This window comes from Juglans regia, chromosome 12 (genome assembly GCF_001411555.2).
Source record: "Juglans regia cultivar Chandler chromosome 12, Walnut 2.0, whole genome shotgun sequence".
Lineage (NCBI taxonomy): Eukaryota > Viridiplantae > Streptophyta > Magnoliopsida > Fagales > Juglandaceae > Juglans > Juglans regia.
The window spans coordinates 4,726,176-4,788,880 of NC_049912.1; the positions used below are offsets into that span (position 1 = coordinate 4,726,176).

At 37.2% G+C, this 62,705-nt stretch overlaps 3 protein-coding genes across 13 annotated transcripts; 2 read left to right on the forward strand and 1 right to left on the reverse strand.

Moving 5' to 3' along the window:
* The first annotated feature begins 33,687 nt into the window (after window positions 1-33,687).
* LOC109018059 (U-box domain-containing protein 33-like) lies at window positions 33,688-46,748 on the forward strand. Of its 2 annotated transcripts, none has more exons than XM_035683375.1 (8): window positions 33,688-33,870; window positions 34,026-34,135; window positions 34,259-34,380; window positions 34,940-35,041; window positions 38,545-39,013; window positions 39,182-39,289; window positions 45,324-45,695; window positions 45,867-46,748. In XM_035683375.1, exons 1-8 carry the CDS (start codon window positions 33,717-33,719, stop codon window positions 46,569-46,571), a joined length of 2,142 nt encoding a protein of 713 aa, XP_035539268.1. In that variant the 5' UTR covers window positions 33,688-33,716; the 3' UTR covers window positions 46,572-46,748. The 2 variants fall into 2 exon arrangements, with proteins under 2 accessions (XP_035539268.1, XP_035539269.1); XM_035683376.1 differs by having other exon boundaries at window positions 39,185-39,289; window positions 45,867-46,747.
* An 834-nt stretch (window positions 46,749-47,582) lies between these two features.
* Window positions 47,583-57,906, reverse strand: LOC108983416 (hydroxymethylglutaryl-CoA lyase, mitochondrial-like). 10 transcript variants are annotated; one of them, XM_035683386.1, is made up of 12 exons: window positions 57,761-57,906; window positions 56,990-57,093; window positions 56,722-56,920; window positions 56,240-56,419; window positions 55,420-55,500; window positions 55,169-55,332; window positions 54,611-54,747; window positions 53,495-53,610; window positions 52,593-52,842; window positions 48,446-48,592; window positions 47,970-48,052; window positions 47,583-47,813 (listed from the first exon to the last, which is right to left on the reverse strand). In XM_035683386.1, the coding sequence occupies exons 2-9, from the start codon at window positions 57,055-57,057 to the stop codon at window positions 52,594-52,596; spliced, it is 1,194 nt and encodes a 397-aa protein (XP_035539279.1). In that variant the 5' UTR covers window positions 57,058-57,093; window positions 57,761-57,906; the 3' UTR covers window positions 47,583-47,813; window positions 47,970-48,052; window positions 48,446-48,592; window position 52,593. The 10 variants fall into 10 exon arrangements, with proteins under 10 accessions (XP_035539279.1, XP_035539276.1, XP_035539271.1 ...); XM_035683383.1 differs by having other exon boundaries at window positions 56,990-57,141; XM_035683378.1 differs by having other exon boundaries at window positions 47,970-48,036; window positions 56,990-57,198.
* A 1,723-nt stretch (window positions 57,907-59,629) lies between these two features.
* On the forward strand, window positions 59,630-60,680 carry LOC118343956 (hydroxymethylglutaryl-CoA lyase, mitochondrial-like). Its single transcript, XM_035683387.1, has 2 exons — window positions 59,630-59,743; window positions 60,396-60,680. Exons 1-2 carry the CDS (start codon window positions 59,642-59,644, stop codon window positions 60,642-60,644), a joined length of 351 nt encoding a protein of 116 aa, XP_035539280.1. The 5' UTR covers window positions 59,630-59,641; the 3' UTR covers window positions 60,645-60,680.
* The last annotated feature ends 2,025 nt before the right edge of the window (window positions 60,681-62,705 follow it).

Consider the following 62,705-nt stretch of genomic DNA (forward strand, 5'->3'; position numbering starts at 1 on the left):
TTGTGTAACAGATGAATAATTCATGACAGAATAAATTTTGTGTAACAGATAAATATGTAATGACTTGGCATGACACATATGATAACATGCATACATACAATTTAGTTCCCTTACTTATCACTCATACACATTAAACTGATAATAAGTTAAAAGCTAACTTACCTCGATCGTCGCATTCTACTAGAATAAAGCACGAAACACAAGAAACTGTAAGAGGATATTCTAAAAGTTAGAAATTAATTACTAACAATTAGAAATGTGAAAAGAGGCAACTTAGAGTAAAATTAATATTTTACCCTCTACATGTGGGCAAATGACCATTTTACCCCTAACTTAAGGATTTGACATCCTAATTCTAAAAATTACCAAAATTTATATACCTCATGTAAATTTTGTCCCAAACTCAAATATCGACTCAGAAAAATTTAAAACCAATCACAACTATGAAAAACTCACTATGGCCAAAACCTACATAGGCCATTTGTCTTGATTTTGATTGCAATTCTTTCAAGTTTCAAAACTCATGAATAAACCAAAATCTTGTAACAAGGATCTTCCTATCCTAAGTTTAAAAACACACTTAAAAAATATCCATTAAGAAAAAGCTAATTATCAACACCAAACTTTTTGTAAAAAGACCCAAACGTTTTAACAAAAAGTAAACCTTAAATCACAAGTTTTGACCTTAATAAAAACATCTCCAAGAATTCCAAAAGATCAAATCTTTCTTCTAACATATTCATAACATCATCCTGAGATCAAACATATTTTCAATCATCAAACAAAACTCACCAAAAATCACAAAACAACACTTGGAATTTTTGGTTTTAAACTTAGTCCAAAACAGAAACTGTTTTTCCCAACTAACTTTGATCAATCTCCTGATCCATGGCTTAAAGACATGTGATCTTCAAACTAACACATAACATGGTTTAAAAATGTGTCCTAAAGAAGATCCAACCATCAAACTTAAAATCACATGGCTCAAATTTAATAAAACATGGATCTAACTCAAAAACATCAAATTTTAGGCCTAACCGAAATCCTCTTGCATAGAAAATCATATCTTTAAGACTAATACTAAATATCTTCGAAATAACATCCTAACATGTATATAAGAGGCTTAGGATCATCATATAAAAATATCAAAGCCTTTGGAATAAGATTAAACCACGAAATATTCAAACTTTCACAAAATAGAAACTGTTTTTCCACTTCCAGTTTTCAAGTTTCTAACTCTAAGAAAATCTATCATCAAAAGCTTTACTGATCAAATGAGCATGGAATGAGACTAATAAGATATCCACGGAAACTAGACTCAAAGACGAACAACTCATGTGAAGGAATAAACTTTTTAAAATACTTACAAAGGATCAAAAATGGCCACGCAAAAAGACCCAGAAATCTGCCCGAGAGAGCTCTTTTGGGTTTCTCTCTAAGAACGGGGGAAAGAAGTGATAAAATTGAGAGAAGTGTGTCTTATACGACCTTAGACTTCTGAAGGGGGAAGTTGTGGGCTGGAATGACCCTTGATTGGAGGTGGCTATGTGACATAAAGTGGAGAATAGTGAGGGGCAAATACTGCCAGCAGCAGCTGTGAAAGATGGAGGTTGATGGAGTGGATTTCTCCTTCACATCAAGGCACTATTGGGTGCAGCCAATGGCAGTGGATGGTCTGCCATGTGGGGGAGGAAACTTCTCCAAGAAGCTTTGCCAAGGTGGCCAATTTCGTGGGCCTTGGTGGGCCCCACCAAGTGGGCTTCAATTTGGGGTTTAAAGGGGGTTTGGTTAGGGTTTGAGATGCTATTAAGCCCAAAACCAATTTTTCTTGGCCCAATCAAATTTTCAGGATTTAAAAGGTTGGATAATGATGTCATAACAAGGATTTGATTAATTAATAGCATATCGAAGTGATTTAATCAAGTGATTAAACACAATGCTAGAAATCGGGTTAAAAAGGGTTTGGAGACCAACTTTAGGGTTTGGGGAAACCGTTTAGGATTTCGGTTTCAATCAAGCTTTTGGGGTTTCAATTGGATTCCAACCATTTAGGGTTTTGCTAGGGTTGAAACCCTCTTTGGTTTGGCACAATCTGGTTGATCAGATGAAACAAAGTTTTACTTAGGTGACATGATGTCACACCTTGACTTCCTTCACAAATCCATCTAATGGTTCCTCTTTGTACCAAGTCTCTAATATTTTTCACTATGTGTGGCTAAGATCTTGCCAAGTGTCCAAATAAAACTCCTCCAACCTAATTTGGATATTTCACACTATGATTTTGAAAACACTGCACTATGTGCGCTTATCGAGGTTACTATTCACTCCAAAAAAATGCATAATAAACTTAGTACTGAAAGATTCCAAATATTCATATTAACCTATAGTGAAAATCGTTTACCGAAATTCAACCCCGAAGTGCCCTTAAAAATAATTTCATAAATTTCAACAGACGTTTCGTCCGGAATTATAAAAAATGGTTATTGCATCATAAAATCCTAAATAATCAACTGAGTCTAATGGCGTAGACCAAAACACAATCTGATACTTCTAACTACCTCAAATAATTAAACTCATAAATCTAGCACCATAGTGAGTGATAACACTGATTATAATGACAGACTAAAACCTGAGCGATTAGTCGATTCGTAAAAACTTATTGGGTTTTCACGAGATTCCTAAAGTCAATAGAAATTCCATCAATGAATTTCTAGCGGGCTGTTACAGCGGGTTACTACAAATAAATTCTAGCATCAATACCAAAATGGAAACGACAACAAAAATTTACATCTAGGGCCAAAAACCCACTATCACCATCAAAAACAAAAACGATCGATAGAATATGCACTCTTTGCTAACAACAAAACGATCTCATGCAATCCATCAGGCAAACTTCCATACAAGCAAACTCAAAGCCGAGTCTCTTGATTAGTAGTAAACAACATCAATGACAATCCCTTAGCTGCTTCAACCTTAGCTATAAGTTCAACAAAGCCGGGTCCCTAGACTCATTGAAAACTACAAGTGGCGACAACCCCTTGACTACCTGAACCTGTGCAGTCAAGTACATCTGAACAAGCCGAGCTCAGCGCTCGCACTTTGTGCGGTCGAGTACGCCTACCTTTGCCCCTGATGAGTGTCAGAATGTCTTTTTCGTAAAATAAAAAATAAAAATTATGATAGTATTTCCTAGTATGATCTCGTAAAAACCAAACCTGACAAGACCTTTATAACCTGTTGTCTATGCAAACCTAATTCTCGCATTTTTTTTTCTAGGCAAGCTTATTATGGATATATTTAACAGTTACAGGATACAATAGTCAACAAGGTGGGAGGCCCCTACATTTAACTTCTTTTCTTTTTTTTAAAAGGTTCTAGGTCAATAACTTGACCCCTACCCATTTCCCACAAGGGGAAACTGCTTGAAGCGGTTTTGATACAGTCCAATAAAAGTTATCGGATTATAATACTACAACTAAAAGTCACAGTGTAGAAACTTGCACTGCGTTTTGCTGGTCTGGACTGGCTGCCAGAGACTTCTACTACTTTTTTCCCACGATCCTTTGTTACGATAAGCGAAAATGTAGATACATAGCAAATAGGAGATCCGTCGAGTCGCCGGAGGACAACGATTAGGGACTGTGGTGGCTCGTGGGGGACCACTCTGGGCGTGTGTAGGACGGTCGGATATGAAGAATTCCATGTCGCTGGCCCCAGAAGTGCCGGGTGTGGCTGCAACTGCATCTTCTCCTTGCGATGGCGTGTGGATCTCACGTGCACTTTGGACAACGCGTGTTACTTACGCGCAACTCCTTTCGAAATATTCTTCAGAGGCCTGAAAGATTAGAGCTGGGGAATCCTGTAGTGCGGCGCGTGGTGGTCGTTGGGCTCCGAAAAGGAGCAGATCAACCTCTCTCCTTGCTATGGACAAAAAACAAAAAAAAAGACCAGCCATCTCTTTCAGAGCCAATTCTGTGACAATAGTATTGTATCTTTAGGCACGAGTTATAACAAAGCAAAAATACATGATGGAGCAAGCGTTTCCATAGTATTATTATGAGTAGTGATATACTTATAACTCTCTTACAACTATTGTAGCATATAAATGAAGAAAATTTTAATATTTTTAATGACGTTGCACTATTATATTAGTAGGTTGTAAAAGAGTTATAAGTATATCATTATTTAATTTCCTTTTTAGCACCATGGATGAGAGATTCCACATTAGTCAAAATGGTTTTTAGCATTGCTTCTTTGTTTTTTTTATTGGGCTTCCAATGTTCGAAACCAAAATTTATATACGTAATAAATAAATCAATCAAAAAAATGAGAAGCTTTTAAAAGAATGAAACATAAAAGAAAATATCTTTAACGAAAGGCGAAGTGAAGAAAACCCCAACTCGGAGGCCTAACAAAATGTCACTGAAGGGGATAAAAGCTTAGATAAACAAGCCCAGAACATCAAAGGACTCCTATTAGAAAATAATAGAAGGAGAGAGGAAGAAGAGACAAAGAGGAGACAATGAAGAGATAAAGAAAAAGAATATGTCAGAGGGAAAAGAAGGAGGTGATAGAAATGAAAATAAAAATGAGAAAGGGGGAAAAGCAAGTGAGGCATGCAAACGAGAGGAATAAAGCTATCATTCCTCATCACTCCCAAGGCCAGGACAAAAATGGATCAGATCAGATGAGAAGGGGACTTCTTTACCTTCTTCAATCTCACGATGAAAGCTCTAGAGACAAGGATCTTCTCCATGAAATAATTCTCCAGCTCCATTGTATAGAAAGAAATGAGAGACCATAAGAGACTGTAAAACACATATTATTGTGGATTTGCCCTCTAAACAACCCGTGGACGTAGGCCTAGTGCGAACCACGTAAATCTATATCTCCATCTCCATTGATATTTCCTACATTTACTTTCCTATTCACTACTATGGATGTACATACGGTTACCATACAACACTCTGGACCGTTACTGGAGGCTCCAAACCACTCCGATTGACGCCCGAAATGGCATCGTGGGCCGGGAATAATTCATTCTCCTATTCTAGCATGTTGTGCAATTTTTTGCAGTAATATTTTGCGTCATTTGTGGGATTCGATTTATCTCCTGCACAGAAACCTGAAGGAGGATTTCCTGGCTTCTGAAATCAGCTGCCAATGATTAGATAAGTTTCCTCCATTATTTTATTGTTGTCATAGCACTATTAAAATGGGCGAGATTAACTTACTCCCATACAACTAGGAGCATAATACACTTAAATGCACGCACTGTGCTCGTGGCACACATGCACCCAACATTTCACACACGAAAACACCTTCTCACCAAAGGCACTGTGCACTTGGATTATGCACATGGGCACATACTAGGGGCGCATTGTGCACTTAAATATTACATGTGCCGTCGACGCCTTCTACCGCCTTTGCAGTGGTCCCTGACTACCACCATGTGGAGGTGGCCTCCGCCATGCGACCACATGCACAGGATTGCACGTGGTCAAGACTACTCGGCCACAAGGCAACTGTAGCCCAATAGGGATGCCGGTGGCCACGATGTGGACTACAGGTGTAATCTATCTCCGACTGGGTGGTCCTAGCCTACCCCACACAGAGGTGGCCTCTCCCATTCGACCACATGCATGGCATTGCACGTGGTCAAGACTACTAGCCATGACCTAGCTCTGGCCCAACAGGGGCGATGGCATCATCTATTTCCAATGGGGTGGTGCCTGACCACACCCCACGGGTGCAGCCTCTGCCATGCGACGACTTGCATAGGCTTGCAAGTGGTCGAGACCTCTCGGCACAACCCAGTTGTGGCACAGCAAGGGCGCTAGAAGCTACTGTCTGTACCACCAGTGTCATTTGTCCTCGCACAGCAGGCAACAAGTGCATATTGTCGTGCACCCAAAGGAGCCTTTCCCGTGGTGTATGTGGGCAGGCAAGGCCACTAATGACCATCACTAGCCCTGTCGGCAATCTCTGTCGCCGGCAGGGTATCTTTGAGCCTGCTCGGCCACCCCTTGCTTAGCCATTCAAGTAGGCATGCACGAAGGTAGGTAACCGTGCTTAGCCTAAGCTTGCTCGACCAAGTCTCCTTGGTCACAATTGTTCTACGGCCATCCACGAATTAGGATCCATCATTCAAAATTGGATCATCTCAGATATGCCACATATATCTGCCTAGTGTCCCCAAGAAAGAAATCTATCAACAAAAAAAAAATAATTAAAGGTTTCCCTAAATCATCGATGGTCACTAAAATATAAGATCCCTAGGCTAGTATTTTGTATAGTACCCATAACAATATAATACATGGGACTGGTCAACATCCTCACAGTCACACTTTTGAGTAAAAATCTCCAGTACACTTGAACACCTTTGAGTTGAGCAGATTATTACAAGCTTTTCACACTTGAATATGCACTTCTCCATTCTTGCTTCATATGCATTGATTTTCTTTTCTTTACTTCTTACAGTTTTTTTAGTAATACTAGATGCAGTCATGGGCTATGTAAGCACTGCGCACTTCATTTATAAAAGAGTGGGGTCCATCATTAAAAAATTAATTTTTCATATTGGTATCACATTTACTCAGGTCCATCATTAAAAAATTAATTTTTCATATTGGTATCACATTTACTCACTTCATTTATAAAGTCGCGGTCAACGTTCAAGTGACAGTGTAACACTGAGTCATAACACTATCCCAAAGGGAACTATGCCTTACTCAGATCCTGAATTTCTTCAAACAGGAGTTCTTACTTTGAAGGATCCTGAATTTCTTCAAAGAGGAGTTCTTACTGTGAAGTCAGATGTTTACTCCTTTGGAATCATTTTACTGCAATTGTTGACAGGGAAATCACCACCTTACTCTATAGTAGATAAAGTCAACTCTGCCTTACGTGCAGGCAATTTTGAATCCCTTTTGGATCCTTCGGCTGGAAGTTGGCCATTTGAGGTTGCTCTATCTTTGGCCGAATTGGCACTGATATGCTCTAACAATAACAGAAAAAGGAGACCAGATCTTGGGACCGGTGTCCTGGAGCTACTCGAATCATTAAGGGATCCAGCAGGAGGTACTTGAAAGGATTATGAGCCAAGTTAGAGCTTGGCTATAAAGAATTAAATGTTGTGTGATTTGATTAATTGTTAAGTATTTTTGTAGGAATATGGATGTTTGAGTGGTATTTGTAGGTGAGATTCTATTCTAAAATTCCATTGAACTTTGGGTTGTTTGAATAAATATTTTTGGATAATATTTATAGAGAAATGATTTGTACATGCCTCAAATAGATATGCTCCGACACAGTTCTTTGTAAAAAAAGTGGACTACTCCTTAAAACATTATTATCAAGTGTTATCAACGGAGGTGGAGCTAGCTAGTTGGCTGTTAAATAGAAAAAATTGTTTGCTGATCAGTGATTGTCAAATGTCAGGTGTCTTTTGCAGTAATATAAAGCTCAATAGAGTACTTAATTACGACTTGTTTAACAACATTTTTTATTTTACTATAAATCAATCAAGCATCTTCAAACAAGATTTAAAGAGAATTTTTCAAAAACCTGCAAAATGCCAATTAAGGTCTCGAAATACTTGTACCTTTATGGTTTTGTCTTTGGTTTACATGATATTTATGACCTTGCATTTTTAATCAGAGTCATAAGAAACTCAATTTTCCTTTTTTCCTTCATCTGTGCTAGTGTGAGTTTATGGGCCAATGGGGATAGTTTCTCTTTCGTTGGGTTAGTTCAGGTCTTTGGAATTGGAGAAGGGTGTGTTGGGTCCTTTGTCAAGTTTTTAATTAAATGTTCTCTAATTGACCATAACACAAGATCTTCCTATATGGCTGAATGTAGCTGCAATGCCATTCCTACAGGCTCGATGCTAATTTTCTTTCGAGTTCACTTAAGAAGTAACTCAATTTGTATAGTTCATCCCTTCTTCGCAGAGTCTATTAGAGAGAAAAATAATCGACTTCAACTTGTCCTTTGCGTTCGTTCTCCACTCCAACTCCCTCCAAACTTTGTAGTTCTTGTAGTAGATTCTTTTTTTGTAAGGTTACATTAACAAATACCTGTTCATCCCATTTCTTTAAATCCATTTTCAAAGCCTTCAATTTTCCAGCCAATACTTTGCTCAGAGTACCCTCTAGTTGATAATAATTCTACCATTGTCTCACCAATTCCACAAACCCCTCTGTTTTTAGCCACATATTCTCGAATTTGAATGGTCTTCTACCTCCTAGAATTCCTCCACAATCTAGCATAATGGGAAAGTGATCAGAGCAAACCCAAGGAAGTATTTTCTGACAAGAATCTGGAAATTGTGTTTCCCATGAAGGATATATAATGAATCTATCCAGCCTTGACCAAACTTGATTATTAGACCAAGTATATTCTCGACCCATGAGAGGTAAGTCCATAAGGTCTAACTCAAATATTAGATCTGAGAATTCCACCACTGCATGGTTTTGTCTCCCCTACCCCAACCTTTCGCTTGGAAATCTTGTCCTATTAAAATCTCCACCAATACACCAAGGGAGCTCCCACAAAGTACATAAGCTTGTCAATTCATCCCAAAGCAATTGTCGCTCGCAATCTAAGTTAGGGCTATAAACCCCTGTAAAAGCCCATGCAAAACCATCTATAGAATTTTTAAAGGAACACCCCCATCGAGTATTCTCCCACAAATTCATTTATGTTCTCCACTACTCTCTTGTCCTACATCATCAAAATACCCCCCGAAACCCCCTGTGAAGGTAAGACCGACCATCCTACATACTGACAGCTCCAAATACTCTGTATAGTTATTCTTGTGATAAACTCCAGCTTCGTTTCCTGCAAACAAATAATGTCTACTTTCCATTGTCTCAACAAATATCTAATTCTAAGGCGTTTGCTAATCTCATTCAACCCTCTTACATTCCTGTAACACCCCCTTCCTCTAGTGTCATGTGTTTTTCATAAAATAAACCCGGTAAGAGATATCACAGTTAATAACTAAAATTAGAATTTATTTTGTAGAAAAAAATGTTGAATAAAATGTCTTCCAAAAATATTAAATGAATAAACTGAATAAAATTTATGTCATAAAAACAATTTTATTCTAGAAGGTCTGAAAATAAATCAACTGCTCCTTCTAATCCTAGCCTCTGCTCATGTTCATCATCCTCATCTGGGTGGTTAAAAACATGAAACTAAACTAAACATAATAAACATAAGGTTTTCATAAAAATGTTCATATAAAATTGAATGATGAAAACTCACTTGAAGTTGTTCTCTTGTTATAATCCATTTGGTTTGAAGTCTTATATTAGGTATAAGTCTTTCTTTTTTTCCAGTTTATGTTTTGAGGAACCTCCTACGGAAGTTGTTTATTCATTAGCATACTACCATCTTTTGAACACTATTTGCGATTTTCTTTTCTTCCTTGAGGTTTAATGTGCATACATTTTACTATAAATTGAAAAAAAGGAAATGATGGGTAAATTTCATGGGTTCCTTAAACCAATTATGTAAATTTCATGATATCCTAAAAAATGTAATTTTAAGTTCCTTAAACCAATTATATGTCATTGCTCTTTCCATGGGTAATTTGTTCTGTGTTGTTGGGTTTCTTTGCAGTATTTTGTATCTTTCGGTTCTTTAGATCAAATGAGACTTGAGTTTGTGAGAATGTGAATGCAAGTGGAATACGTATTTATAGAGGAAAAAGTTACCGTTACATATATGACAAAAGCTGTTACCGTTTGAGAGAAAACAAAAAAAGTTACCGTTGGAGGAAAAAAAAATATTACCGTTGGAGGTAGGGGTTCAAAATGTTACCATTGGAGGTAGGAGATCAAAATGTTACTGTTAGAAAATGCACATATTAAAAAAAATTACTATTTTTATAATACGGATTTCGGTTTGAAAAATAATACTGCATTCAGTAGTCAAAATCGTATAAGTATTTAGTAGAATGTGATATTTGAAAAGAAGATAATCAGACAAAATAGTTAGTAGTTAAGATTGTAAATGGAAGTGAGAGAAAAAAATAATAAAGAAAGAATAGTGAAATATTATTTAATATAATAAAGATAGGGATGCGGAATGAGATGTAGAAGGTTTTTGTAAGATTAGTAAAATTTAGGAAAAATTTTTAGGGAATGTGCTTTTTAGTTAAATTATAGAGAATTTTATAGGGAATCCAATGAGCATGCTCTTAAAGAAAAAAAAAAAGAACTCTGGTGGCTATTGAAAAATTTGAAGGCTCATATATATAAAATACCAATAACAATATGACAATAATCCTATTAAAATTAACGAATGTAAAATCTGATAAAATAATAATAATAATAATAAAATACTTATAGTTACATAAAACTTATCTTATGACCTACTCTTTGGATCGGGTTGTTACAACTCCATATCAATATTTTGGGCTTCATTTACCAACAATTCCAGCCTTCTCTTTACTCCTATTGCGACTTGCACTCCCATCCTTTCCATTATAATTAAGAGATAAGTCTAGCCTCTTCAACTCCCTGCTTCTTTTTGGCCCTGCTCCCTGTTGGTAATGGCCTGCCTCAATGGCTGTTACCAACGCCCTAAATTGATCTGCATATCCTTCACACGAAATTCCCACACAACACTACGATTCCACCATCTTTTTCATTACCCAATCAATAGGTAGAGGGGGCTGAATACTGATTGCGGAGGGATCCTCCCTTACATTGTCCTCACCCACTAAGTCAGCAGCCTCAAACAGGATCTACGATCCTTCCCCTTCCCTTTCCCCTTTCTCCAACTAAGTCCCATCCTCCTCAACAACAATATCCTCAGTTACAAACCTCTCCTCTCCCTCCATCGGCATATTCTGAGTCAGCCCAATGCTACGGGAATCCATGACTAAGACACTCATCTCCCTCCAGGACTGAGTCACTCCACCAAGTTCATCTTCGCCATCATCCCCTCTAATTTGTCCTCCTCAATATTGCCCTCAGCCTCAACCTACATCTGTGAAGCTTCCCCCTCCTGTGGAGAACAAATTTCTCCTTCTTCCACCTCCGACGATGTAACCAGCTCCGACGTACCACTAAGAGACTCGCCCAAGACCAGCGACTCTTTCTATGCCAAGGATACTGCCGCCGAGTCACTGGGTGGCGTCGACGTACTGGCCTCCCTTTCTCACCCAATATGCTGATATGGCCTTCTCAGGCCTTCTCCTTCCAGACGAGGCTTTGCTTTGAAACGGACCTTCAACAGCCCAGTCCCCCTACACCCTCAACGCTCCGTTTCACCTCCTTTACCAAAATAGCCTCAACACACCGTTCAGTCTTTCCCTCATAATCTTCCTCTACGCACCATTTCAGCCCCTTTATTATTTTGTTTTTGTAAAGCCTCTACCTGCAATAACACCTCAGGCAACTCCCTTAGAAGTCTTTCCTTATTAAGGCCAGTAGCCCACCTATCATCCTCCCCACTTCTCTGCACCCCTACCGAAATGGAAGCACTACCTCACAGGCTAGAGCTAGCTACAGCAGAGGCTTTTTGCCACCCCACATACCAAACTCACCTCGGTTGCTGCAACGTCTGCATATACGACGTAAGAGGTTGCGCACCCTTCAACACTGCTGACATCCCTGATAGAAAACCAGTGGAGTATCCCTGGGCTTTCTTCGTCACTGCCGTCGTAGTTGGTGGAATTCCAATGGAGTATCCTTCTCTGCCAGCCACCCTCAAAACACCCACCAAGTTTCTCCACCCCCTCCCTTCTCTGTCTTCAGGAGTGAAGATACACTCCCATCGACCCCTGTCTGTGTTCCACCAGCTCCATAAACGCCCCCTGGGTGTTGAAACATCTTTGAGCTACGAAGCCCTTGTCTCCATCACGGTGGGCTATGTAGAACTCACTTCTTCCCAACTTCATGCAATCCTCCAACGCCTTTATGAACCACCATGCCGTGGTTATATCCAAGCGCAGGTGTTTCACTATCTTCCTACCCTTTTCTGTGATGTGCACCCCTCTACCTTCTCTTACAACCTCAAAGGATTTCGATTGTAACACTCGGACTCAGTCAAGCCTGATTTTTATATATATTTTTTGGGCTTATGCATATGAAAAACGCAATTGAGTGTTCGAGTTTTTTTTGGAATAGACTACAGGTTTAAAATCTTTGTTTTGAAGGTTTATGATATTTTTGCCGCCACGCATGATTGCACTCCCATGCACATACGTCTCTATTCTCCTCAACTTTAGGGTTTTTGTTTTTGTTCTGTTTCAATCACCTATTTTCACATGTTAATTTCACAATTCAAGCACGTTTTCTTTTCCGTCTATTTTCTCCCCTATATTCTTCACGTCCGTGGCATGCACGTTTCTTCATCTTAGTGTTTCCTTTAGGGCTTCCATCACTCACATATATATACGCATACATTAGCCCACGCATAGAGAAACTGACTTATGACATTCGTTGTGGCTGCTGCCCTCTTCAGCCATCCCATTGCTGCCTTCGACTCCCTTGGCCACCACGCACCACTGTGAGACAGTTCCCAGTGCTTCAAGCCTCCTCGTGCCTTCTATTTTTCCAAAAGTTGCACCATCCAGAACTCACACTGCCCCCTATACGAAATCGACGCAACCCATGCATGCACGAAGCCCTCACCGTGCACTGCCGCGCCACTCCAGCACCTCCACATAGTTGCCGCCTGGTTCATCCACCCCACGTAAACCTCTGCCCAGACCTCATCACCATAGTTAGCTGTGAACCCAAGTCTTTCCCTTACGTTTTGCTCTCTCTCTCTCACCATCTTTCTCTCTCTCATCCAGTGCATAGCTGCCGAGTTTACCATCTTCCACCGTAACCAGCATCTCCACCACACGCCTGCTCTCCAGTTGTGTCGCCACTGCCTACCCAGTCTAGTCGTCGCACTCTGCCGCGTGATTTCTCCTTGAGTAAGCCTCTACTATGCAAAGTTTTTTTTTTTTTTTATGCACGTTATATTTGTTTTCAAAGAATTAAATGAAATTACATTAGTACCCTTTACGACATGTTGTATTAATGTGCTTTTAAATTTTTATTACGTATTAGTACACTTTTATTTAATTATGATTACAGAAAATCACTTAAGTATTTTAACATGTTATTAAGTAAATATTTATTTTAAGAGTAAACAATATTGGTGTAATGTTATTTTTACACTTTAGATATGATTTAGTCTATTAAAAAATAGTTATGGTGTATTTTAAAATATTTTGGTATAATTATATGATCTAGTATTAAATTTTGTAGTTTGAATACTCTAGTAAATAAGTTAGGATTTAATGATTTTTAGTCAGAGTTATTAAATGGATAGATGAATTTAGAAAGTGATGGTATTTTAGAGTTAAGAGAAATTTTAGGTTTTGAGGAATTAAAATAGGTTATTTTAAAATTTTAGGCTTAAATATCGAAATACGTGATTGATGAAAAATTGACAAGAATTACGTGATTATTTTATAGGTGACGATTGATTTTTGTTTAGTATTGCTGTGGAGAAATTTTGATAAGCTAAGAAGTTTAGGTAAGCGGGATTCCTAAGCTTGACTTTGCATAAAAATAAAATCGGTTGAGTGAGGTTGTTTTTGAAAAATATGCATGTTTGGGTATCAAAAGAAATTTGAAACAAACTCAGTTATTTGTTCTGAATTACTGTATAAGAATAAAATATTTTCTGTCACGACTGATGTAGACATGACTAATGTTGTGCATTCCGTTTCTGATCATGCAAAAAGAGCGAATATGAAAATCTAAAAGTTTTTGTAGTGAATAAATGAAGATGTTTTGATTCTGTTTATTTCAAACATGTGAAATTATATGAAGATGTTCAGTTTTTAGCTTTTGATATGAAGTGGCATCTGAAACATTGGCATGAGATTTTGATTATGTATTATGATTAAGTCTGATTATGATGTTCTATTACAGTCCAGCCACGGGCGATAACAGTGGCATACGGCCCAACCACGGGTTATAATAGTGGATACAGCCCAACCACGGGTTATAATAGTGGTTTATAACCCTACCACGGGGGTTAAACTTGGTATACGACCCACGTGTTATAATAGTGGATACGACCCTTCCACGGGTTATAATGGTGGTTTATAACCCTACCACGGGGGTTAAACATGGTATCTGTCTCGATGTGATGCTTTGATTAATGAAGATGATGTCTCAGATCTAAATATGCCAAATGATTTTTGGAATAAGAATTTTTTTCTAAAAGTTCCGCTCTGATATTTTGTAACATGTTTTGATACATTTTGAAAGTAAATGTTTCTGTTTCTGTATTTTAAAAGTAAACATTTTGTTTTGCATTCTTAATTCTGAAATTGCTCATGTTTACATACTAGTATATGTTCCCTGCTTACTGAGTTGTTGATAACTAGGGGTGTAAGTTGAAACCGGAAAACCGGTCCGGTCCGGTCCGGGACCGGGACCGGGACCGGTTCTTAGAATGTGAAAACCGGCTGGTTCCGATCCAGTTCCGGTTTTAAGATTTTTCGGACCGGACCGGACCAGTTGATAAAAAAAATATTTATATTATTGTATATATAAGTTTTATACAAAATATTATATATATATTAATATATATAAGTTTTATATATTATGTATAATTATAATTTTTTTTGTGAAAGTTTTATATATAATTATATATATTTATATATGAAATAATTTCTTATTATAATTTATAAATTATTACATAAAATGTTAATACTAAATCACTAAAAGTTTATAACTAATACTAATATTAAATATATAGTTTATAACTAATACTAATATATAACTTATACTATAAGTATAAAACAATATTTTTTAAATTAGTTTTTTTTTTATAAACAAATTTATAATGACAAATTGTGAAACTTATATTTTAAAAAAACCGGAAAATCGGACCGGATCGGACCAGAAACCGATAAAACCGGAATTACCGGTTTATGAGGGTAACTGGTGCGTAATTGTTTTTTGAAAAATACAAAATCGGTACATACCGGTTCGGTCCTAGATTTTGTCCAAAACCGGATCAGACCGGACCGGTTACACCCCTATAATGATAACTCACCCCTTATTTTCACAATATTTTTTAGATAATTTTGATGTATCAGCTGGAAGTCAAGAGTAAAGTTTGATGGTCATAGAGGAATAAGTGCCAGATGGTACAAGTTTATTGGAAAGTCTTATTTAATAGGTTTATATTTTATGTTATTTGATATTTGGAGTCCTAGATATTTCAAAATATTTATGGAATTTTTAAATTACCACATTGAGGTATTTGTTTTTTGGTGTCCTGGTAGAGGAACATATAATCTGGTTTGAATAAATGAATTTATACTTTTTTGGGAATATTGGAGTATTTTAAATATGTTATGGAAGTTGGATTTAGGTTACAAGAGCTAACTCTCTGGACCTCTGGGAACGGAGCAATACATCGATTCAATAAACACGATATTCGACTGAATCATCTCCCTTCCCAAATGTGTAAGCAACACTCAAACAGAGATCAAAGAAACATGGTTACCAACTTCAAAGATCGAAGAAACATGGATACCAAGACAAAAAAAAAGATAAAAGTGTATGGAGAGAAAATGAAGAGAGCAAAATAACTTCAACAAAAATTCTTAACCATAGTTTGATTAGAAGCACACTCTCTACAGTATTTATCTTTGCTAGTAAGTGACGGAGAGTAACATAGAGACTATTATGAATCACCATAATATTTAAAAGTGGCAAGTGCATGATGGTCCCTTCACTACTTGCCTAAGAGCATTTCTAACACAGGACTTATTTTTCATAAATTTCAAGCTCAATGATGGAGTTGAACAGCTGCAATTTACTTAGTTTTGTATTACAAAGTATTCCATTCTAAGAATATCGTAAGTATAATAACAACCTATCAAAGTTTTTGTTTTTTTTTTTGTACCAGCTGTCCAGGAACAACATCTTGACTAATTCCGGGGGTGCACAGGTTCTCGACAAGGAGTTTCCGGCAAGTGCACTTCAAGTAATTCTAAAGAAAAATTCTCCAGTCCAATGATTCATAGAGATTGTTTGCACCTAAGGGGATTTGAACCTTAGACTTAGGGGGAGTATACTCCCAAACCCAAGGCCTTTACCAATTGAGCCAACCCCTAGGGATAATAAAAGCCTATCAAAATACGTACCTTGAGATAAAACATGAATAAAACATGTAAGTAATATTGCAACATGTTGTTACATGACTTGTAACCCTTGACAAGTCCACTAGAACCCAAAGAAGCTTATACAATGATAAATAGGACAATGTAGGCCTATCAGCTAACCCACGTTGAACCATAGCAATAAAAATTGTAAGTAAAATAAAAATTTTATAAATCTAATGAATATGCGTAGCCCAAGTACACAAACAAAAGAGAAAAATTGATGGAATAAAAATATCGTACACATGATCTCCCAATTTTTTTTTTTTTTTTGAAAATAACCTCAGAAATTTTCCATAGCAATTACGTGTTACAACTTGTATCATCAAGAAGGCATCCCACAATGAAGTCCGGGACCTCTTCTATCCAAACTAGTTCTTCTCCTATCTCTATAGCTTTCTTTGCTAAAGTATGAGCTATTTTGTTCTTTTTCCTACTAACAAATTGAATAAACCAATTAAAAAAATATTAAAAACTTCTATTTACAGGCTACCATCTTTTCAGGCCCAAATCAGGGCCACCCACTGAAGTGTCCATTGTTAGCCAGAAACGGGCCACCCACGGGGTGAACAACAAGGGCCACCCATTGGGTGGCTGGTGGTGACCACCACCAGACCACCAATCCATGAATATTCACCAATCCATGAATATATGGTGACCACCACCATATATTCTAGACGTAAAAACAAAATATATATTAAAAGAAGCAGCAACTTCTGCACTGTTCCAGTACAATTAATTAAATGAGAACAAAGGAAAAACAAAATAATTTTTATGATAGGTAACAAAATAAAACAAAATTGAAATATAGCATTATTGCTTTGTAAACTTCTGATTTCAAAACATTCAGGGCACAAGTAAAGACATAATAAACAAACAAAGGTGCCATTCTATTGCAGGAGTTACCGGGAATTCAAAGGTTCTTTATCACACTTCAATTTGTTGCGTTTGGGTAGAGAGGTATTTTCAGGTATTCTGTGAATAGTAGGAAAAAAATAATGAAAAAGTAACGATAGAATATTGAATAGTAGTGAAAAATATGTAAAAAATAATAAAAAAATAATGAATAGCAGTGAGGTATTATAAGAATACTTCAGGTATTCTCAATACCCAAACTAGGCAGGCTGATATTATCTAAGATTCCTTCGAAGGACTTGCTTCAATTCCTTCTCACTACATATGGAAACCCAAGATATTTTTCATATGGCATGGCAGTCCTCATCCTAACAATAGATAGGATGTAATTTTGAGTAAGCTCGACAGTATTTCTGCTAAAAATAATAGAGGGCTTCTCAATATTTAATCTTTGTCCTGAAGTTGTCTCATATACTTTCAAAAGACTGAACAACCTTCCCCATTTAATAGAATTAGACTTAGAAAACAAAAAGGGTATCATCCACAAAGAAAAGATGAGAGATTCTAAGCTGAACTCTTGCAACTGGAACACCATGAATCAAACCATTCTCCTCAGCCTTTCCAATTAGATTATTCAGAGCTTCAACACACAAGATGAAAATATATGATGAAAGAGGATTACCTTGTCTTGTACCTCTAGTTGGTTGGAAAGCTCCTTGAGGATCTCCAATTACCAAAATTGCATAAGAGACAGATTCAATACATTTCATCACACAGCCCACACATTGATTGCAGAATCTCATTTTGTATAGCGCTACTATTAGAAAACTCTACTCAATTCTATCGTAAGTCTTGCTCACGTCTAGCTTCAATGCCATGTAGCCTTCATTACTTGTCATTTTAAATTTTATAGAATGTAAAGCCTTAAATGACACAATAACATTGTCAAAAATTAGTCTATTAGGAACAAAAGCTTATTGAGAATGAGAAATTATGAGTGGAAAAATTTTCTTTAATATATTTTCCATTACTTTTGAAATAAGCTTATACATCACATTACAAAGAGAAATGGGTCTAAACTCAGTCAATTTAGTAAGGGCCTTTTTCTTGGGGATTAGTGTAATGAAGGTGTTGTTAATTTTTGCTAAGCTGCCATTAGAGTTCAACACAAATAAAACTACTTCACACACCTGTGCAAGACCCGTTTTCGAAGACTTTAGTTATCGGAACTTGGCCCAAAGGTGTGTGAAACATTATGTTAGCAATTATAATTATTTCTTTTATCTTCTAATGTGATAGAATAAAATTATTACCCCAAAATAAAATAAAATAAAAATTAGTTTTATAAAAACTAATAAAATATTATTAAAAATGAAAAATATTCTTTTATGGAAGAAAACAAAAGGTTAAGCTGGAAAAAATTATCAAGTGCATGAAATTGTGTATGCAAAGGCAAAGCTAGAATATGGTTTTAAAAAGTCTTATAAAAAGTAAAAAAAGGTTACAATTCGGATATTTGGTTAGAATTTGGATGTCTGGATTTACATCCAGTTATCACCCATATTCTTTTCAGGCTTAACTGGGCGGTTATCCGCCAGTTTTTTAAAACCCGGATCCGGATTCGGCTCCGGTTATGGCTCGATATTTGGATCTAGATCCGGGTCTATACACCTAGGATTTTTTATTTTATAAAATGATCAAAGTTTATTCCATAGGATTATTTTTTAATATTTATATTTCATTAGGTAATTATAACCTCACAATGTGCATGCTTATATCCTCTTCCATTTTCGCTTATATTTGTGATAAAATAAATGGTGATGGTTTAAGTGGAAATATTTTTGTATGGTACTATTGCTATACAATAAATCAATCAAGCATCTTCAAACAAGATTTATAGAGAATTTTTCAAAAAGTGCAAAAGGCTAATTAAGATCTCGAAATATTTATACCTTTATGGTTTTGTCTTTGTTTTATATTTCGTACACGACATGCATGGTCATGGACCACCACGTCCCTAGCTGTGGTGGTCGGGGTATAAGGCATCGTCGGTCCACATGGTGGTCGTCAGTAGCCACACCGGGCTCACGGCTCCTCGATGCACATTAGGTGCATGACATGCGTAGCCTTGGGCCACTGCATGCCCGACCATAGTCCTTGGGGACCACTACGTAGGCGACAGAAAGCGCCGATGGCCCACATGGCCCACTACTGGCAGTAAATCCCTATGCATGGCACTATTCACGGCATGCACAGTGGGTGCTTGGACACTGTGAACAATTAACGTGTACTATGTATGTGATGGTATTGTGCACTTAAATGGACAGTACATTTGATCTCGATAGTTAGGAAATTTTCTTCCCGAGCATGGAAAGTTTGCAGTTGAGGATATGATAGTGTTACTAACTAAATAAAATAAGAAAAGCTGAAAATGCCTATCTGAGAAAACTTTTCTACTCATTTGGAGATGATTTTGCAAGTCAGGAGAGGATCACTCGCCCACTTTAAAGGTAGAAAATAAATCAATCCAACAAACAACGCCACCTATTAATGCTAAAAATCGCACAACAGGCCAAAATTGGAGAAAGAATCATTCCCGACCCAGGGTGATGTTTCGAGCCTCAATCGGTGTGGTTTAGAGCCCCTGATGGCAGTCTTGAGCGGCTATAATGTGTCTGTACGTACATTAGTAGTAGTGAATAGAAAATAAATATAGGAAATATAAATAGAGAACAAGACACAAATTTACGTGGTTTGGCACAGGGTCTACGTTCATGGATTGTTTGGAGGGCAAATCCACTATTTTATAGTCTCTCATGGTCTCTCATTTTTCCTTGTACAATGAAGGTCGGAGACCTCTTTTCTGGAGAAAGTATAATATCTTGGAGCTCCTGTTCTCAAGTTGAAGATGACTAATGTGTTCTCGTAATCCTCCTTTGGTTGTTATGAAGTTCCATATTTATTAAGCCCTATTAGTGCTTGGTGAGGAATTCAACTTTATGTCACTTCATCTCCCTTGCGTGTCTGACTTGTTTTGCGCTATTTATAATCTCTCTCTTTTTTATCACCATCCTTTTTCTTTTACACTGGCTTTTTCTTGTCCCCCTTGTCTTCTCTTTACTTTCTAATTATGGCCCTTTGGGATGGGCCTGAGATGCCCATATTTGCCCCTTAACATTTCACTTAGTATCAATTAACTTATATTATAAGATAAAAATAATAATCTCAGTTACACAATAGATACTAATAGTGTCAAATGTACAATAAAGTTAGTAAAGTATCATTAATACAACTTATATAAAATCTGATTAAGTCTCCAACTCCTAGCATAAGTTTACAGTTCTACTAGTAGCCTTGATAAGAGGATCAACTATCATCTTTCGGGTAAAGATATATTGTAAGATTACCACTTCTTGCACAATGACATCTCGAATGCAGTGAAATCAAATACTTATGTGTTTGGTTCTATCATGATATTTGGAATCCTTGTCATATACCAAAACGGCCATACTACCACCGTATACTTTAACTGCTTCAATTGTGATGTTAATTGTGGTTATAATAACCGTGGCACGAATTTGGGGTCGCAACTATAACAATGCAGTGATCATGGAAATTGCCATATGAGACTTGTCATTCTTATATCCTTACACACGCGCGCGCGCGCGCACACACACGCACACATATATAATGCACTCAAACACATATAATCAAGGTGATATTAATTTGGCCCCCAAAATCAAACATCTTCCTATGCAAATATTTCAACCATTGAGGAATAAAAGATTTCATAAAAGTAAATTTATAAACTGGCATGACTTTATTTGAGCTGTTAGATTTATTCTACAATCTGGTGTACCACATTAAACCATATAAACTTGTAAGTTTATCTTTATGAAATCTCATAATGACTAAAACATTTCTACGATTTATATTCTATTGTTCTTGTCCAAACGAGGGGTGTATAGGAACTGACCAAATTGGCTGCAACTGATTGGAACCGGCCGCCGGAGTCAGGAACCAGCCAGAACTGGTGAAGAACTGGTCGGCATACGTAAGTTATTTGCTCAAACCAAAGTTGGCCAGTTCGGTCCTGATTTGAACCACTGCCGAACCCGCCGATTGTATATTAGTTTTAGTCTTATATATGAAATGACGACGTTCCACTTAAGTTTAAGTAGAACGGCGTCATTTATGCATGTAGTTGTGTTTTAATCCAAACAGCGTCATTTTAGCCTTAACGTATGAAAAAAATAAAAGTAGAATGACGCCGTTTGATTTAAAACCAAACGACGTCGTTTCGGTATTATATTGTCTTCTACCTCCCGTATTCTTCCTCGATCCATTTCTAGTTTCTCTCATCCTCTCTCTCTCTCTCCTCTGCAACTCTCTCTCTCTCTCTCTACTCTCAGACCACCATCGCCACTAGCTCAAACCAAGAACTGACCATGAACTGCCAAAGAACCGTTGAAGTCAAGAAGACCGGTTTTTCTCCTCTTCATCAACCGGTTATGGCTGGTTGCTCCTCTATATTTCCTCTCGTTGGTCGGCATCGGTCTTACCCAAAAACCACGCCAAACACGTCAGTTTTCACCCCTAGTCCAAACTGAAAGGTATCGAAATTTCAGGATTTCCAAATATTCCTCAATGGATGAATAGATACATGTGATTTGCACTATGTCAAGGAAAGTTAATTTTCCTGCAAAATAAAACCTGCCCACGGCTTAATTAAAGGGTGGTGCTACACCCACCAAGGGAAGAGATACCGAACATCTATTTTTGATTTTTTTAACATTTTTTAAATCAATTAAATATTAAAATTAATCATAAATTTATTAAAATATACTTCTTAATCATGAAATAATATATATATATATATATATATATATAAAAATCAGCCAGGTCGACTCAATGGTAACGACATTGCACAAGGCTTATATAAATAAAAGTGAGGTGTTATATTTATTTATTTTTTGAAAAAAAAAAGAAAAACCATTTCATTAAATAAAATATTTAATATTTTTCAATGTATACAAAGCTCCATAATACTACATTAAATATTTAATACAATGAATTGATTATATTTTTAAATAAAATTTTTAAAATCTTGCTAAATTGAGGTACAAAATTTACATTGAGACCTCATTTTAAGTTGTTATATTAAATTTAAATTAAAAAAATTTATTTAAACATTTTAAATAATTTCTTTTTTTTAAAATTTTAAAAATATTTCATATAATAATTTATATTTTATTATATTATAATTACAAATTAGTCAATTAAATTTCATCTTAACCATTGAGCGGTCTGCAAATCGGTGAGTTTTGTGGTGGCTTCCCTCGGTTGGAAATATCATTTTCTTGATTAAATTATCAGAAACCAAACCTTTTGGGTTGGACTGCTTGTTTGTAAGTATATATCCTTTCAAGATTCTAACCCACGTCATCTAATCTAATCTCATTCTTATTCTTTTTCTTTTTCAAATATAATTTAAATATAAATATTTTTAAACTAATCTTTACAACTTTTCAAAAGTTTCAAACAAAAATTAAAAAAAATAAAATACAATTCTTTCAAATTTTCAAATAAAAATAATATTTTAACTTTATAATATTTTTATTCAATTTTTTCTTTCATTTCATAAAACTCAAAAAATATTCAATTCAAACTATCTCACTATTATTCACAAATCATCTTATTATTTTTTACAAAATTTTCATTTAGTCGTTTGGATGCAGATATGAGTTGAGATGATTTATGAATAATAGAATAAAATATTTTTATAATATTATGTTTTAATATTTTTATTGTTTTGATATTTGAAAATGTTAAATTGTTTATTATATTTTATGTGAAAATTTGAGGAAGTTGTAATAATGAGTTGAGATGAGTTATGGCTACGTTTGTATGTTGAGTTGAGTTGAGTTGAATTCTTTATAAATAGTAGTGAGTTGAGTAGTAGAGAAAGTTATATGGAGTCTATTTAAACTGAGTTTAAAGTGTGTTTGTATATTAAGATGAATTTAATACCTTTTATGAAAAATTAAAAAAATTATGGGTCTCACATATAATAATATTTTAAATTGAAAAATATTATGGATCTCACATATAAGAAGGTTTTGAGTTAAAATAAATTTAATAATTTAAAAATTAAATATTTAAATATTAGACTTAATTTAAAATTAAACTGAATTTAAGAAACACACGTAACCTTAAGGTGATTTTTGAATTCAAACGACGCCTAATCTTATTCCAAACCAGATAGGAAAAGAAAGAAAAACATGTCGCTGAGAGAATCTGCAATCAAAGACGAATCTTAGGGTGGGGACAGGATTTTGTTCAAAGGAAAATATATATTAAAAAAAAAAAATTCGAGTTACATTTTTATGCATAATTGCCTTTTACATATAAAAGCCTATAAATATTTTAATAGAGACAAGAAAAAAATGGTGAGTGGAATTTATGATTTTTTTAAAAAAATATATATGAAATTAAAATAGAAGAAAGGAAAATGTTAAATGTACTAAAAAAAAAAACTTACTTCCCTTTAGGTTAGATATTGATATGTTGAAAATCATGAGATTTGAAATTCAAAAAAAAACTAATAAAATGAACATTGTAAATAAAAGTCTAAGATCTTGTTAATTTGGATAGTGAGATGATTTTAGATGAAAATTGAAAGTTGAATAAAATATTGTTAGAATATTTTTTTAATATTATTATTGTTTTGAGATTTAAAAAAGTTGAATTGTTTATTATATTTTGTGTAAAAATTTTAAAAAATTATAATATTGAAATAAGATAAGATGAAATCATTTTTGTATCTAAATAGGTCATATGTAAAACTGTAATTATTACTGTAGAAGAAAACACTTGAGAATTAAAAATTAGGTGAATTTTTTAATAGGCAATCGCTAGGGAGCCCCGTTTTGGGCTCCCGTTATTGCTACCCGCTTGACTTGTAAAGGCCACTTGGCCTTCACTTTTTTTTTTCTCTCTCTCTCTCACTCGTGTTGCCCCTCCCTACAAATTGATAACTTCATATCATTGTGCTGCTCATCACTTCCACCCCTAAGTAAGCTTTTCCTTGATGGCTCAGAATTAGTCGGTAGTTCCTCCTCTCCTCTGTCTGCAAACAAAAAAATCAATGAGGACATTGGCTCATTGAAAAACAAATAGAGCAAATGGAAGAACTTAAAGCTCATGATTCACACAAGTTAGAAAATCATACCAAAAGCCGGTTCAAGTAAAAAACCTGAGTCGAAGGACTAGGCTTAACTTTCCTTATTTACGTAAAACTGCTCTGCTAGGGTTTTCACTTTTTGTAACGCCCCGTCCCCGAGGGTCCGGAGAGTTAACTCATAAAACTTGATAATTAACTCTAACAATGCTAGAGTACTTCCAAATTCAAGAATATATCTATTTTCTCAAACCTCAAATCGAACGTAAATACTTCAAATAAATAAATCAAATAAACTCATTTATCCAATATTCAATCCAACAATCCAAATAAAATCAATTCTTCTTCATGTCTCAAATAACAACTATAAATAATATAACATTAACATAAGTCTCCATAAACCGTCTAAATCCATTGAAGCAAACTTAAGAAAAATAATTAACCTCCAACACCAACACTAATATCATGAGATACCCAACAACAAATCAATGATAATCTTCTCCATAGACTCTAATACTGATCTTCAGTTAAGCCATCGATGTCATCTGAAATATTATGAAGATTAACGGGGTGAGTTATCAACAACTCAGCAAGCAGAGAGCATATACTAGCATGTAAACATGACCATTTATAACATTTGATAAGCCGAACAAAACATTTACTTTCAGAATGCAGAAACAAAACTTGTACATAAACATTTAGAGTGAACTTTTTAGAAAAATAAACTTATTCCAAAAAGAAAATCCGTTGGCATTTCTATACTGAAACATTATAATCTTATCATCATTTAATATCACATCGGGACAATACCATGTTTAACCCCCGTGGTAGGGTTATAAACCACCATTATACCCGTGGCTGGGCCATATTCCATGTTTCACCCTCGTGGTAGGGTTATAAACCACCATTATACCCGTGGTTGGGCCATTTTCCATGTTTCACCCCCGTGGTAGGGTTATAAACCACTATTATACCCGTGGTTGGGCCGTATACCATGTTTCACCCCCGTGGTAGGGTTATAAACCATCATTATACCCGTGGCTGGGGCTTAACAGAAACAAAACAGATTTCATCGAAAATCCGGTTACAAACATATACAAAATCAGAACTTCATGCCAAGATTTTCAGATGATACACCATGTCTAAACAAAACACTGAAAAGCTTTAGATCATTTCACATGTTCGAGATAAACATAAACAAAATATTCTCATTTGTTCATAACAAAACTTTTAGAATTTCTTATTCGCTCTTTTACATAGTTCAGAAACAAATTGCACAAAACTAGCTCATGTCTACACCAGTCATGACAGAAAATACTTTCTCTTATATAGGATTTATGCATATGCAGAATAAACATCTGAGGTTGTTTTCAGATTATCTCTTTTCAAAAACAAACATGCTTATTATTCAAGGTCAACCTCATTTTATTTCTTTTATGCAAAACTAGTATATGAACCCCGCTTACCTGACTTCTTCGTATTATCAACACCTTGAGCCGGAACTCTAATAGTAACACCACCTAAACAAAAAGAACATATATCCAACATTTAATAACCAATCTAGTAGACTGCTATTTATTGAATAATAAATCAAAAGAGTCCCTTCACAACTCCATAACTATCTAACAATTAAACCCGAACAACCCTCTCTTCAAATCATTCGCATTTATAACCCAAAACAGCCACCACTTTCTATTAACACCAACCAACTATAATTATTTCCAAGACCAACCACAGCAACTCCAATAATTAAAACATAATCCAATCCAAACTTCACTTCCAACCTTCGAATAAAACAATTTCAGTGCATACATCAATACTACTCATTCAACAATCTCACAACTTGCAGAAAAGTTCAATACAACTAGTTTCAAAGCACCCATCATTTTACATCAAAAAGTCTCAAATAATATTTCAAAATTGACTCACAAAACACCCAAGATTATACTCCTCAACATCCTTAATTTTAACACACTCCACTGCTCCAATAATTAAAAATACATCAACCCAAAATAAAAGTCACAAAATTTTCTACTGAAAGAATTTAACGGACTGCGCAAAGGGAAAAATGACCAAGTGTAATGCACGGCCAACCAAGTGTGTGTGTGTGATAGAACAAACCGAAGGGAAGAATTACAATGGTTTATGGAATGTGTGATAGAAACTATAAGAATAAAATTAAAAGTAATATTAAAGGGTAGGCGGATTAATTACTGAAAGTAGAGATGAACAATTACTCCAAAGATAGCCCCAACAAAGACAATATTCGGAACTCACGAAAAACTGCACACAGCCGAAACCCAAGGAAGAAAACTACAAAATCATCTAAGAGGTACAGCGAAAACAATGGGTGGAAGAAGAAAAACAGAAAAAAAAAAAAAAAAAAAAAAAAAAACAACAACAACAACAACAAGCTCACTACCGTGCAACCAAGTCCACGGCGAGAAGCTTAAAGGCCCAAGGAAAACGCAGCACCAACCCGAAACCTATAGAGAGGAAAATTTTCTGGGTGATTCAAGTGAAATGCAGATGTGATGCGGAAGAAAAATTTCTGTGGAGAAACTGCACAAACCGGCACAGCGTGGGAACGAGGCACACGGGATGGAGCAGTTTTCGGAGGCAGAGCAGTTGGGAAAGAAATAAGAAGAAGAAAGGGAAGGAGAAGAAACCGACGGAAGGAAAGGAGAAGAGAAAAGAGAGGGATCACTTACCGAAAACGGCGCCGTCCGTGTCCCTCAGCACATGCACGCGGGCTGGACTTCATGAAATGGGTTGACTCCAACGGGCTGGGCTTAAAGCCCAGTTGTTACACTTTTCGTTTGGGTTCGTACTTAGGCTGCATGGCGGCCGCTGATGGGCCGCTACCTAAGGCTGGCCATCCTTGATCGTTTGTTGATCTTGTCTCTGAGGTGCCCTAACCATTGCCGGAGATGGAATTCGGCACCAGAAAACCATTGATGGAAAACCATATTTCACGTTCTCAGTTGAGGAACTGGAGAAGATTGCTAAACACTTCCATTTCTCTTTGGTTCTGAAATTTCTACGGCAAAGACCATCTTTGGATGCCATTAGGGCCTTTATTTGCTGCCGATGGGGACTCTCAAGTATGCCTGTTGTCTCTGCCATGCAAAGGCCGCGACATGTGTTTGGTTATCCAATGAAACTGATTTCAATAAATCTTTGTCCCGTGAATCTTGTGACATCAATGGCGTTCCTTATAGATCTTTTGCGTGGAGACCAGATTTTGATGAATTTTTTGAACCATCGTGGGTTCCGGTATGGGTATTTCTGCCAGGCCTCCCACCGAATTTATACCATTCCTCTGTTTTAGGGATGCTTACTGCGCCACCAGAACTAATGGTGCTAGGATGTGCCTAGAGGTGGATGCTTCACAGGATCCAATTTTGCACTTTTGGATTGGGAAACCTGGTCAGCCTCAAAGCCGCAAACAGGACGTTGTGTTTGAAACTTTACCGGCGTATTGCAATATATGCAGGTGTCAGGGCCATAACCAAAAAACTTGCAAAAGTGGAAGTGATCAGAAGAAGAAGGTCAAAAGTGGACATATTTGGGTTTAAAAAGCTGGAAAAAAAAATGTGGTAGAAGAGCTAGATGTAGTTCCGCATGCAGTAGATAATAACGCTGCTCAGGTTGACCAAAATATGGAATCACATGAAGCCGTGGTTGTGGAGGAACCGATTCTACCTAAAAAGGAGTCTTCGAAAGAGGTTGTCCCATTCTTGGCTGGGTAGACAGAATTTGTAGCAGCTCAAATGGGTGGCAAGGATTCGGCGTCAGTTCCGTTGGTGAATGTTGCTGCTGAAGGCGATGCAGGTACAGGGATGGAGTGTGAGGTTTCTTGTGGGCCGTGTGAAGAAAATGATGCCAACGGGTTCGGTATTAAGGTCCAAAGTGAGGGGAAACAGATTACTCAGACTGATGAATTGGTTTCGGACTTGGTGGGCCATGGAAATAAGGCTGTTGCACTTGGTAATGGGCCCCGCTCAAAGGTTTATTTGGAATAGATTTTAACTAAGGAACTTGAAGAGGAAGGTGATGAAGATATTGCTCATGATGGGTGTACATTTGTTGACGAGCAAGAGTTGAACATTGCCATTACTCCCGATTGTGAAGTGGAGCGAGATAAGCTGAAAGGTGATATGTCCAAAGACTATTGCTCAGATTCAGAAGGCCCAAATTTTATGATTGGTAAGATTCAAAAACGAAGCTCCACTAGGGTGGTTACTCGCCCTTCCAAATTGAATTTATGATAAGTCCAATTATTTTTTGGAATATTCGGCGTCTTGGTACTTCTCATATGTGTTTGAAGAAATTTATTAGAAAATTTTGGCCTTGTGTCATTGCTTTGGCCGAACCTTTCTTGAAGGCAGATAAAATTCCTAAATTTTTTTGTGCGTTTCAACTGTGAATTGTTTCTTACTAATGAAGAGTAACATGGAAAATTTTGGTTACTTTGGAATTCTACCATTTCTATTCATTGGTTGGCTAGGTCTAATCAATTTATGTTAGTAAAAATTGAAGAGAAGAGGCATGTTTTCGTTCTTATCATTGTGTATGCTAAATGCACTCAGTTAGAGAGAAAAATGTTGTAGGAGGACCTAGAAGCTTCTGGGTGTGGTAACGTTCCTTGGGTTATTTGTGGGGACTTCAACATTATAAAAAATGATTCGGAACGGCAAGGTAGTCATCCTCATCCTTTGCAGCTATGGAAGATTTCAACTTGTCCATTCATAACAATGGTTGGTTGGATATGTGCTCTAAAGGCCCAAGTATGACTTGGTGTAATGGTCAGGGTGGATTGGTTCGTCGATGGACAATGTTAGATAGATGTTTCATCGATTCTAATTTTCTTAATTGTTTTCCTAATGTATTTTTTCAGATTTTGGCTCGTACTACTTCTGATCACTCCTCGTTGGTGATCCAAATGGGTGAATATGAACTATATGCATAGCTTCATATATTGGCATAAAAGCAATAAAGTTATTGCGTTTGGATCTATGTGTTCTATGGTTGGTATGAATAGTGAGATGAGAGGGAATAAGATGATTTTAGATGAGTTTAATAAAATATTATTAGAATATTATTTTTTAATATTATTATTGTTTTAAAATTTTAAAAAATTAGATTTATTTATTAAAAATTTAAAAAAAATTATAATTATTAGATAAGATGATTTTTTTTAAAAAAAAGTTCAAAAGGAATTCCATCTATTATCTTTTCCACCACTTTCTCACAAGCCATACAAACATAATCCAAATTCTTCAAAAGCTCCCCAAAAACTCTAAAAAAGGATTATTTTTCTATATAATATATATAGGGAGTGGGTTAATGAACTTACAATCCCAAAAGTGAGCGGCGACGTCTGGCCGTCGCTGGCTGCGAGATGACGGCCGCGAATCAAGCGGTCTCGGTGTGACATAGCGGCGTAGTATTCAACGCTCCCTCTCTCTGGGAGGCCATCAAAGCCGAGAATTCCCTTAACGGGATCGGAGAAGCAGTGGTGGAGGTCGAAACCAAACCCGGAACCATAACAAATGCGAGAACCCAAACCCAATATTATTATTGTTTTAGGATTTGAACAAGGTGAATTGAGATCTAAAAAAATTGAATTGTTTATTATATTTTGTATGTGAATTTGAAAAATATGTAATAATAAGATGAGATCAGATGAAAATTTTGTGTCTCATCCCACCCCCAAACCTGCCCATTTAAATGGTGTGATAAGTAGGTCAAATATTATCTATTTATGGGAATGTGCCCCTTGTGGTTTGTTATTTTTTTAATGAAATTGAACTTTTTAAAAATACTAATAATATGCGGAGCAGGTTGCTCGTCGACTCAGTCTAAAATGATGACTAAATTCTTATTTATTATCATTTTTAAATTATCATTATTTTATTCTTTTTAATGTTATAATAATTGAATAAAGGTTATTTATTATTTTTACTTATATATTAATTATTTGATAAAAATTTGACAAATAATATTTTTCAGACAAAAGTTTAAAGGAACACGTTTCTAATTTTTAATAATAATTAAATAATATACATAAATGGATAAGTATACCAAAATCTTTTCATGAATGAGGCAAATTGTCTATTATACAAGCAACTTGGAGACACTCGGTAATACCCATTCTCCATTGGCCCAATTCATTGTAAATGATAGTTAAGTCATGTGCTTGCTCTACCACAGATTTGAAATCATCTCTTTGAAAAGCAAGAAATTGACTTGTGGTATACTTATCAATTTCAGCATCTTGTACACCATATTTCTTATCAAGAGCATTTCAAATCTCTTTGATAGATTCAATGTGTAAGTAAACATCAAAGATGTATCACTTAAATGATTTAAAATCATACATTTACATAAAAAGTATTAAACTTATCTTAACATCTAAATATATTTTAAATTCAGTCTAGATGGATCCACATAATTTCCTCTACTATTCAACTCATTATTATTTATAAAAATACTCAACTCAATTAATCAGCTTAATATTCAAATGCAATTTAATTGACTGGGAAGCAGTTGAGAAAGTTGAAGGAGAAGACGAAAATCGCGAGTGTCACGTACTCAGTTTGTGTCAATTCTTATTAATTGAGAACAACAAAGTCATCGTCCAGTAGTTCTCAAGTCTTTGTGTTTTGTTAGGGGTTGAGATGGAAATTTTATATTTTGTTTAAGAGTTTAAAATATTTTATTTTAATATTATTATTGTTTTAGGATTTGAACAAGGTGAATTGAGATTTGAAAAAATTGAATTGTTTATTATATTTTGTATGAAAATTTGAAAAAGATGTAATGATAAGATGAGATCAGAAGAAAATTTTGTGTCTTATCCCACCCCCAAACCTGCCCATTTAAATGGTGTGATAAGTAGGTCAAATATTATCTATTTATGGGAATTTGCCCCTTGTGGTTGGTTATTTTTTTAATGACATTGAACTTTTTAAAAATACTAATAATATGCGGAGCAGGTTGCTCGTCGACTCAGTCTAAAATGGCGACTAAATTCTTATTTATTATCATTTTTAAATTATCATTATTTTATTCTTTTTAATGTTATAATAATTGAATAAAGGTTATTTATTATTTTTACTTATAGATTAATTATTTGATAAAAATGATAAAAATTTGACAAATAATATTTTTCATACAAAAGTTTAAAAGAACATGTTTCTAATTTCCAATAATAATTAAATAATATACATAAATGGATAAGTATACCAAAATCTAATCATGAATGAGGTAAATTGTCTATTATACTAGCAATTTGGAGACACTCGGTAATACCCATTCAACATTGGCCCAATTCATTGTAAATGATAGTTAAGTCGTGTGCTTGCTCTACCACATATTTGAAATCATCTCTTTGAAAAGCAAGAAATTGACTTGTGGTATACTTGTCCATTTCAGCATTTTGTACACCATATTTCTTATCAAGAACATTTCAAATCTTTTTGATAGATTTAATGTGTAAGTAAACATCAAAGATGTATCACTTAAATGATTTAGAATCATACATTTACATAAAAAGTACTAAATTTATCTTAACATCTAAATATATTTTAAATTCAGTCTAGATGGATCCACATAATTTCCTCTACTATTCGACTCATTATTATTTATAAAATACTCAACTCAATTAATCAGCTTAATATTCAAATGCAATCTATTTAACTAGGAAGCAGTTGAGAAAGTTGAAGGAGAAGACGAAAATCGCGAGTGTCACGTAGTCACTTTGTGTCAATTCTTATTAATTGAGAACAACAAAGTCATCATCCAATAGTTCTGAAGTCTTTGTGTTTTGTCAGGGGATTGAGAACAACAAACGCAATAACTACTTCTGATCTTTTTTTTTCATCTCGTATTTGTACGTTTGTCTAAAGTTTCAAATCTTAATATATTATGTAGTTCGAGAAAATGAAAAATATTATATGGAATATAAAATATTTTTTCTATCTAACATCATTCTAATTATTATTATTTTTTTTATCTTTTAATGTGATAGAATAAAATTATTATACCAAAATAAAATAAAAATTAGTTTTATAATAATTAATAAAATATTATTAAAAATGAAAAAATGTAGCCGGTAAAATTGTAAGGAGCGGTAGCACGTGAAGCCCATGCGCGGAAACAAGTTATACGCGAGGGCCACGCGCAAACATTTTTATCGTAATTTTGCATCATTGCAATAGATCGATGGCTGTAGAGTGATGTAGTGGAGCATGTGTTAACTAATGGTTGCCGGAATACAATAAATCTGTGAAAATGGAAGTGAGAAAAAAAAAAATATTACCATGAAAATATATTCACACATCGGTAGAAGAAATGAAGAGGAAAATGAAATGGGGAGGAGGGTGGACGGCAAGAGCTATCAAAGGAATTTGACTTTTCTAGAGAGAAGTAGAACTTCTCTTTCTAAAAACACAATGGAGAATAATGGTCGTTTAAGAGGCAATCATTTAAATGCTCATCATCAACCGTGCTTTCCATTTTGGCTCCTAAAAAAGGATGACTTGCTGAGTCCTTCAACCTTTTTTTTTTTTAACGAGTCTCCCACTTGTAATATGTTATGTCATGAATACGACAAAATATTTAAATTTGTGGAATGACTAGAAGCCCGATCAGGACAGGATGAATACAATCTGTGGAAGGACAAGAAGCCCGATCCGGACAGGATCAACAAGTACAAATGGCTAGAGAAAAATGCAATTGTCATGTCTGCATTTACAAACATATTTGAATGGGGAAAACTTTCCTGCCAAGCTAGCTAGCTAGGTGCATTTATATAATAATAATAATAATAATAATAATAATAATAAATACAGTGTTAAATTAAAATTAAGTAGAATTTTTCAGATTTTATATATATTTTAAAATTAAAATTTATTAATAGAATGTAGGGTTTTTTTTATGTATATCTGAGATTTGTTCATTTCTTATTTAAGTTTGAAAAATTATACAAATTATTTTCCTATAAAATATATATATATATATATATATATTTATATGACGCGGTCGGGACACGAATTAATGGGTAGTTGCAAGTATCAATCAAAAACTGACTGTAATAAGCACATACACGCTAATCACCGATTTCAGAGTCTACGCACACGTACATGCAGTTTCTTCGCTTTGGATAGGGAATTGATTTGAGTTGTGTTGAGTTGAGACGAGACGAGATGAAAATTGAAAGGTAAATAAATTATTATTAAATATTATATTTTAATATTATATTTGTTTTTTATTTTAAAAAAATTAAATTATTTATTATATTTTATTTGAAAGTACGGAAAATTTTAGATAAAGATAAAATAAATTGAGAATGTTTTTTAGTCCAAACAAGTCCGTGCGTTAAATACTTGAGAGTTTTGTAGTTAAGTAGAAAATGTGTTCAGACTAATTTGCATATATATGGCGAGTAGTAGGCATAAGATCACTTGAGGAAATTCCATGGCTGATCATCAGGATATGATCACATACGTTGCGGTGGGAAAAGATGTGGAAGACTGCAAATCAATCCTGTCTTGGGCTATAGAGAACAACGTCGGAGGAAGCAGGATTTGCATCATTCATGTTCACAAGCCTGCAAAGCTGTTCCCTTTAGGCAAGTTATATATATAGTTATATCTATCTTTGAAAAAACTTGATGATGATAAACCGAATTAACATGCAGCACGTTGGAGTCCACATGTATTTATTATTTATGAAGTAGTTTTGGAGTTATTTGAGTCGTCGTCTTCTCTTCTTGTACTTGATCAGTGCGAAGCTTAATGACGGAAAGGAGGAAGGTCAGAGAACGCCTAGAAACTGGTAGACAAAGTATGCATGCAATCATGAAGGATTACTTTCTTTTCTGCCAACAAAAGGGGGTATAAATTCTTCTCATGTGCATCTTTAATTCTTCTCGATCGTCTCATGGATTGGAACATCGATCTAAGTGCTGATCAGTTTTCTGACCTCTTTTCTGTGGTGTTTCAAAATAATATATATAGGTACAGGCACAAACGCAAACCATTGAAATGGGCTCTATTAGGGAGGGAATCCTAAAACTCATCTCTAAATATGGGATCAGGAAGCTTGTCATAGGATCAACATCGGCCAATCACTATAAAAGGTAATATTTAAGAATATTGTCAAACATTATTCTGGGGTACTCTTTCCTATGTCTTCCTCTAGATCTCTCTCTTTAGAGAATTGCTACAGAAATAAAAAAGATTACACAAAACAAACCCACAAACTGATGTGGATTCATGGAATTCGTTAGATGATCAACTTTATAATAAAAATAACTTTACAATCTGATGTATCATATCAAGCCACATCAGTTTGAGGGTTTATTTTTGTATAATTCCTTTGTGGCCAAAGTATTTTCCTATTGAGTTATACTACTCTTTCCAATGGTTTCTAGCGCTATGATTTTTTTCTTTTTACTAACGGTAGCTCCTAATGGTAGCTGTAGTGCCACTCTTTTCTATATTTTAGAATATTCAAAGATTTAGGCCTATCTGTAAGCCCCATACTAAACACACTTATGATGTGATGTGAAAACTTGCTGCCTGAGATTTTTGAGGATTTTGTAGAGGCTGAAATCTCTCTGTGGTTTATTCAAGCATGATCATGTGCATGGTTTGATATTTGGATTGATGTAGCTTAATTACTGCTCCATTTTGCAGAAAAGTGGAAGTGGGGTCTAAGAAAGCGAAGTATGTGTGTAAAACTGCACCTCTCTCGTGTCAAGTACAAGTGATTTGCAAGGGCCACCTCATATTTACCAGGTTTGCTTCCAATCTTTTGTCAATTACACTTGCAAATATGTCATTCTTTTGCTACCTTTCTGTTTTGTAGTTCTGCCTCAGTTTTAATTATGAGGTGGTCTATACATATTCCTTTGCAAATATGATACTTTATTACTCTTGGATCATTGTAACGCCCCAAACCCGGGTGGCTTGGAGAATTACTACTTGTCACTCATAATCATGTCTCCCAACACATTCGAAGAATAATCTCCAAAAACTTCATAAATGAAATCAATCTCAAATCTTCTCAATAATCTCATTACAAACTCCACACAATCTTTAATGCAATAATAATAAATCAAAGGGGTCCATAACCTCCCGGTAGTCATAACAACCCAACCAATAATTTTATAAATCTCACTGAAACCCAAGATATTACTAAAACTCAAAGAGATTAAAACTAAGAACACCAGAAGTCCTTCTTCTACCAACATCTCCTCAGCTTAAACACAAACAGCAATCTAATCCAGGTCCTCATTTGAACTCTCCACATTATCTGAAAAAATATTATAATGACAGGGGGTGAGTTATCAACAACTCAGTAAGCAGAAATCATATGCTAGCGTGCAAACATGAGCATTTACAAAGTAGAACATGCCGAACAAAATATTTTCCAGAGTTAACATGCAGAACAGAACCTATTTTCAAAAGTAACAGAGCGATGGTTTTAAGACAAGCAAAACCCTTAGTGCTTTGGCATAACATAAACTGAGTATCATCATCAGATCAAAACAGAGCATCAAACAGAGCAGAAACCATATTTCACCCCCGTGGTAGGGTTGTGCTAACCCCGGTGGCCAAACCAGACAGAGACAGAGGTGAAATCTTTCCTTTATTCTTCTCGGAGCCCCGAGTGTGCACACAAGAAAGACCACAATAAAACCACTTTGTTTCCAAAGTGGGTGCACTCAAAGACAGAGAAGTTGGTACCAACCCAAACAGAGCAGAGCATAACAAAGCAGAGCAGAGCAAAGCAGAGACGGAGTCAGATACGAAAACCAGTACACCATGCCAAAGGTTTTCAGATGTTATATCAAAATAATACAGAGTACCAAAACAGAATCAGACAGTTTACACACGCTGGACACAAAAGCCAAAACATCTTTCTAAATAAATGCACAACTTTTCATATTCCCAATATCGCTCTTTTTCCAGATTTCAGAAACCACATGACAAAATTTAGCTCATGTCTACACAATGCATGTCAGAACATATTTTTCTCTTTTTTGTACAGATTTCATGAGTATGCAAATAAATGACCGAGGTTGGTTTTGTTTTTCCCAAGTTCTCATTTCACCACAAAAATATGCAAAGTTTTTAGAAAATCAACCTCAATCTCAAATAATTCGTATAAGGCCTAGCATAGGAACCCCGCTTACCTGACTCCTGCAGCGCATTATCTAAGACTTGAATACGGTCTCTATCCGTCTCGTCACCTATTCATAAAAATAATATAAACTAAATATTAAAGTCCAACAACACAAAATTGGTCTTCGACAATTTAAGACCCAATTTCTAGACCATAATTCAACAAGTTTAATCCAACTTAAACAACCAAATAACAATCTGGACAGCCCACCCTTCGACCCAAAATATTCTATACCAATCTCAGTATTGTCCAATACAAGCATCAAGACCAATGCCAATTCAAATTCCAATAACTCACACTTATTCCAACAGTTCGCAGTCCCAAACAATTACTAACAGTTTAACCAACAATACTACACAAAGCACACTTCTTCCCATTCACAACTCCATAACAGAAAATATAAACTAATACCTCCAAAAATTAAACTGTACTGGACAAAGAAAATTAAATTCCCTTCTAAATAATTTCTCAACCACCAATCCAAACGACCCCCCCTTACCCCTCGGACTCGGTCCGGCACAACCAACAAAAAACAGTAAATATGAATTAGCGCAGAAATACATTTAAATCTCAAAAGTACTTTGGAAAAATACTTACAATGCTATAATATAATTTTTGAAAGATCACGGAGGTGCTAGAAGCGGCAACGCAGCAACAAAACAGTGCCAAATGCACTGTGGCCGTGGGTCTCAAAAACCCACTTTTGAACGGGTGCAAACGAAGACCCGAGATTGATAGGGTAGGGCTTAGGGATGTCGGTGAAGAATAGTGGTGGTGGTTTGGCCGTGGGTGGCGGCGCAATAGGCGGTTGAAGTGCAAAAACACCCAAAACGGAAATGTTGATGGTGGGGCTTCACCGGTGACAGATCGGAGGTGGGGTTGGGTCCATTGGGTTGCTAGAAGGTCGAGGATGATGTGGTGAGAAGATGGTGGCCGGAGGTGGCGCGACGGCGGTGCAGCGGCGCAAGGAATGCCGCGGCTTCGTGTGGTGCGTGGAGGCTAACGGCGGCGCTGGGGCTGGAAATCGGAGGGGGAGGTCGCCGGTGGGTGGGGGTGCTGGGAAGCCGGGCGGTGTCGACCACCGCAGGCGCACGGCGGCGGGTCGAGGGCAAACGGCGGACGCACGGAGAGAGAAAGAGAGAGAGGCGCGGAGAAGAAGAAAAAAAAAAAAAGAAAAAAGGAAAAGAAAAAAGAAAAGAAAAGGAAAAAAAAATAGAGAGAAAAGAAATGAGGTCCAATCCTCATAACTTGGGTCACGAAAATGATCCAACTGAAACGATTTTAAAACAGCTAGTGAAATAAAATATTTCAAACACAGTGATTAACATGAAAATAATTAATTAAACCCAATAATAAGTTAATTTGATTTGAGAAGAAATTTAAACACGCATAAAAATAATTAATTTAGAGAAAGCACTTCAAAAATAATTTTCGTAAACTAAAAAAAATCATAAAAATAACACAACTAAAAAAATCCAACAATTTTAAAACAAGAGAATAAATTTTAAATTAATAACAAAAAATCTTTCAATTAAAAATACACTAAAAATACGGGTGTTACAATCATGCTTTATTTTTTTCAAAGTTGAAGAAAGTTCAAAAGTTTATATGTAAACACTACGGCAAACACTTCAAAATACTCCAATTTCTATGTGCCAAAATACATCTAAACTCATCTTTTTAAGTTAACTCTAACATTCAAATACCTAGCTCTCAAATTATTAAATTCATCTCAACTCAAAACCTCTTTACACGTGGGTTCCACAACCTTTTTCAACTTTCCATAAATACATCTAAACTCATCTTAACTTCTTTACACTCTACCATCTCAATTCACTACCATTCATAAAGTACTCAACTCATCTCAACATCTAAACGCAACCAGAGCTCCGTTTAGATATAAGAAGTGTTTCATCTCATCTCATCACATCACATCATTATAAATTTTTTAAGTTTTCACATAAAATATAATAAACAATTCAACTTTTTTAAATCTTAAAACAATAATAATATTAAAAAAAATATTTTATTAAACTCTCGCAAACACTTCAAAGTCGTCCTCTTTCTATGTGATCATCATCATTCTGCTGATGGAAGTAGCGTGCCAAAATAGGGAAGCAAGTGCAGCAGACACTGAAACTGGACAACAAAACCTAAATAGATCACGGTCTGGTCCTTCGGGGTACAACAACAGGGTCGGCAGTCCCGTAATTGAATGCTCGGACTACCCCAAATTACGGTCTGTTACGGTTGGGCGCAATAGGAGCACCACTGCTCTGGCTGCTCTAATTGCTCCTTTCCCGGAACGTTCTAAAGAGCTTTCATCTCCAACGAGTCCTGGGGATTCTAGTTACTCAGCAAGCTCTCCCACAAGACCGGTTGAAATAACTCTAAATGGATGGAATGATAGAAATGGCAAAGCATTGCAGTATAGCTGTTCACTCTCTCCGCCGGCGGCTTTGGATTATTCAAGAAGCTCTTCTACTCTGGATCTCGCTCCTTCAGTTGTGCAACAAAGTCCGAGGTTGATTGCCAGTTCAAGTAACATATCAACTTCTTCTAATGGAGCTCACAATGTTGTGGTATGTGCAAAGCATTCTGTTACATTCCATTCTGTGTTTGCAAATTTAATGTATGCCAAAAATGTTTAATTAACATTTCTCATTGGCATTATTCATCTGAATCAATCAATAATCAAATGGGTATAAAACACGACAAGGCTTTGAAATTAAAGGATTTATGGATCATAGCAGGAGCGGAGCTTAGAAGAGCAGCTTCAACAAGCGATGGCAGCTTTAAAAAAAGAGGCACTCGTGCGTCAAAGAGCAGAGGGATATATGATTGACGCTATACGAAGAGTAAGCTTTTTAGTTACGAGTTCTGCTACTTATAAGTGAACTTCTTCTTTTTTTTTTTTTGATTAAAACCTTAAACCATTCCATTAAATCAAATCAGCAATACAAGATGGAGTATCCTCCATAGTTACAATCTGATCAGAAATACTAAGAGCATTTTGTGCAAGTAAATGGGCAATGTGATTGCCATTCCTTCTAACATGAGTGACTTCCCATTTTTCAAACAGCTTTAGTAAATGTCTAGCTTCATTACAAAACATGCTTGAGCTGCTCAATGCTTCTCTGTCTTCAGCCAATGCTTTGGTGACTTGCAATGAATCACCTTCGAGTATGACCTGATGCAGACCAATCTCCCTGGCCAGTTTTACAGCTTGAAGAGCCCCGTATGATTCAGCTAGTAGGGGGTCAGGGTAGAGCTTTTCCTTCTGTCTCAATGTTGCAATAACCTGCCCCGACCTGTCTCTTATCACCACTCCTATTCCAATCAGCCCCTTAACTTTGTCCACTGCCCCATCCCAATTAACTTTGTACCAGTCCACTGGAGGAGCTTTCCAATGAATCACCGTGGAAGAGGTTTGGGTATTGCACTGGTCTGTTTTCTTTTCCACCATCATGTTTAGAGTAGTTCTTGCCTCTTTAACAATCTGGTTTGGATGTGTAAATCCTTTCTTGAAAATGAAAGAGTTCCTTCTCCACCAGATCCTCCTTGCTGTAATCACAAACTCCTGTAGTTCCTCTTGATTCAGTGCATCAGTCAATGTATCAAAAAGTGTTAACATTGAGGAGCTAGAAATGGAGCATTTCTGTAGCTTTTTGGAGCACTGACTCCACACATCCTTTGTTGCTTCACAGCTCCACAGTACATGTAACACACTTTCCTCTTCCCTGTTGCAGATTGGGCATAATGGATCACTCACCACTTTCTTTTTAAACAGGTTGGACTGAGTGGGAAGAGCATCCTGGCAGGCTCTCCAAAGAAAGGTTTTGTCTCCTGGTGTGACGTCCATCTTCCAAATTTTTCTCCAAACCTCCTTGAGACCATTGCTGGTTGAAGCTTGCCCATGATTTGCCATCTCCCTGTCCTTAACCAAGTGGTATGCACTCTTCACCGAGAAAGAGCCATCCTTTGTACCATGCCATATGATTCTATCCCTGGTAGTCATAGTGCTGATGGGGGTCTCCAGTATCAATTGAGCATCCCTCTCCTCAAAGGTAGCTTGAATCAGGTCTTGGTTCCACCTCTTTAACTCAGGGTCCATTAGAGCTGCAACTTTAGCATTCCCCTCTAGGTTCTTCACTGGGCTGGTAACCCTCCTTGGGTTAGCATGGTCCAGCCATTTATCTCCCCATATGTTGATTTCTAACCCAGTGCCTACCCTCCAGAAAGAACCAGTCTCGATTACATGCCTTGCAGCCAACAAGCTCCTCCATACAAATGAGGGTTTAAAGCCAAGCTCTGTTGTCTGAAAAGTCAGTAAGGGGTAGTATTTGGCTTTGAGAACTTTGGCAACTAGGGTGTTGGGGTCTTGGATAATTCTCCAGCACTGTTTAGCAAGCATTGCCATGTTGAAGCACTCTAAATCCCTGAACCCCAAGCCCCCTTCTGATTTAGCTTGCCCCATTCTCTTCCATGAGATCCAGTGAATCTTGTTTTCCTTTTCTTGTTGGCCCCACCAGAAGTTTTGTATTACTCTGTTTATGGCTTGAAGTAAAGTTTTTGGTAACTTAAACACACTCATAGTGTATGTAGGGAGGGATTGTATGACTGCTTTCACAAATATTTCTTTCCCAGCCTGTGATAATGCTCGAACCTTGAAGTTGCTAAGTCTCGATCTGATGTTGTCCAGAATGCCATTGAAGGATCTTAATCTATGTTTACCCACAACAGAAGGCAAGCCCAAATACTTTTCATATGGCTTTGCTGACCTCATTCCAGCTATTGACAAGATGTACTCTTGAGTGGCCCTAGCTGTGTTCCTGCTAAACATGATTGTAGTTTTCTCTAGGTTCAGTCTTTGTCCAGAAGCCATTTCATAAGTTCTCAGCAAATTGATTAGCCTTCCCCATTCCACAGCATTAGCCTTGCAAAACAATAGACTATCGTCTGCAAAGAAGAGGTGAGATATTCTCAGCTGTTTTCTAGCAACAGGAACTCCATGAATCCATCTGTTCTCTTCAGCTTTGTAAATTGAGTTGCTCAGAGCCTCTGCACATAGTATAAATAGATAAGGTGATAGTGGATCACCTTGTCTTAAACCTCGGGTGGGGTAGAATTCAGGTTGAGGGACACCATTCACCAAAAGAGCATATGAAACAGTTTCAATACACTTCATAACCACTTCCACCCAATTGCTGTCAAATCCCATCTTTAAAAGAACTGCCCTTAAGAAGCCCCATTCCACCCTATCATAGGCCTTACTCATGTCCAATTTCAATGCCATGTAGCCTTCTTTCCCTGTCATTTTACATTTCATTGTGTGTAAAGCTTCAAATGCTACAATAACATTATCAGCAATAAGTCTTTTAGGGACAAATGCAGATTGTGATGGAGAAATAATGCTATGCAGCACCTTTTTTAGTCTATTTGCTATGACTTTAGAGATGAGTTTGTAGATAACATTACATAGAGATATTGGTCTAAAATCTGTGACATACATTGGGGTTTTCTTTTTTGGAATAAGTGCTATGAAAGTGTTGTTGATTCTGTCCAAACTGCCATTCGAATTAAGAACATTTAGAACTGCTTCACATACTTGAGTTCCAACCACTTGCCAGTGTTGTTGATAGAATAATGCAGGGAAACCATCAGGCCCCGGGGAGCTTAATCCATTCATGTGAGATAAAGCATCTTCTACCTCCTGGACTGAATAAGGCCTGGTCAGATGCTCATTCTGTGCCACACTCACTTTTGGTTCCAAGGATTCAATGCAAGTTAAAGGGCTGCAGGGGTTGGAAGTTGAGAAAATACTTGTGAAGTAATCCTGGAAAAGAGTGTTGATGCCCTCCTTTGAAGTGACTTCTTCTTGATTACTATCCAGGAGCTTTTTGATCTCATTTGTTTTCCTCCTTTGTGATGCACACTGATGGAAAAATCTTGTATTCCTATCACCTTCCTTCAGCCATTTCTGTTTAGCTCTTTGTTTCCATTTGAGATTTTCAGCTTCCAATAGTGTGTCTACCCTTTGTTGTGCTTGTTTGATCTCTCCATTTAATAAGCCCGTGTTTCTGTCTTGAAGGATTGAAAGGGTATCCATTTGTTGTTTGATTTCTCTCTTGAAGCTGCCATGGTGCTGTTTACTCCACTGAGATAGTTTCTGTTTGCAAGACTTAAGCCCCTCAACAATGGATTGCATTTTGTTTGTTGCTACTCTAGGTAATCTCCATGCTTCCTCCACTACTTTAATGCAATTCTCCCTCAGGTTCCAACAAGCCTCATATCTGAAAGGCCTCTGTTGTCTGACAGAGTACATGTGCACCAGGTCTAACACAGTCCACAAGGGCCTATGATCTGAGTTGAGGGCTGGAAGAGTATAAACTCTCGAGCCAGCATACATCCCTATCCAAACATTATTACAAAAGGCTCTATCCAGCCTTTCTTTAGTGAATGCATTGCCATGCCTCCCGTTTGACCATGTGAATTTACTACCATAATAGCCCATATCATAGAGCCCACATCTTCCCACTGCCTCCCTAAAGGCCTCCATTTGGTTGTAGGGTCTCAATTGCCCTCCCCACTTTTCATCATACCTTAAAATTTCGTTAAAATCACCAACACAGAGCCAACCTGTATTGCTTGGAGGTGTGAGGGCCTGCAATAATTGCCAACTTTCATGTCTCTTTGAAGTAATCGGGCTGCCATAGAAACCTGTGAGAACCCAATGACCATCAGCTCTCCCTTCCTTCACCATCAGGGAAATATGATTATTTGAATAAGACATAACTTCAGCTTCTGATTCTTCTTTCCACAAGAAGGCCAATCCTCCACATGATCCTTTTGAGTTCACCACAAAACTATTTTCAAACTTCAGTGTTCTTCTGACTGTTTCAATCTTAATTCTATTACACTTTGTTTCCATTAAAAAAACAAAGTTTGGGGACTTATTTTGCACCATAGTGTGCAGATTATTCACTGTCCGAGGGTTCCCAAGCCCTCGACAGTTCCAACTTAGGCAGCTCATGGCACTTGGTGGGGCTGGTTCACAGCCTCCACCATTTCACTTCCACCAGAGTAATTCATAGGAAAGGCCCCATGCTTTGTTTTCTTCAGTTCATGCACTGCCCCTTCTGTCATCGATCTGGTGATAATTCTTTTGTTACCTATTAAGCTTTCAGATTTGTTCTTCTCCAGCCCAATTGCAAGCCTTTCAAAGCTCTTGTTCCTTGCCTTCCTCTTCCAACTAGCTCTAGTTTTAATCCTTTCCAGTTCCTGGACCTGGCCCGAGACAAAATGGGCCAAGGAGGATGCTTGGGCTTTTAGATCCAGACAACCCTCATGGCCCAGGCCTGCCTGTTGGGTTTTGTCTAACCCTGAGTTTCTTATTGCACTCTTGGTGCACACCTCGATACCTTGCATGGAACATACTTCCTCAAATTGAGGAGTCAACTCAGAGCTTTCCAAGTTAAGTACATAGGGGCTTACCTTGATAGCCTGCTGGACTGGTTCTGTAGCAAAACTAGGAGATATCAGCTTTTCAGTAGCCTTTTTGCTACCTGTGTTGTCACCATCATACTTGCACGATTCCGGGATTTCAGCTGCTGCTTTGGTCTTGATTTTCTGATCATCGTCCCTGACCTCCCTCTCCTTCCTCCATGACTGACTTTCTGAATATTCCTGTGTTTCTGCATTGCCATAGGTTTTGTGGGAGAAATCATTGTCCTTAGATGCTGGGGCTCGCAGCCATGCACCATATTGCAGCTTGCTGTCTCCAAGTGAGCTTACCAAGCAGCCTGATTTGGCATGCTTAATCACCCCACATTTAAAACAGAAAGTGGGAAGCCTCTCGTACTTAAGGGGAATCCAAGTCTTTTTGCCTGCATATGATAAGAACACCCCCCTTTGCAGCGCTTCTGATATGTTGATTTCCACCCTTATTCTTAAGAATTTCCCCCAGCCAATCCCTCTTTCATCAACCTGGACAGTTAAAACTCAACCAATACATCCTCCAATCTGAGTTCCAACTTCATAGGTCATACTTGATAGTGGTATGTTGTATGCATGCACCCAGAATTCCTCTTTATTGAAAAGGACTTCATTTATGGACCTATTCCCTTCAAACACCTGCAAGCATAGTAGCCATCTGTCGAAAGACCAGGGTCTGCCCTTAATAACTTTCTGTAGATCTTCCTCTTTATTGAACTCGACCAGGAACTTGTTCATTCCTACTTCTGAGAACTTGAACCAGCTCTCACATTTCCATATCTTGGCCATTGTGGCTTTGAATGCTTCTCTGTTTACTAGTTTCTCAGCTATGATCATAACCAGTAGGCAAAACTTGCCATACTGGTCGACCACTTCAGACGAGTCTTTTTCCAAGATCACTTCCTCTTTTTCCTTCTCAGTAAGACTTAGTCCCTCCCACTGTTTAGCTAAGTCGTCCTCCATTATCCCCTCTTCCGATCTGAAAGGCCTTCTAAGGGACTACACTCTATCCAGAGAGAAAAACTCTATCCAGAGACTTAAGTGAACTTCTTCAACGCTTTGAATTCATGGGGGTTTTCTTTACACTCTTCATTACACGTTTTGCAAAAAAATAGTGCATTTTACATGACTAATACATGCATGAGTTATGCTGCACAGAAGCCTCGCACTTTGCACATTAATTAAAAATATGTGATTTTACTCTTTTACTCTCGTATCATGAAAATATTTCATAAAATATGAGGGCAAAAGAGTAAAATCATATGCTTTTAAGAGGTGCGTAGAAATGTGAAGCTTATGTCTATAATTTTTCTACATGCACTCACCATATATGCTTGAAAACAATACAATTGTAAGCTTTTTAAATCTTACAGAAATTGCTAATAATCTGATCAATAGGCCCAAGATGCAGAGAATCAGAGAGACAAATACATAGATGAACTATGGATTTCCAAAGAACAGGAAACATCATTAAAGAGCCAACTTGCAGAGTTACAGAAAGAAAGGGATGAATTGCAGATGGAGCGTGATCATGCACTGAAAGAAGCTGAAGGGCTAAAGAGAAAAGAAGAGGACTCAAATGGATACATGCTCGAGCTGCCTGAATTTTCCCTTTCTAAAATTGCAGAAGTTACTCAAGGATTTCATGAATCCCAGAAAATTGGACAAGGAGGATATGGCAACATTTATATAGGTCGCCTACAAACTGAGGTAGCTATAAAGATGTTACATTCTCATGGCTCCCAAGGCTCTCAAGAGTTCCAAATGGAGGTTTGTATATGCATTAATTGAAAAACACTAGAGTTTTTTAGATCAGAAAAATATTTTACTTAAATAAGCTAGCATGTTTGGAGACATTTTCAATGAAAAATTATTTTGATCTCAAAAATTTTGGTTGAATAATTTGATCTTAAATTTATTGGTTGTATACATATATATCAGGTAAATGTATTGGGTCAGTTGAGGCATCCCAATCTTGTGAAACTCATTGGATCTTGCCCTGAAGCTTTTGCACTCATCTATGAATATCTTCCTAATGGAAGCCTTGAAGATCGACTCAAATGCAAGGACAACAGTCCTCCATTGTCATGGGAAACTCGACTACGGATCGCCATAGAGTTATGCTCTGTCCTCGTGTATCTTCATTCCAGTACTCGACCTCGCACCATAGTGCATGGAGATTTGAAGCCAGCCAATATTCTCCTTGATTCCAGCTATGTATGTAAACTTAGTGACTTTGGAATTTGCCGCGTGTTAAGCCGCAATCAAAGTTCAAGTGACAGTGTAACACTGAGTCATAACACTGTTCCAAAGGGAACTTTGCCTTACTTAGATCCTGAATTTCTTCAAAGAGGAGTTCTTACTGTGAAGTCAGATGTTTACTCCTTTGGAATCATTTTACTGCAATTGTTGACAGGGAAATCACCACCCTACTCTATAGTAGATGAAGTCAACTCTGCCTTACTTGCAGGCAATTTTGAATCCCTTTTGGATCCTTCGGCTGGACGTTGGCCATTGGAGGTTGCTCAATCTTTGGCTGAATTGGCACTGATGTGTTCTGACAATAACAGAAAAAGGAGACCAGACCTTGGGACAGGTGTCTTGGAGCTACTCGAATCATTAAGGGATCCAGCAGGAGGTACTTGAAAGGATTATGAGCCAAGTTAGAGATTGGCTATAAAGAATTAAATGTTGTGTGATTTGATTAATTGTCAAGTATTTTTGCAGGAATATGGATGTTTGAGTGGTATTTGTAGGTGAGAGTCTATTAATTCTAAAACTCCATTGAACTATGAGTTGTTTGAATAATCTTTTTCTTTTCCAAAATATTTTTGTATAGTATTGCTATAATAAACCAGAAATCTTCAAACAAAAATAGAGAAGTTTTCATAAACTAATAGCTAGATCTTTAAATACTCACATTAATGATCTGATTTTTTTTTTTTTTTCTAAAAAGAAAAGGCATATCCTTTTATTATAGAGAAATGATTTGTACATGTACCAAATAGTATAAAAAAGTACTTTTTGAAATTTGTGCCTAACATTATTATTTTTTTATGAATAATTTTATGTATAAGCCACTATTCACTTTCAAACTCTACACCTATAATGTTTTTTTTTTTTTTTTTTGGATGGTACTATTGCTATATAATAAATCAATCAAGCATCTTCAAACAAGATTTATAGAGAATTTTTCAAAAACCTGCAAAATGCTAATTAAGATCACGAAATACTAATACCTTTATGGTTTTGTCTTTGGTTTACATGATAATTATGACCTTGCATTTTTAATCAGAGTCATAAGAAACTCCATTTTCCTCTTTTCCTTCATCTGTGCTGGTGTGAGTTCATGGGCCGATGGGGATATATAGTTTCTCTTTTGTTGGGTTGGTTCAGGTCTTTGGAATTGGAGAAGTGCGTGTTGGGTCCTTTGTCAAGTTATTAATTAATGTTCTTCTATTGACCATAACACAAAATCTTCCTTCCTGTATGGCTGAATTTAGCTACGGCGCCATTCCTACAGGCTCGATGCTAATCTTCTCTCTCTTTTAAGTTGCCATTCTTGATGTTTGTCTTTCACTATTTTTTTTTTTTTTTTTTAACAAAAAAATACTGCCTTGCTGCTCGCCTGATATAGTTATTTCCGGCAATTTCTTCTCGCGGGAAAAAGTCTTTTGTGACAAAACGATCAAAGCCTATTACAATATTTTAAAAAAAAATTGCACTAAATCATCAATGAGAAGTCTTCTACAAGACATACACAAAATAAAAAGGGTATTCACTCAGTCTTCACTGTGGACCATTACACAGCTTGAATTGATTTTGATGCAATCCATGTGCAACATGAACCCATCTTGGAGGAGGTGAGTCCAAGTGAGGTAAATAAATCTGAAACAAAAGTATGTATCAATAATTCAGAGGTTAGAGCAAAACACTTCTTTTCACAACTTCTTTGCAATTGGTCAACAAATCATCAATCAGATTTTGTATAATCTAACAAATGGTTGAAACTAAAAGGCTGAGAAGAAATCAACCCCAACTCACATAGCCAAGCAGCGTAGAGATGACTAAGCCAGTTTAAGCCAGCAAGTTGGTGCTACCTCATCTTCCCCTGTATACGGCCAGATCTGAATCAGCCATTGAAATGTTAACGTATAACACAACAGACCGAACCAAATGCCGCATCTATATATAAAATGAAGCTGGCACAGGTGGCTCGTTATATCATATGCAGCATATATTTACTAAAATAGAGATGCCATTGAGCTTTAATTTGATCTCTGCTGAGCCATATACTTTAAGAAAACGTGTAAACAACAACAAAAGCCACATCCATATAATCTACAAAAGAACTATCCATTAAAAATGCAAATCATTGGATATGCAAGGAATGATACTTATAATTAGATTGTTACCTCCATATGTAAACCCCACATTACAATCCAAATGCCCACAAGCAGTAATACTTTTTGCTTCCAAAAAACAATGAGTATATAGAAAAACGTGACAAAAAAACTCACCCCAATTAGATCATCAAGCTTCCCACATCATTCTCATCTAACAATGATGCAAATTTTATGAATGGATGGTCATGAGGAGAGAAATCAATCAGACAGCTATTTTCATCTTTTTTACAGGCTTCCCGGCCATCTCTTTCAGAGCCAATTCTGTGACAAGAGAACTGTATCTTTAGGCACAAGAGTTATAACAAAGCAAAAATACATGATGGAGCAAGCGATTCCATAGTGTAGTTATGAGCAATGATATACTTACAACTCTTTTACAACTATTGTAGTATACCATTATTTAATTTCCTTTTTAGCACCACGGATGAGAGATTCCACATTAGTCAAAAAGGTTTTTAGCAATGCTTCTTTGTTGTTTTTAATGGGCTTCCTATGTTCGAAACAAAAATTTATATACATAATAAATAAATCAATCAGAAAAATGATAAGCTTTTAAAAGAAAGAAACATAAAAGAAAATCTCTTTAACAAAAAGCGAAGCGAAGAAAACCCCAACTCGAAAGACTAACAAAATGTCACTGTAGGTAGGGCTGTACAAAAACCAGCCAACCGACCGGGACTGACTCAGACTGGCCGCCGGAGCTCAAAACCGGCCGAAACCGACAGGGAACCAGTCGAACGTCGGTGGTAAATTAACAAAACCAGCATTGGCTAGTTCGGTCCCGGTTTGAACCAGCCAAAAACCAAAAAACCGGCCAACGTCAGCACCCTCTTTTTTTAATATATATACCATTATTAAACAACGCCGTTTCACTTATTCACTTAAATAAGTGAAACGGCATCATTCTGCTTCTTTAGTTTAAAAAAAATAAAGGGAACGGTGTCGTTTCTACCTAGGGCTTATTCAAGTGCCCTCCCTCTTCTTCTCTTCTCATTCAAGCCCTTAGCAGTCAGCCGTCCCCCTCATTTCATCTCCAGCTTTTGCAACCGTCACCCTCCACTCCACTCTCCAGCGACAGCAGCATTGGCAGCGGTAGCGGCATCAACAACAACAGCAGCCTAGCCTCCACGAAATCCACATCCCTCCAACAAATAGCGTTTGCGCACTGCCAAACCAACAAAATTTTTTTGTTTATTTCTATTTTCTTGATTCTGCTGTTTACTATTTTCTTGGATTCTTAGATGATTAGGGTTTATCTAATTTCGGAATTGCTATAATGCTGTATATTTTTTAATTTTGTGGTTGGATTGAAATTCTTAGATGATTAGGGATTATTCATTGAATGGCTACTTTGGGCAATTGAACTGCAAGACAACCAGGCAACGCCGTTTCCAACTAACCCCCAAACCAACCATGAACCGGCTGGCAACCGCACCGGCCAGTTTTAGCCCTTACACGGTCGGTTTTCGGCTGGTTTTCTTCCCCAAAACATCAATTTCGGTCGGTTTCGATTTTTGCACAAAACCGAACAGGGGGGTCTGTTTTTCACCCCTACCTGAAGGGGATAAAAGCCCAGATAAACAAGTCCAGCCCATCAAAGGGCCTCGATTAGAAAACAACAGAAGGAGAGAGGAAAAAAAGACAAAGGAGACAAGTAGGGGACAAGGAAAAAGAATATGTCAGAGGGAAAAGGAGGTGACGAAAAGGAAAAGAAAAAAGAGAAAGGGGGGAAAAGCAAGTAAGACATGCAAGCAAGGAGTGGAATAAAGCTATCATTCCTCATCACTCCCAAGGATAGGATAAAAAGGGATCAGACCGAACGAGGGGGGGACTTCTTTACCTTCTTCAACCTTCTGACGAGAGCTCCAGAGACAAGAATCTTCTCCATAAAATAATTCTACAACTTCATTGTACAAAGAGAAATGAGAAACCATGAGAGAATATAAAAAACATATTATAGTGAATTTGCCCTCCAAACGACTCGTGGATGTAGGCTCAGTGCGAACCACGTAAATCTATATCTCCATCTCCATTGATATTTCCAGCATTTACTTTCTTATTCACTGCTATGGAAGTACGTACGATCACTGTACAGCACTCTGGACCGCTACCGGAGGCTCCAAACCACTCCGATTGAGGCCCGAAATGCCACCGTGGGCCAGGAATAATTCATTCTCCTATTCTAGCATGTGTGATTTTTGGCAATAACATTTTGCATCGTCTGTGGGATTCGATTTATTTCCTGCATAGAAACTTGGAGGATTTCCTAGCTTCCGAAATTGTTTGCCAATGATCAGATAAGATTCCTCCATTATTTTATTCCTTTCATAGCACTATTAAAATAGGTGAGATTACCTTATTCGCCCATACAACTAGGAGCATAATACACTTAAACGCACGCACTATGCGCATGGCACACATGCACCCAACATTTCACACACGAAAACACCTTCTCGTCATAGGCACTGTGCACTTGGATTATGCACATGGGCACAAACCAGGGGTGCACTGTGCACTTAAATGCTACATGGGTCGTCAACGCCTTCTGTCGTAGTGGTCCCCGACTACCCCCCTTGTGGAGGCAATCTCTGCCATGTGACCACAACCCAGTTGTGGCCTAACAGGGGCGCCAACGGTCACCATGTGGACTGCTAGTGTAATCTGTCTTTGACTGGGTGGTCCCAGACTACCCCACATGGAGGCGGCCTCCGCCATTCGACCATGTGCACGAGATTGCACGTGGTCAAAACTACTTGCCACGACCCAACTATGGCCCAACAGGGGCGCCAACGGCCACCATGTGGACCGCCGGCATCATCTGTTTCCAACGGGGTGGTCCCCGACCACCCCCCACGGAGGCAGCCTCTGCCATGCGACCACGTGCACAGGATTGCAAGTGGTCGAGACCACTAGGCCCGACCCAACTATGGCACAGCAGGGGTGTTGGCAACTACTTTGTGTACCACCGGTGTCATCTGTCCTCACACAGCGGGCAACGGGTGCATATTATCGTGCACCCAAAGGAGCCTTTCCCGTGGCGTATGTGGGCAGACGAGGCCACTAACTGCCACCACTAGCCCCATCAGCAATCTCTATCGCCGGCAGGGTATCCTTAAGCCTGCTCGGCCACCCCTTGCTTAGCCATTCAAGTAGGCAACCATCCCGCGATGCATGAAGGTAGGTAACCGTGCTCAGCCTAAGCTTGCTCGACCAAGTCTCCTTGGTCACAACTGTTCTACGGCCATGCACGAGGGCAACCTTTCTCTACCTGCAAACCGCATGCTCAACCTGAGCAGCTGCTCGGCCTGAGCACCTGGCAGTTAATCAGGATCCATCATTCAAAATAGGGTCATCTTAGATATGCCACATATATTTGCCCAGTGTCCCCCAGAAAGAAATCTATCAACAAAAAAAATAATTAAAGGTTTCCCTAAATCATCAATGGTCACCAAAATATAAGATCTCCAGGCTAGTATTTTGTATAGTACCTAACCCCAAGGGGTTGGCCCAAGTGGTTAAAGCTTTGATCTTGGAGTATCACTCCCTTCAAGGTCCAAGATTCAACACCTCATGGGTGCAAACAATCTTTTGGGGCAACAGCCCCTGGTGGAAAGCCAGCGATTTAACCAATTCCGTATAGGAAAATTTTCAAGGGTGCGATACACGGGACAGGGGTTTACTCTGCAATGGTCGGTCCGAAGTGTCCTGCCTTGGAGAGGTTCCCCGACATCAAAAAAAAAGGAAATTGTATAGTACCCATAACAATATAATACATGGGATTGGTCAACATCCTCACAGTCACACAGTAAAAATCTCCAGTACACTTGAACATCTTTGAGTGAGCTGATTATTACAAGCTTTTCACGCTTAAATATGCACTTCTCCATTCTTGCTTCATATGCACTGATTTTCTTTTCTTTTCTCCTGGGTGTTTTTTTTAGTAATACTAAATGTAATCATGGGCTGTGTAAGCACCGTGCACTTCATTTATAAAAGAGTTGAGTCCATCATTAAAAAATTAATTTTTCATATTGGTATCACATTTACTCACATTTTTCAAAAGGAGTACGCAGAACACTATATGATTATAAATATCATTTTTTTTTTTTTTTAGTTGTCTAATAAACATGTAACAGCACGTGTACTAGGAAACCATAGTGCCAAAATACAATTTATTTATTAGAATCCCCATGGTAGGATGGGCGCTCAAAACGTCTAAAGAATGGGAAGATGCAAGTGTAAATTGGTCTAGAGCTAGTACCTCATAGCTTGGAGGTGCGAGCTGTGACTTTACTCAAGGCAATTGCGGTCTTTGAGCCAGATGGGCGTCCCAGATGCTTAGAGATAAATTCCCCAGCCAACATGAGCTTACCAAGATTCACATTTGTCTTCACACCAAGCCCATCTAGCATGTACACAACATCCTCAGTTGCAACATTTCCAGATGCACCCTTGGCATATTGCCAGCCCCCAAGACCAGAAACTGATGAATCGACTGTGCTGATCCCCATCTGTGAAGGAAATCAACAACATGACATTTAAGTTCAAAATATTTTCTAACATAGCTTTTGAAATTATCATATAACTTTATTCAGTAATAAATCTGGAAACTTGCTTGAATTTTAAAAATATGCATCAGAAATAAAGTAACTAATAAACAAAGAAGAAAAAAAATGAGCGAGAAAACAAAAGTGAATAAATAAAACGCAGTCAACCAGATAACCAATAATATGAATATATAAAAAACCGTTTCTCGAATTTATGGAGATTATTCCAGCATGATGTTCTTGGCTATATATCACCCACTTTCTACACCCATAAGGTCGCCTTCAAACATTCCACATGAAAACTCACACAGTTTCCCATGTATCTAACTGTTATGTTAATAAATGGGACTGTCTACATATTGCATCCTCCTCTTATGAGCACAGCATTGTAAATGATACCGCCTTAATGGAAAGGCATTTTTCTAAGGTCATCGTAACAAACTAGCACAAACTAGCAGTAAAGACAATTAAAAAAAAAGTACTACAATCAACTTCATAGGGATTTCATGAGCTTAATCCAGTTGTTTCAAGTGTCAGTCAAAACACCAGAATATGATGAGCATCCACACACATGGTTTTGCTTTAATGAAGAAATCAAGATGAAAAAATTGCTTACCTGGAGGGATACGAGTATATTTGACAGAGCTTGGCCATAAGTGTCATGAAAGTGGACAGCAAGCTTATCAACTGGGACAAAACCCATAACAGCTTCAAGCATTGGAATGACAGTACCTGGAAAGATAAAAACACACAAGACAACACCACATAAAGTCCCTTTTAATAACAATACGAAAGAACTCATAATACGCAAGTTAACATAATTCCAAAATGAATAAGGCTTAGCAATATATGCTCAATTCAAAATGTCCACTAATTTCAAATTCATATCAAGACAGCTGACATGTCAGTTGCTTGCTTCAGACAGGACTAAATTTACTTCATAATAACTGCATTTGACTGATAAGCACTATGGAATGAGGCTGCTTGAATTAGTGAATTCCACTGCTTTGATACCATTGTTACATTGTAAGAGCATATCAAAATTGTAAGGATTCAACATGATGGCTCACGAATTTTATCTCCAACTTAGGTACATCACCAGCATTCTTGTAAGGAAAGGTTTAATTTGATGACTTTCCTACAGCCTAATGGTTGCCAATTTCAATCGCCAACCAATTGCTTCAAGCATGAGAGGTGCACAAGGTCTCACAATTCATATTGATGCTCACATTCTCAACATTTTAATGTTTCCATTCTTTGCTCCACCTCCCTCCCTCGTACATTAAATTTCAATGTTCTCCAATTCCTTGATAAACCACTCAAATTTCAATGGTCTTTGGTCTCTACTAAATCCTTTCAAGCAAGGTAGGTGTTAAAATAGCTAGATTTTCCTGATCAGGTTCTCTAGCTGTTTTCCCTAACGTTCTTACCTCTCCTCCCACCTTCCCTCCTTTCCCTCCAACCTAATAATTTTCAGAGCTGCTTCAGCCAATTTCTCCACTCGCACTCCAAACCTCTGCCCTACGTCTTCTCCCTTAGCTCTTCAGCTCCATTTATCCAAACCAAGACCTTGAGATCAGATTTATTTATTCGCACCCAACTCTCATATCTGAACCTTTAATAAAACAAAAACAAGTACATTGTGCATACAAGCCGTAACACCCAAATCTGATATGGAATATGAACACAAACACAAAAAAACTATACAATGAAAGGTAGTTTTAGAGATTACCTGGGGTACCAACACCGATTGTATCGCCAAGTGATATTTCAGAGCAACCCATATCATAAAGTTTTCTAGCCACATATGCTACTTTAGCTGGAGCTACCATTCCTTCCATTGGACACCCCACAACACATGATATATATCTAAAAACATAAGAAAGTACGTCATTTGTCATATTATTAACCAAAGATTTGTTTTGATATTACTATAATATCTTTTATTGAGAAAAAAAAAGGCATTGAGAGGAAATCAAGGCATCAAACATTTCTACCATTAAATTGCCAAACTAAGAAACTTTAAAGAAAACAAAGGACTTATAGCTAACAGAAAGTTTGTTTGAAATTGGTACAGACAAGTTACAACCACAGAAAGTTTAACATGTTCATGTCTTAAAGTCAACCCAGGAAATAACTCAAATAACTAAAAAAAGTGGAATATCAAACTTTGGTTGGTTTTGAGACTATCCACCTCGAACACAAGAAAATCTAGGAAAACTAATGGGCTTATGATCCAGAAAAATACAATATATGAGAAACAAGTCAGAATGAGGGTCGGAAAATTTACCCACGAACAGGAAATGAGAGCTTGCCAGCAGCGAGGGCAACATCGCGGTAACGAGTAAGACTCTCTTCAATGCTACAGTTGATATTGAATTTTGAAAAAGATTCAGATGCTGCAGCAAAGATGGCCACTTCCTTGGCTCCAGCTGCAACAGCTGCTTCAAAACCCTAGAAAGAAGCAATACAATTAACAATTCCCTCCACATAAACTTTTTATATGTATAAGTGCATGGTGCTCTTCTAAAGAATGCTTACTTTAACATTAGGAGTTAAGACAGGAAATCTAGCCCCTTCAACATTCCGAATTGCTTCCATTACATCCTTGGCATCTGCTAGCTAAGTCAAACATAAAATATTACAAAAGGGCAGCATTTTAGTTTCTACTGGAGGATAACCCCTTTCTTCTTTCTTTTTTTATAAGTAAAAATATTGTTTATATATATATATATATATATATCAAAAGGAGTAACCAAGTACACTGATGTATACAAGAGGAGGATAACCCCTTTCAAAATTAGCATTTCATAATATACCCCAGTTTTGAATAAATATCCGTATCAAAGGACTGGGCAGAAGCCAGAAGGTCTCTTTTGATTACATAATTCAATCAGAGTTACCTGCACAGCCTCCTCCCTCCCTCCCTCACTAGAAGTGTCCTAGCCAGTCAAGATATGTGATGACTCATAGCCATCAATTATGGCATTACCCTAGAGAGCAATTTCGACACCTTCAATGCCACTTTATCTAAATATACTTCTAGAGGCATACACATCCAATGACTGCACTTTAGATTTTAAATAAACCTCGAGCAGATACAAATGCAGAAGATTCTAACATCTCAACAAGTGCGGAAAGACGGAAGCTCTTTTCTTTTCTTCTAAAGGAGAAAATTCAAATTCAAAAGGTAATACCAAGGGCAAAAGGAAAAGCAACTCTTAATAGATTGTACCAGAATAAAGAAGCCAATCAATATTTATAAAAGTTAAGAGATAAACTAACAAGTAATATACACCTAGCACAAAGAAGTTCACTACAAGGCAGATTATCTCTTATAAGAAAGTGAAGCCATGTTTACCTGTGGTACCCATTTCGGTGAAACAAAACTCGTGGCCTCAACAATGGGCAACCCTGATGAAACTAGCATTTTTATCAACTTAGCCTTTACAGAAGTAGGCACGATTTGCTTCTCATTTTGCAGTCCATCCGTAGGACCAACTTCCACTATCTTTATATATTCTGGAATACTTCTAAGAAACTGCAGTATCATAAATAGTATTAGAGAATAAAACCTCCAATCCTCTATAAGAAGAAAAAATAACCAAAACGAAAATTGTAAATGACTTGATCCTTGACAAACATCAAATCACACCAGAGTTTATGGCAAGAACAAGTACACATTCGAGATAAACTGGCCCATGTATCTTATTCGTTTTGGAAGAACTAGAAGAAAATAACTCCACAAGTGGAGAACTTTTGAACTCACATCTTTCCTCTAATAAAATTTCCAGCTACCACAAGTAGAGGTAACAGAAACAGTTAATATAAAATTTGATGCACCTTATTAGAAAGCTCCCCTGTGTACTTATCATTGCAATGGGAGCTATAATGACGATTTACCAAACACCAAGCATCGCGAGCATGACCAAGTGACTGATAATTCCAACCCCGGCTTGCAAGTGCCCCATTTACGGTATCTCCTTGAGACGTGATCCTTTTTTGTTTCCTCCAGAAGGATGCTTCTCCTGTGTCCTCGCGCCTAAAAAAAAATAGCTCATATAACCTTGTTCTAGCTGTGGCTGTGGCTATGCAATCACTAGAGGAATACCTCTCAAGTGTATCAGCTCCAATGCTTGAGGGTTTGGTAACACCTTGTGATTCCTCCAAATTTGCCATTACCAGAACGAGTTTATGAAAAAAGAACGTGGTACTCTGCGAAAACTTATTCAAACTCCTCAGTGCTAGCATCGCATCAACTGCCTAAATAACTTGTATCATAAGCAAGCAGTTTCGAATCGTTTATTCCAAGTTCTCTGACTACAACACAATAAATGAGCACAGATGCTTATGAATAGTCATTGAAATATCTTTACTGATAAAAATAAAAACTAAAAAATAAAAATAAATAATAGACATTGAAATCTCTCAAAAATTATCTTTTATATTTCAACAGGATATATTTAAAAAACAATAATAAAAGCAAACAAACATCCGCAGATGTTCAGTCAAAATTGAAAGCATATGTTCAGGCAAAAGTGAAACCTACAAAAGAAGCAGAAATTACACCATTAGGATTATTTCATAGAAATCTTTATGTACCTCCAAGATCCAACATTAGGAGTTAACATTCCAAAAGGTATCAGAACTTGGTTCTTTGGAATAAACAGGTAAAAGAGAAGAGAAAGATTGGGTCCTCCTACAAGACTTACCACGAACTATAGATATTCTAAGCAAAACCCGGTAACGCTCAGATAAGCATAAGGATAGAAAGGAGACAGATACAAGAATCTCAAGAGGCATTTCATCAAACAACAAGTGAATTTGCGACGAACACTCAAAAATCCAAAACCAAATTAGATTTTAAAATAGAAGACCATACCGACGAAAACGACGATTTGAGCTCGCCTTTTCAATTATAAAAGCCGCGCGGCATGATCACTGCGGGTCTCATACGAAAAGTACTTACTACTTCTAGAACGTGAATTCTATGTCTATCCAATCCCACAATGAGCAGAGTTCCCAAAAAGAAACTTTACGGTCGGGTGTTTTTAAAAAAAAAAAAAACAAACAAACAAACAAATCCCAAAAATTCTTGTCACATGGGCTTATATTTAGAACGATCGCTCGCTCAATGTCGATAAAGATTTAAATGGGCCGAAGGTAAATGCGGCCCTAAACCAAACTCACCCCCAAAGGCAGTTAATTCTTCAAGCTGGGTTGAGGCCAGACAACCAAACCTCAGACATGCAATCGGCCCATTTCTGTCCTCTCAATCGTCATGATTTATGGATGAAGTGGTCCACCCTTTAAAAAAATTATTTTTTTATATGAATCATAGATTTTACCTTTTTTTTTTAAAAATAATAATAACGTGTAAAATTTACATATTTTAAAATTATAAATATTTTTTCTTTTTATTTTTTATTTTATTCTTTTTATTGAGAGAAGGCAAAATGCCAAAATATAAAAGGTAAATATTGTCCGTTTTTCTTTTTTTAGAAAGAAGAACGACCACTTCATTCGGGGTAAATAACTTTTTTCGAGAGAAGGGCATGAGGCAAGTCTTTACATACTACTGAGTGTTTTGTTATTTATGGTTATACGATATTAGAATATTACCTTACTTATAATAGAGTATTTTTATAATATTTTAGTATATGTATAGTAGGACTATACATAAATTGACGGGGCTAATCGTCACTAATTAGAATAGACCAAAACTGATAAAGAACATGTTGGCTGGCGGTAGAAAATGTTAGAAATTGGTATCGGTCGACAGTTTGGTTCCAGTTGTTCAAATGGACAAACCGACTAAAATAATATATATTTTTATTTTATTCTTATATAAAATGACGTCATTTAAGTTAAGTGAGTTAAACGGCGGCGCTTTGGGTTAGGGTTTAACCTAATCTTCCCCATACCTCTTCTTCATTTAATTTTCTCTCATAGTCTCATTGCATGCCATCTCTCATGCAACTCTATCCGCCAACCCATCTCTCTCTTTCACGTCACAATGGATGAATAAATCTGACCTCAAAAAGGTCTTGGTTTGGATGAATGGAGCTGAAGAGCTCAGGGAGAAGACATAGGGTGGAGGTTTGGAGTGCGAGTGGAGAAATTGGCTGAAGCAGCTCTGAAAATTATTAGGTTGGAGTGAAAGGAGGGAAGGTAGGAGGAGAGGTAAGAACGTTAGGGAAAACAGCTAGAGAACCTGATCAGGAAAATCTAGCTATCTTAACACCTACCTTGCTTGAAAGGATTTAGTAGAGACCAAAGACCATTGAAATTTGAGTGGTTTATCAAGGAATTGGAGAACTTTGACATTAGCCTTGTTTGGATTGAAAAATCATCTCAACTCATCTCATCTTATTATTACAAATTTCTCCAATTCTCACACAAAATATAATAAACAAATCAACTTTTCTAAATTTCAATTCAACTTTTTCAAATCTTAAAATAATAATAATATTTAAAAAATAATATTATAACAATATTTTATAACTATTAATTTTTATCTAAAACTATCTCATCTCATCTCACTGGGAGCTTAGTCATATTTGAAGCAAGCAAGTGACATGTCAGCTGTCTTGATATGAATTTGAAATTAGTGGACATTTTGAATTGAGCATATATTGCTAAGCCTTATTCATTTTGGAATTATGTTAACTTGCGTATTATGAGTTCTTTCGTATTGTTATTAAAAGGGACTTTATGTGGTGTTGTCTTGTGTGTTTTTATCTTTCCAGGTACTGTCATTCCAATGCTTGAAGCTGTTATGGGTTTTGTCCCAGTTGATAAGCTTGCTGTCCACTTTCATGACACTTATGGCCAAGCTCTGTCAAATATACTCGTATCCCTCCAGGTAAGCAATTTTTTCATCTTGATTTCTTCATTAAAGCAAAACCATGTGTGTGGATGCTCATCATATTCTGGTGTTTTGACTGACACTTGAAACAACTGGATTAAGCTCATGAAATCCCTATGAAGTTGATTGTAGTACTTTTTTTTTAATTGTCTTTACTGCTAGTTTGTGCTAGTTTGTTACGATGACCTTAGAAAAATGCCTTTCCATTAAGGCGGTATCATTTACAATGCTGTGCTCATAAGAGGAGGATGCAATATGTAGACAGTCCCATTTATTAACATAACAGTTAGATACATGGGAAACTGTGTGAGTTTTCATGTGGAATGTTTGAAGGCGACCTTATGGGTGTAGAAAGTGGGTGATATATAGCCAAGAACATCATGCTGGAATAATCTCCATAAATTCGAGAAACGGTTTTTTATATATTCATATTATTGGTTATCTGGTTGACTGCGTTTTATTTATTCACTTTTGTTTTCTCGCTCATTTTTTTTCTTCTTTGTTTATTAGTTACTTTATTTCTGATGCATATTTTTAAAATTCAAGCAAGTTTCCAGATTTATTACTGAATAAAGTTATATGATAATTTCAAAAGCTATGTTAGAAAATATTTTGAACTTAAATGTCATGTTGTTGATTTCCTTCACAGATGGGGATCAGCACAGTCGATTCATCAGTTTCTGGTCTTGGGGGCTGGCAATATGCCAAGGGTGCATCTGGAAATGTTGCAACTGAGGATGTTGTGTACATGCTAGATGGGCTTGGTGTGAAGACAAATGTGAATCTTGGTAAGCTCATGTTGGCTGGGGAATTTATCTCTAAGCATCTGGGACGCCCATCTGGCTCAAAGACCGCAATTGCCTTGAGTAAAGTCACAGCTCGCACCTCCAAGCTATGAGGTACTAGCTCTAGACCAATTTACACTTGCATCTTCCCATTCTTTAGACGTTTTGAGCGCCCATCCTACCATGGGGATTCTAATAAATAAATTGTATTTTGGCACTATGGTTTCCTAGTACACGTGCTGTTACATGTTTATTAGACAACTAAAAAAAAAAAAAAATGATATTTACAATCATATAGTGTTCTGCGTACTCCTTTTGAAAAATGTGAGTAAATGTGATACCAATATGAAAAATTAATTTTTTAATGATGGACTCAACTCTTTTATAAATGAAGTGCACGGTGCTTACACAGCCCATGATTACATTTAGTATTACTAAAAAAAACACCCAGGAGAAAAGAAAAGAAAATCAGTGCATATGAAGCAAGAATGGAGAAGTGCATATTTAAGCGTGAAAAGCTTGTAATAATCAGCTCACTCAAAGATGTTCAAGTGTACTGGAGATTTTTACTGTGTGACTGTGAGGATGTTGACCAATCCCATGTATTATATTGTTATGGGTACTATACAATTTCCTTTTTTTTTTTTTTTTTGATGTCGGGGAACCTCTCCAAGGCAGGACACTTCGGACCGACCATTGCAGAGTAAACCCCTGTCCCGTGTATTGCACCCTTGAAAATTTTCCTATACGGAATTGGTTAAATCGCTGGCTTTCCACCAGGGGCTGTTGCCCCAAAAGATTGTTTGCACCCACGAGGTGTTGAATCTTGGACCTTGAAGGGAGTGATACTCCAAGATCAAAGCTTTAACCACTTGGGCCAACCCCTTGGGGTTAGGTACTATACAAAATACTAGCCTGGAGATCTTATATTTTGGTGACCATTGATGATTTAGGGAAACCTTTAATTATTTTTTTTGTTGATAGATTTCTTTCTGGGGGACACTGGGCAAATATATGTGGCATATCTAAGATGACCCTATTTTGAATGATGGATCCTGATTAACTGCCAGGTGCTCAGGCCGAGTAGCTGCTCAGGTTGAGCACGCGGTTTGCAGGTAGAGAAAGGTTGCCCTCGTGCATGGCCGTAGAACAGTTGTGACCAAGGAGACTTGGTTGAGCAAGCTTAGGCTGAGCACGGTTACCTACCTTCATGCATCGCGGGATGGTTGCCTACTTGAATGGCTAAGCAAGGGGTGGCCGAGCAGGCTTAAGGATACCCTGCCGGCGATAGAGATTGCTGACGGGGCTAGTGGTGGCAGTTAGTGGCCTCGTCTGCCCACATATGCCACGGGAAAGGCTCCTTTGGGTGCACGATAATATGCACCCGTTGCCCGCTGTGCGAGGACAGATGACACCGGTGGTACACAAAGTAGCTGCCAACACCCCTGCTGTGCCATAGTTGGGTCGGGCCTAGTGGTCTCGACCACTTGCAATCCTGTGCACGTGGTCGCATGGCAGAGGCTGCCTCCGTGGGGGGTGGTCGGGGACCACCCCGTTGGAAACAGATGATGCCGGCGGTCCACATGGTGGCCGTTGGCGCCCCTGTTGGGCCATAGTTGGGTCGTGGCAAGTAGTTTTGACCACGTGCAATCTCGTGCACATGGTCGAATGGCGGAGGCCGCCTCCATGTGGGGTAGTCTGGGACCACCCAGTCAAAGACAGATTACACTAGCAGTCCACATGGTGACCGTTGGCGCCCCTGTTAGGCCACAACTGGGTTGTGGTCACATGGCAGAGATTGCCTCCACAAGGGGGGTAGTCGGGGACCACTACGACAGAAGGCGTTGACGACCCATGTAGCATTTAAGTGCACAGTGCACCCCTGGTTTGTGCCCACGTGCATAATCCAAGTGCACAGTGCCTATGACGAGAAGGTGTTTTCGTGTGTGAAATGTTGGGTGCATGTGTGCCATGCGCATAGTGCGTGCGTTTAAGTGTATTATGCTCCTAGTTGTATGGGCGAGTAAGGTAATCTCACCTATTTTAACAGTGCTATGAAAGGAATAAAATAATGGAGGAATCTTATCTGATCATTGGCAAACAATTTCGGAAGCTAGGAAATCCTCCTTCAAGTTTCTATGTAGGAAATAAATCGAATCCCACAGACGATGCAA

What these genes read in the sequence shown, in the direction of transcription:
- LOC109018059 (XM_035683375.1), top strand. Translation starts at nt 33,717, where the DNA reads ATGGCTGATCATCAGGATATGATCACATACGTTGCGGTGGGAAAAGAT. An exon ending in TCGGCCAATCACTATAAAAG is followed by an intron (nt 34,381 to 34,939) that starts GTAATATTTAAG and finishes TCCATTTTGCAG; the next exon opens with AAAAGTGGAAGTGGGGTCTA. An exon ending in ATGGAGCTCACAATGTTGTG is followed by an intron (nt 39,014 to 39,181) that starts GTATGTGCAAAG and finishes TATGGATCATAG; the next exon opens with CAGGAGCGGAGCTTAGAAGA.
- LOC118343956 (XM_035683387.1), top strand. Translation starts at nt 59,642, where the DNA reads ATGCTTGAAGCTGTTATGGGTTTTGTCCCAGTTGATAAGCTTGCTGTC. An exon ending in ATATACTCGTATCCCTCCAG is followed by an intron (nt 59,744 to 60,395) that starts GTAAGCAATTTT and finishes TTTCCTTCACAG; the next exon opens with ATGGGGATCAGCACAGTCGA.
- LOC108983416 (XM_035683383.1), bottom strand. Translation starts at nt 57,129, where the DNA reads ATGCTAGCACTGAGGAGTTTGAATAAGTTTTCGCAGAGTACCACGTTC. An exon ending in CAGGGGAGCTTTCTAATAAG is followed by an intron (nt 56,420 to 56,721) that starts GTGCATCAAATT and finishes ATGATACTGCAG; the next exon opens with TTTCTTAGAAGTATTCCAGA. An exon ending in AATCGGTGTTGGTACCCCAG is followed by an intron (nt 53,611 to 54,610) that starts GTAATCTCTAAA and finishes TTATCTTTCCAG; the next exon opens with GTACTGTCATTCCAATGCTT.